Source organism: Myodes glareolus, chromosome 3 (assembly GCF_982192425.1).
Source record: "Myodes glareolus chromosome 3, mMyoGla1.1, whole genome shotgun sequence".
NCBI lineage: Eukaryota > Metazoa > Chordata > Mammalia > Rodentia > Cricetidae > Myodes > Myodes glareolus.
The window spans coordinates 20,776,060-20,846,053 of NC_142028.1; the positions used below are offsets into that span (position 1 = coordinate 20,776,060).

Consider the following 69,994-nt stretch of genomic DNA (forward strand, 5'->3'; position numbering starts at 1 on the left):
GATTAAGTATATGGGAGAATCACAAAAGGTTGTTTTAAAGTCTCTTCCTAATGGCTGGAGGGATGGTTCAACAGTTTTAGAGCACTATATGCTTTTCCAGAGGATCCAAGTTCAATCCCCAGCACTCTTGTAGAGACTTACAGTTCTATGCAATAATTACAGTCCTAGAGTATCTGATGCCCTCTTCTAGCTTCCTTGGGCACTCACTGTATGTACATGGTGACCAGGCACATATAAGCAAAACATAAATGTATAACGTATATGCATAAAATAAAATGAAAAGAGATATAACCATAATGGACAAGTTTAAAATAGAGCCAAGATTATTCAAATGTGATACAGACACATGAGCACATGCCCCTGGGGAAATAACACAACCAGACTTGTCACAAACCTTTAATTTGTGGGTTTTTTTAAAAGTGCTAACTCAGGAAAGCACATTAAAGCGAGATATGTTTAGACAAGACAAACTAAAAACGTGTATTCGGATTGTCATAGTTTTGTGAAGAAGCGCAGTATATGACACCTTTACAGAGTGTTGTCAGGCTGCTCAGACGTGACTGAGATTTGCCGTTTACTAAGAATAGAACCCAAAGATTTCCAAACCTCTCTGAGGCTATCTAGTTGCACACTGGTTTTCATAATGCCCATTGAAAGTGATGCTATGGAGAGTTGGAGCAATAGCTCAGCAGTTAAGAGCACTGACTGCTCTTTCAGAGGACCCTGGTTCAATTTCCAGCAGCCACACAGTTTTCACAACTCTGTGTAACTCATCTCAGAGCATCTGGTTTTCTCTTCTTGCCTGCGTGGACACTGGCAGACAGACATACATGCTGGTAGAATACCCATAAACATTTTTTAAAAAGAAAAGAGTAATGTTATGCATAGTATCAGTCAACACATATCAAAATGTCCAGAACATAGCAGGTATTTGATAGCAATAGCCACCATCATGGTCCTGAGAAGTACAAAGAAGTCAGTTAATTTCATTCTCACCAGAGTGACCAGGTATTGTCATCATAAGCACCATCACAGTCATCGAGAGCCCTTTACAAACAGGTAAACTGAATTATAAGACTATAATTGTACAGATGAAAACTCTAGTTCAACACATGCTCTGAATCTAGCTGCTTGGCTTTCTGCAAATGTAAGCTTTCCTACCCCATCGTCTCCATCTCAAGTGAGCGTCCTGTAACTTTGGCCCTGGGGATTTTCACTGCAGACTGACTTCTTCACAGGCCAACATTCTGAGCCTAGCCCTCACTAGCCATTCCTCACTCTAAGTAACACCTGCCTCATTTCTTTTTTAGGTGTTGGGGACCTAATCCAACCCCCCCCCCTCTGTACATTCAAGGCATGCGCATTAAGCATGTCTCCAGCCCTTGAGTCTTATTTTCATCCTATTATTATTTAAGTTCACGCCAAAGCAGGTTGCCTTGAACTCACTCAGCAACCCAGGCAGTCCTTAAACTCACTTCTCCCACTTCAGTGTTATAAAGAATGGAGATTAATGATCAGAGCCACCAAATCCAATTAAGTTCATTATTTCTATAACTAACTTCATCAAGGTCTTCTTGGTAGATCTTATGAAAAAGTAAGTGAGGAGAGAGGATTTACTTTAGCAATTAAATCTATTTTTTCTCTTTGTTCCTATGGTCTATAGTCTTTTGGTTAGTCTATCCTGGTGTGCAATTGGTGGAAATCTGACACTAAATGTATACAGCATAGATGCTCATCTTCCCTAACTATTCAAGACAAGCTCTCTAGCCTACAGTACTGCCTGGTTTATATTATATTCTCATCGACATAAAATGGCTATTTTGATAGCATTTTCATCTCTTTATATTCTATCTCTGAGTAGATACCTGCTTACTATTTCTCTAGTCTGGTATCTATAAATGTGTCGCTCAAACGTTACATACTTCATTATTTTGTCTTAGCTTCCAAATCCCCAAAATACATTGTTGACTTTTGTTTGTTGCTTGTTTTGTGGGTTTTATTGCTGTTGTTTTAGCCAGACTGTCCTGGAAATTATGATGACACCCCTTCCTTAAATGCCCAAGTGCTAAGGCTGCAGACATATGTTTCCAACACTCAGGTGTTATTCTCTTTATGATCGTTTGCATATTAAGCACCCACTTGCTTACTGTTTTCCTGCACTGGCTTTTAACTCTTCCTAAACAAATATTTTTGGTGTCTGTTCCCTACCAGGCCCTCTGATAGCATTGGCAAGACTATAAGGTTTCACTGAAAGCCATGAGCCACATTTTCAGAGGTTCATAATCCAGTGGTATTAGAACCCTGAATGCCAGAAGGGGCTTCATGAATGAGGGGAAGTTAGAATGCAGTCATAAAGGAAGTGAAAGTTCTTGAGTATGCTCAAGAAAGGGTATCCAGACACATGAATTGGTCATTTATTATGGAGAGTTGACACCACAGGAAGAAAGATCACCAAAGAGAAAACACGGTTACCTGTAACTACCCATCTGACATCTGAATGCAGAAAGGACCCTATGTAACCTTTATGTAACCAAGCTAGACTGCTATAGTTCATCAGACTTTTCTTTCGCTCTGAAATTAGATGTGCCTCCCCACACCCCACATCCTTAGTTTTACTTATTTTGAGGGACTTGCATTAAAGACCAGCACCTTCTAAGGCAAGTGTTCTGCCACTGAGTTAAACCCTGGGCAATTGCAGATTCCTTCTTATGAAAATCCAGACAGCTCTTACCAAACAGCAAATTTGCACAAAATATAAAATTAATTTACTAAAACTACCTGCATCTGTTATTACTTTTCTCGTGCTATAACAAAATATCTACGAGAAGCAACCAACAGAAAAGAGATTTATTTGTGCTCATAGTTTAGGAGAACACAGCCCGCATGAGAGGAAAGATGTGGTTCTCATGGCATTAGGCGTGTGAGGCTGCTTGCTCACATCTGGGGAGATCGGGAAACAGAGAATGAGCAATGCTAGCTCTTAGTTGACTTTCTCCGTTTTCTCACTTTATTAATTCAGTCCAGGGTCCTGAACCCACGGGATGGCACTGTCTCTATTCAGGATAGGTCTTCCCTCTTCCATTGAACCTCTCCCTAAGTGCCCTCAGAGACATAAAGGTGTGTCTCCTGGGTGACTAGAAACCCTGTCAAGTTCACAAGGAAGACTAATCATGACACAGACCAGCTGAACTAAAACAATAGGCAAGCATCTGCAATAACCTGCTTGGACTCTCTGAAAGCTATCTTTTGTAAGTGTTTCAAAATTTTCTTTCTAGTCAATGAAATGACATAGTGGGTAAGGGTGCTTGCTACCAGTCCTAACGACCTGAGTTCAAGTCCCAGAACGCACACAGTAGGAGAGAACTGAGTCCTGAAAGTTGTCCTCTGACTATCACATGACATGACTGCCATGGCACACATTCATGTACATGAACACAAACACAAACTGACATTAAGTTAATTGAATTAATTATTGTAAAAGATCTTAAACATGTTTCATGGAGGCAGAGTTCCACCACTGCCTTAGTTCAAGACATGCATTAGTCATTATTCTGTTACTGTAATAAAGACCATGAGCAAAAGCAACTTGGGGCGGAAAGATTTTACTTCATCTTCCACTTCCAGGTCTCAGAGTTGATGACTTTTCTCCCGCAGCTGCGGCGCTCCTTCCAGCACTGGGTAAGCTAGCCACAGACTGGAAGCTGGCAGGCCATTTCCAGCTTGATTTCTTCATGTCGTCTGACCACAGTGTGTGGTGCCTTTACCAATAACTTCGAACCTTGCCTGGGCATACCTGGAACAGGCTCTGCAGCCTAGTCAGCTCTTACAGTTGTTATTCTCCTGCCTCAGGCTCCTGAATACTGGGATTACAAACTTATGCCTCAACACAGGGCCTTCTATAGCATTTTTTCCTCTCTTCCACCTCATAGCTCTAACGCTGTGCTGCCCCTTGTGGCCATGTCTCCTTAGCTCCCTTAATCTGACCGTATTTCATTTCTGAAACATTACTAGCACATTTTAAGAACTTTCTACCCTTTTTTATTCACTCTTCTTCATTTAGGCCTTTCCCAAGATGCCCTTCTTACTGGATTGAAGTTTTGCATTAGTCAATAGAGTATCACCTTGGCCATGTGTTCTTTCCCCGGTCAGTTCTTATTACTCTCCCCGGAAAGTGTGAATTTGAACCTGCAACTGACCTTTCCAGTTCCACCATCAGTTCTCAGCATTTTGTTCCTAAACAAGAGCCCTTGTTTCTCTCAGTTTGTTTGTTTTCTATCAGCGTGACTCACTAACTTGTTTCTTTCCTGTACCTCATTCTGGTACTTAATTAGGTAAAACAGGCTTCTCGTGGTAGTTATCTCTAGTGAGTGGAATGATGGGGGAGGTTTAAGAGGGATTGTGTGTGCACACATCACACAGAGTTCTTTCTTTTCACTCAGAGAGAAAAGTAAAGAAGTTCTGAAAAAGAAATTTTCCAGGGCTCCAGAGTCTGAACGGCAGGAGATAATAACATGCCCTTGAGCTGAGCACGTTCCTCAATGTTTCTCATTGAACACATTAACCTAAGAAAGGTGACTTCATAGTCCGCTGGTGACTCATGATCTCCAATCGTCTTTCAATCAGCAGGCTGGGTGTGTAAATTAGTTAGGATTAGCTCTAAAGTGTAGGCTTCAGACAGGGTAGAAGCTAAATTTTCTGTTGCAAAACATCTCCACCTAGTATAGAACTTGGTGAGCTCAAACGAAAGTTTTGAGCAATACTAATATGACGGCAGGCTTCTTTACAAGTTGAAATCGTTATAAATTATATGGAACTTTATTTAGCGTATTCACTGTAAATAAAATGAGACCAAATCGAAGCCTGACATGATAGTACACTCTTGTAATCCTACTAGAAAAGTAAGGCAGGAGGGTCACATCATGTTGTAGGAGGAGCAACAGCAAACTGCATTCCCGCCCAGATCCCAGCTAGCTTACCCCCGAAATAATTATATGGAAGCTGTATTCTTTTAAACACTGCCTGGCCCATTATCTCTAGCTTCTTATTGGCTAACTCTCTCATCTTGACTCAACCCATTTCTAATAATCTGTGTAGCACCACGAGGTCATGGCTTACCAGGAAAGATTCAGCATGTCTAACCTGGCAGCTTCATGGCAGGCAGCTCTCTGCCTTGGCCTGACTCTGCTTCTTTCTCCCAGCATTCTGTTCTGTCTACTCCACCCACCTATGTTCTGACCTATCAGGCCAAGCAGTTTCTTTATTAACCAATGAGAGTAACACATAAACAGATCAACATCAAGTTGCAGTACAGCCTGGGCTGTACAGTGAGTTCAAAGCCAGTCTGGGATACAAAGCACATTCTAGGTGGGCCTAGGCTAGTGAGCGAGATCTTTTCTCAAAAGTAAACCAAACAAACAACTAAACAAACAGTTTATATCCTGAACCGTGTCAAAGACAGGAAGTGTCAAGAATCAAGGTCTGGAGCAGTGGAAATATTGTCGCTGCAGTTACTCAAATCTGTGTTAGCTTACAAGAGAGGACATTTCTTGCCTGTCTCCTGCAGGAACTGTGAAATTCTTGCAAATCTTTCTTCCTAAATAGTCCTAGACTCTACCATCCATTATACCTCCCCAGGCCAAAGAGGAATGAAACATCCGGAAGAGGCTTAAACAAGGATACTAGAATCTAATGAGAAATAGGAGGTTGCTCCTCTAAGGCCAGTTTTCAGCCAAGACTCTTGATTGACAGAGTAATACGTTCTTCTTTGCCCTGGCCTCGGCCTCTCTGATCACATCTACCCATTTGAACCCTCTCTTAGCTCTCTTTTCATTCATTACCTAGAGAAAGTCCAGAATCCTTTCCCCTTTCCAATTTCAGGTTTATTTAATATTTTCTAAGCAGTTTTCCTAGGCCCTGAAAGCAGAGCCCCCAGTCCTGGCCCTATTGGAACTGGCAGGCAGAGAATTAATCATAAGACAGATGAGTTTTTCTTGACTCACTTGTGAATTAAGCAACGAGATGCCAAAATGCCTCCACTAAGACGTGCAGCTATACTGATGCCCCTCCACCTTGAAAAGCGTAAACACATCCTAGCTTATGCATCATAAGAACTCATAGTGTGGTTAGTCGTAAAACATTAATTTTCCTCCAGTGTATGGTAAAAGAAGGGTAGTAGCACACATTCTGATGTTCTGAAAAGCTTCTGTATAAGTGCATTCCCTGTCAATGATAAGAAAAGGCAGACTCTGAGCATTTGGCTACAGCAGGTACTATTTATTCTAAGACTTTGCATGCATTGTCTCATTTGATCAGCATAGCATCTTTAGACAGGGGACTTGTTACTGTCTCCCCTGTGCATTGAAGAAACAGAATCTTTCACAAAGTTTCAGAATCTGTAGGATTAAAAACCCAGGAAATATAGCTTTACACCTCCATTCTTAATCATTATGCACAGTGGTCAGAGAACCAGTTATTTTCAGTCTCTTTCAAGTTCCAGGTTCCCCACGGGGGCCTTGAATCACAATACTTAGGGCAAGTTAAAGTCTATGCTAAGCCAGGGTACCAGAAATTAAACCTCACTGAAGCTGGTTCTCCAGTAAGAAGGAGAGCTACTACAAGTTTAGCATCTAGGGTAAGTATTACACAACCCTTGAAATAAGAGCATTCAGCAATTCCTCTGACACATTAACTTCCTGTGGATCTTCTGCAGGCCTCCAACAATCCAGAGAACAAGACCAGTCTGTCTGCATGCTCCAGCTTGCTATGGAAGGGCTTTGCCTTCTCTTTTCTCTTTTTAAAATGCTACACTATTAATTAATTAATTAATTAATTTGGTGGGAATGCCACAGTGCACTTGTGATGGTCAGAGAACAGTTTGCAAAACTTGACTCTCTCTTTCCATCATATGGCTCCCTAGGGATTGAGTTTGGGTTATCACAGTTGACAACAAGCTCCTTTATCCCCTGAGACATCCTTCCAGCAACCCACCAACTGTTCTAAGTGGGTGAAATTTGCACTGGAAAGAGACAGGTCTTCTTAAGATAAAGCTTTCACTAAGAAGGTTAATCAGCTTTGCTAGTGCCTCACCCCCGTCCCCAATCTGGCTAAGAGAGCACTCCCTGGGGTGGAAGGGAGGACCAGCAGTCATTTGTGACATCCCACAAACCTTTCATTGAATACAACCAATTTCTGTTAGCTCTTGGGGATACTTGGGAAATTTACCTGGAAGATTCTCCGATTTTTAAGTCCTGAAAATCAGATTTTAAATAACTAAATAAAAATCAGCTAGCTAGTCAGAGGAGCACATTGCCTAAGATCACAATGTCCACCTGGCTTGACCTTTCCACTCATTCCTTGCGCCACATTCTTCTCAAAGTATCCTGCCATCTCACTATCTCAAGGTAGGAATGTTTCTTCCCCCGGGGTAGGAATTCCAGTCTGTAAAAACATTCTCAGTTTCTGGCAGGTAATCGTGTTCATAAAACTCTGAATGACTTTTGTTTAGCTCTGTCATATGTCCCAGTGTGTAAAACTGTGTGTCGGGTGGTTAGCATTCTGACAAGACGGGTCCACCATCTTCAGGCAGCAATTTAAGTTTCAGTTCATTCTGGAGTTTTGGTTTTCATTTTTGGTTGTTTGTTTTAAACCATTCATTCTTAAATGACAGTTTTATATGAGAATGTTCTCCAAGCCATTGTAGAATACAGCCACCTTGTGCTTTCCTATATGATTTCTCTCCTCTTCCTCTATCTTCTAATATGAAAGGTTTCATCTAGGGTCTAGTGCACTGTAGGCAAGACTTTTCCTCCTAAACTTTTCCTTTTCAGTCAAAGTTTCCTTAAGTTACCCCAGCTGAGCCAGATCTGTACCCCAGGCTGGGCTTGTGCTTGGAGTCCTCCATCCTCAAGCTCCCAGGTAGGGCCTTGTGCACAGACACACCCGAGTCCCAGTAAAACTGATCAGTTACCTGGTTTGTCTATATTTCTAAGACCAAGATGTGCCAGAATGTGGAACTTAGTATTAAATGTTCATGTTGAGCTGGATGGTGGTGGTGCATGCCTTTAATCCCAGCACTAGGGAGACAGAGACAGGCAGAGAATAAAAAAGGTATGAATAATATTATATACAGATTCTGGTATGGAAAAAAATCATATAGTATTGAGGCACAAGCAGAAGGGAAAGAAAGGAAAGAGGAAGGGGGAGGAAGGGAGATAAAGAAGAACAGAAAAAAAAGGTAACATGATAGAAGATAATTATTTATATGTAATTCTCTAAAGAAACAAAGCTAGAATTAGGAATGATGCTGAATGTCCAGAACTGATAATAGCAGAGTAGCCACTAAAGATCCCAGATCTCACCAGGTAAGAAGCACGCCTTTAATCTCAGCACTTGGAAGACATAGGCAGAGGATCTCTGTGAGTTTGAAGCCAGTCTTGTCTACGGAGTGAGTTCCAGGACAGCCAGGGTTACACAGAAAATGTTGTCTTCAATAATCAAAATAAATAAAATCCCAGGTTTCCGGAAAAAAAAAAAAAAACAAAAAACAGTTACTAGACCCCAGCGCAAGGGAAATTACTATAAGGACAGCCACCAAACAAGATCTGCAGGCTTCAGTAAAATGATCAGTCTACCTTAAGGAAGGGAACCTTGGATAATAAATATTCCAACTCAGTTTGTCCCTTTTTTTTGTTTCTTAGTCATGTTTACCAGCAGCTGAACCCAGCCACAAGCCAGAGGCCATCTACAAAAGCTCTCCAAAGTGGTTAGCCTCCTAGGGCTCAGAGCAAGAAGAAAAGAAAGGTAGCAAGAATGAACTTAGGTGTACACACGGACCACCACACACACATACACACACACACACACACACACACACACACACACACAAATACATCATTTTCTTTCCGCCTATGTGCTAGACAAGTACTCATTGTAACACTGAGCAGCATTCCAGCCCTTTAATTTTTTTCAGTGTTTTGATTTTGAGACAGGGTCCCACTTAGTTGCCCAGGTTAGCTCAAACTTCCTCTGTAGCACAGGCAAACCTTCAACTTTCTTTCTTTTTTTAAAAAGTTTTCATTGTAATTTTTGACGGTTTCTCACATACATGCAATGTGGGAATGTATTCATCCCCACCACGCTCTCGACCTTCTCTCACTCCTGTTAGCTCCTGTTTTCCTCCCTAGTCGTCTCCTCCTACTTTCAGATCTCACCTGTGAGTGTGCAAGTCTTGTGCAGGTGGCCACAGCTGCCATGTCTTCACGTTTCCATCAGTCATGTCATATCCAGAAGACATCCAGTTTCACAGTGCTCCCTCTGTCCTCCAGCTCTCACAGCCTCTCTGTCCTCTTTTCAGTCACGTTCCTATGTCTTGGAGACAAAGATGTCCCATTGAAGGCCAAACACTCACAGTCACTTATTCTCAGCGGTTTGTCCAGTTACGAATTCTTGTATTAACCAAAACCACTCAGTCAAGACTGAGAGTAGCACTAATCTAAAGGCATAAACACATTTAGAATGCACGTTGGCTATGTGTCCATTCAGCATAGCATCATATTAAAGTCCCCTTCGAGGCCTTGTGAGCTCTGCAGCCATAAGATTTCCTCAAGTTTACAGAAAAATGGTGATTCATTCCCATGGAGAAAATAATCAAGCCCAAATTCGCTAGTAGGAACATCCTATCTGGCAGGCAGGTAAGTATTGCCGTCTGCAGCATTCATAACTAAGACTAATGATGCCTTTTTGTCCCTGCAGCTGTCTGTGTGCCATGCTGGTACCATGAATGCTGATGAGTGGGGAGGAAGCTTCCAGCTCAGTTCCAGCTTGATTTTCATGTGTTCTGTGTCCCAGCTATGTAGGACAGGGTCCTATGGTCTAACTCTAGCGGGTCTGGTGAAGAGTAACGACAGTAGATCCCACTGTTTTGGCTTCTCTAGGAGATCCCTATCCAATATCTCAAAGGGAGATATCCCACACCTGGCACTGGGACTTTTTGGCTTTTCTTTTTCCAGACAGGATTTCTCCGTGTAGCCCTGGCTATTCTGGAACTCTCTCTGTAGACTGGACTGGTCTCGAACTCACAGAGATCGGCCTGCCTCTGCCTCCCAAGTGCTGGGATTAAGAGAATGCACCACCACTTCCTCCCACCTGTCACTGGAACTTCTGATTAAGACCTATGGATTCTGGGGGCAGCATTGTTTACTAATGCAGGGTAACTTTATTTACATGTTAGAATAATAATTACATCTTTTATATATCTTACAAAATAGGTTTCTGTGATGGAATTTATCTTTCTGGACTGTGTTTAACTCACTCTGCATATTTTCTCTTCTGAAATGGCAAAATTTTCTTTTTCTTCACTTCTGAGAATTCTATTGGGTATGCATACCACATCTTCACCATGTAGTCATTACTCAGTGAACATCCAGGATGATTCCATTCCTCAGCTATTAGGCATAGAGCTGCACTGTGCTGGTTTCTTTGTAGTAGGATATGGAGTCTTTTGGGTGTGCACCTAAAAATAATATAGCTGGGTCATGTGGTAATTCTATTTTTAGTTTCTTGAGAAACTTCCACACTGGCTTCCACTGTGGCTACACAAGTCTGCAGCCACACCAACAGTGGAAAAGGGGTTTCCTTTTTTCCATGTCCTCCCCAGCTTTTGTTGTTTTCTTTATGACAGTCATTCTTACTTACATCTCAACAGAGTCCTAACTTGCATTTCCCACAGCTAAGGCTGTTGAGCTCTTTTAAAGGTGGTTACTAGCCATTTGTATTCCTCTGTACACTTCTGTAGCTCATTTTTAAAAACTGGGTTATTTATTTCCTTGGGATTTTTTTTCGACTCCTTTGCATAGTCTTGATATTAATACTCTGTCAGATATATAGGCAGTAAGAATTTCTTTCCTCATTCTGTAGACTGTCCCTTCACTCAGTTGATAGTTTCCTTTGTCATGCAGAAAGTTTTAATCTGATGACGTCCCATCTGTCAATTGTTAGTCTTATATCTGAGGCAACTGAAATCCCATTTAGAAGGTCCTGACCTTTGCCAACATCTCATAAAGTGTGTTTTATTTTTTACCCTGGCAGTGTCAGATTTTCCATTTAGGCCTTTGTTCCATTTATGGTTGAGTTTTGTGCAGGATGAGAGATAAGGTTCTAGCGTCATCCTTCTACATGTATATGTCCAGTTTTCCCCTACCAATTGTTGAAACTTGTACCTGTAGGGTAACTCGAAGACAAGCATAGTAAATTAACAACATCCCTACCTCCCTACCCCCACCCCTGTAGCACATTAAGGGTTTCTTTAGCTATCTGGAAATTTTTGTGCTTCTATATGAATTTTAAAGTTGTTTTGCCTGTTTGCTTTTGTTTTAGTCTATTTCTGTGAAGAATGGAACTGGATTTTTGATTGGGATTGTACTGAATCTGCTTTTGGTAGGATAGACCTTGAAGTTTGATCGTCCTGTCCCAACTTCTAAAGTATCAAAGATTACAGACTTGAACCATCAAGCCCAGCTACATTGTTTTCTCCTCTCTTTCTTTTTTCCTTTCTTCTTTCCTTTCTTCCTTCCTTCCTTCCTTCCTTCCTTCCTTCCTTCCTTTCTTCATTCTTTGGATGTGGGATTCCCCTCTGTATGCTGCGGATACCATTGGTAAATAAAGAAACTGTCTTGAGCCCATGATAGAGCAGAATAGAGCTAGGAAGGGGAAACTTAAACTGAACGCTGGGAGAAGGGAGGCAGAGTTAGAGAGAAGCCATGTAGCCCCACTGGAGCTGGATGGAACTTTACCTGGTAAACCACAGTCACGTGACGATACACAGATTATGAAAAACAGGTTAAATTAAGATGTAAGAGTTAGCCAATAAGAACTTAGAGCTAATGGGCCAAGAAGTGATTTAATTAGTACAGTTTCTGCGTAGTTATTTCAGGTATGAGCAGCCGGGAACAAACAAACGGCCTCCAACTACATTCTTCTCTCCCTCTCTCCTTCCATTTTTCTTTCCATCTTTCCCCTTCTTCCTTTTCCAGTTCTCCTTTTTGAGATAGGGCCTCATACAGCCCACGTTGTCATCAAATTCACTATGTAGCTTGGTGTGACCATGGTTTTCTGGTTCCACTTCTCATGCACTCAGTTTTATAAGCATGAACCACTATCATATGTATGTGGCTTGTCTTCTTGTCAACTTCAAATCAGCCTCATGTTGGAAAGCCATCCCATCAGGACGATAAGAAGCTCAGTGATTTACATGGCTCTACTGGTCCTTCCCATCCATATTCAGCCTGTGATTTCACAGAGAACACAGCCATTGGTCTGTAACCTGTGCTCACATGCATGCACATTGTCCACTCTACATTAGTGCCCAAGCTTGGTAGTTCTATGGCCCTGCACTACAGTGATCAAACATCCCCACCCCTGCCCCAGACAGTATGCAATCCAAATCAACCATCATAAAAAAATCCATTCAACTCACTATGGCGATGTTTTGCTTGTGGTCTAACAAATAAAGCTTACCTGAATAACAGAGTGTGGAGCTAAACTACTAGTTAGCCATAGAGACTAGGCAGTAGTGGCACACAGCTTTAATCCCAGCAGGTGAGAGATAGAAGCAGAGGGATCTCTGTGAGTTCAAGATCACCCCGGGCTATAAAAGATTGATTCAGTCTAAAAGAGAAACAGAGCTAGGTGGTGGTGGCTCACACAATTTAATCCCAACACTAGGGAGGTGGAGACAGGAAGAAATATGGCAGAGAGAGGAATAGAAGGTGGGAGGAGACAGGAACTCAAACATTCAGTCTGAGGATTCCTAGAGACAGAATCTCCAATTCAGTCTGAAGATTCAGTAGAGGTAAGAACTAGTGGCTGGCTGCTCTGCTTCTCTGATCTTTCAGCATTTACCCTATATCTGAATTGGAGTTTTATTATTAAGACCACTTAGAATTCGTGTGACACCTCACAGTCATTCTAGGAGGCACAAAAGGAGTGGGCCATAGTCCTAGTACCCATAGTAACCAATTGTTCACTTCCTAGCCTCAAGAAACTCCTCATGCTGGATCCTGTTTTCATGGCTCGTCTCGAAGACACCAGCCTTTCTCTCTTCCACTCTGAACAGCCAAGCGTAGTTTCATGAGAGGGTTTGGAGTTTCACAAAGTCAGTCTTCTTGAAACAGAGTCTGTTTTTAGCCTGTCAGCTACTAACTGCCAAATCTCAGCTTTTCTTTTGGAATAAGAAAAAAATAACATTTCAGAAACAGACCCAGTTAGAATGCTCTTGGACTTTTTTTCTATTGCAACATAAATAAAAGGCAATTTAATTTACATAAATTAAATTTGAAAATGTAGATGGACTTGGTTCTGCTTAGCAGAAGCCAGAGTTGAGGCTGATCCCAGCATATAATAGAGAAAAAAGAAAGACAACGTATAAAAGAAAAGCTGAGTTGGGCATGGTGATACATACTTTTAACACAAGTACTCTGAAGGCAGAGGCAGGCTGATGTCTGTGAGTTCTGGCCAGCCTGTCCTACATATGGAGTTCCAAGCCAGTCAAGTGTATATAGAGAGACCCTGTCTCAAGAAGAAAAACAGAAGGATAGCAAAGGCCTAATGCCCTTGTCATTCATCTTACTTTGAATATATCCTCTCTCCTTCTCTTATTTGCCATGTAGATGACCCTGGGAGGCTGAGAAAATGGATGAAGGTAGCCACCATTGAAAACTATTTACAAATATCTGTAATTTCTATCTTCTGTCACTTCAAAAAAGTGCTCCCCTGAATGATCACTGAATCACTGGACTTTCTGGACCTGGTGGAACCATGCCATCTACACAGGGAAAATAAAACAACAACAAAGATCCCAGCTTTAACCAGCCTAAATTTCCTAACCTATGACAAAGTCATGCAAACAATTCACATTTGGGCTTTGAAGATCTGATGGAAGAGTTTGAAATAATAAACATAAGTCTCCCTTGTAGTATCGTGGAAGACACCAGAGAAATAATAGCGCCTCCTACTAATATGGAAGTCATAATGCAATAAATCACAGAAAAGGCAGTCCTGAAAATCTGATAGATCTAGACTGAACTAAACTGGGCACGGTGACTCATATCGGGAAGACTGGAGCAGAAGGATCACAGCGAGTTTGAGGTCAGTCTTGGTCATGCACTGAGTTTGAGGCCAGTCTGTGTCCACAGAGTAAAACCGTGTCTCTTAAAACAAAACAAAACCTGGGCTTGCATACAAAAACAACATGGACAGGATCAGTTGAAGTGGTAAATCTCTAAGAGGTATGTAAATCTGTTTTTTGCTGCTTTTCATTGGGGAAGGTTGGGGATGAGTTAAGACAAAGGACCTCAGTGATCCCACCCAGCCTTTTCTTTTTTTTATTTTTTTCTTTATTTTTTTATTAAAATTCATTTATTTATAAAAAATTTTCACTTCCTCCCCTCCTCCCAATACCCTTCCATTCCCCCCACTCCCTCTCCTCCTCCCTCTCCAGTCCCAAGAGCAGTCAGGGCTTCCTGCCCCATGGGAAGTCCAAGTTCCCCCCCCCCTCCAGGTTCAGGAAGGTGAGCATTCAAACAGACCAGGATCCCAGAGAGCCAGCACATGCAGACGAAACAAGACCTAGCGCCATTGTCAATGGCCTCACCCCCAGCATTTTCTTGACAATATTCTATCTCACATAGCATCATGGCCTACTTCTGTAGGCACATGCACCTTACTTAATAGTCTTAGCCATAACAGTGACTGGGAGAATACCAAAAAATCTTGAGGGACAAGAACATGTTGAGATCAGAAACTAAGACTAAGGTGTGCCCAGTTACACCTGCCGAGCAGTGCTTGTGAAGGTTATTTCCTAAGCCATGGACAGTTGACTAATGAAGGGAGTGCAGACCATGCTCTAGAGTAACCTTCACCTGGTAAATGTGAGTAACAAAATATTCATGAAACCCATCGATGTGGCTGTCTCACAAGACTATATGCAGCCATCAACCAAACCCTTTCCATGAAGATTGTGGATATGCTTCCAATCACTGCTTAATATCATTGAGTTGAGTTTCTCCCCTTTCACACTTGAAAAACAAAATTTATGGTTATATCTGGCAAGATGGTTTAGTGGGTAAAGGTTCTTACTATGAACCTTAATGATCCAAGTTCAATACTCATAATCCACATGGTCAAAGGAAAAAACTAACTCTCAAAGTTATCCTCTGACCATGACATCCACGCTACGACATCCACGTGCCTGCTTCAGAAGTATGCATATATACATACATACATACATACATACATATACATACATACATGCACAAACACACAGAATAGATAAAATGTGTTTTATCTGTTTGGTTGTTTTTCTTCCAGATAGGTTTTCTCTTTGTAACAGTTCTAGTTATCCTCTCTTTGTAGACCAGGCTGGCTTCAAACTCACAGAGATCTGCCTGGTCTGCCTTCCGAGTGCTGGGATTAATGTGTGAACCACCACTGCATGACTAAAACGTTTTAAGGTATTTAAAGTTTTAAAGCATTAAATACTTATTATTTAAATACTTATTATTATTTATCTTACTTATTGTGTGATTATGTGTATAATATGTGTGCGATTGCAGCTACCTATGTACATGCATATTGGGGCACTAATAGATGACCTTCATGAATCAGTTTTCGGTTTCCACCATGAGTCCCAGGGATTGAACTCAGGGGGTCATGCTTGCTGACAAGTGCTCTTCACACATTTTGACATGACTAAACTGATAGCCTTCTTGGTATAATCTGCCTCATTACTTTACTCTTACCATAATTAAATGGCTCGTTAGCAGTCATACACATCAGTACAATAGCATTCTTCTGATCTCCTAAAATCTTATATGTTTAATGATGCATGTTAAATATCCCATTCCTTTCTTTAGAATTAGGAAAGCAGTTCATTACATGGGAGTTATAGACTGTGAATCTTTTGAGGTTTGGTTGAGGTGGTTGAGATAGGGCACCCCTGTGTAACCCAGTCTAGCCTCAAACCCCTGATTTGAAACTTCAGGCCTCAGTTTCCCTAGTTCTGGGATTATTTGTGCTCACATATGGTATAGGCTAGGAATTCTGAAAGTGCATAAGCTTCTTAAGGTTAAGATAGCTGAGCACAGAAGGAGCCATAACCTGATGGTATAATCCACGACTTTACAATAGCATACTTTCTAACATTGCCCACCTTCTGATTTATAGTTATCTGTGCTATCTTGCTTTGTAAAATGGCAAAACATAAGAGCAGACACACAAAACATCATCTCCAAAGACAATGCTTCTGCTTGATTCTTGCAATTTTGTTTCTATGAACTCCTTTACTTGAACTGAAGTCTACTAGTTTGATAGTTCTAATTTCCATTTTTAGTTTGCCACTCTTGGAACAAGTTTTATATTAATTTATTCATTTTGTTTGCAGGTATATGTGTGGGGTGCATATTGGTACACATGTGGCAGTCAGAGGACATCTCAAACTACTTGGTTCTTTCCTTCTACAATGTGGACCTTAGAGACTGAACACATGTCACCAGGCCTGGTAGCAAGTTCTTTTTACCAACTAAGACATCTTGCCAGCTCTTAAAAGAAAACTCTAATGACATGGGTGTGCGTGTGTGTGTGTGTGTGTGTGTGTGTGTGTGTGTGTGTGTGTGTGTATGTGTGTGTGTGTGTGTCTTACATGTACATACACTTGCAGGCCAGAGGTTGGTATTTGATGTCCTTAATCATTTCCCACCTGATTTTCAGAGACTCTTTTGCTTGACTCCTGACTATAATGAACTCCAGGGATCTGTCTGTCTTTGACCCCTCCTAAGCACTGGAGTCACAGATGCATTCTATGCCTAGCTTTTGTATGGGTTCTAGGGATCCAAACTCAGGTCCTCATGTTTGTGAGGCAGTCACTTTACCAACTAAGGCAACACCTCCTCCCCCTTCTCCCCTGTCTTGCCCTCTTATTTTTACATAGGTATCAGGGATCTGAACCCAACTAAGCTATTTCACATCTACTGTGTAAAGAGCCAGTAAGTGCAAAGGGGACCAACAGAGGTAGAATAAAAGGTAAAGAACTTTCAAGAATCTGCTAATGGTGTCGCAATATTTCTAGAGATCTCTACACTTGAAAAGGCCTAATATTACTCTTTATTTATTTGTTTTTTAATTTGAGACAAAGTATTGCTATGTACCCCTAGCTTGCCCAGAACTTGCTCTGTAGAACAAGGTGTCCTCAAATTTGTGATTATCCTTTTGCCCATCTGTCTACCTATTGCTAAAATTTAGACAATAGTCATGACGCCTAGCTCCACTCTTTATTCTATATTTAATTTTGATATACATATTGATTCCTATGTTGGAAAATACTGTTAATTTTGTGGTAAATTTTTATGTATTTATTCATTTTCATTTTAACATTTTAACTATCTTATGAAAACCAAGATGGTGTTTGAACCAACTGTTTACTCTTCAAATTTTATAAGGAACCAGTACTCCCAAATTTTCTCAATTTTCACTGCAAAATTTCCCGGTTGTTTGTTTGGAGTTACCCTACTAGGGTGATAATGCTTCTCCCAGAAGCCCTAGATTATCAAACAAAAACTGCCAGGTATGGGATCTTCCCTTCAAGTTGTTGATCAAAGTTATCCCAGAGACCCCAAATAACACAGGCTAACACCATTGCTTTCTTTTGCCTACCAGAACTTGATGGTAAAACCGAATTGTAAAAGACACCACAAACTTTGTTCATAGACATGGTAAAATAAGCTGACACTGGCCTGGAAGCTCCCTTCCTGCTGGTTAACTTTCATAGTACTAGAAGGTGTTATATAGGCTGCTGGAAAGAAAATACATCAAGAGTTTTACTCCCTAACCCCATCATGAACATTCCAAGCTACAATCATGACCAGTCTGCCAAAACTATATCTATTGGTACAAAAGTAGCTAGTGGCATGAATGTTATGGGGGCAACAAAAAGCTTTATGATTGAATTTGAAACCCACTTCACAGGACGGAACTCATACCTGATACTATTAACTTGCCCCAAAACACCCGGTTAAGTGTACCATATGATCTAGGGAAGTATCTCTCTTACTCTGCTAATGGACGTAACATCAAACTGCCTTCTAAATACTTATCCTTATACCTCTAGATCAGTGAGCTCTCATTCATCATCAGAGAATCTTCTTATTGCATCAGATGGAAGTTGACAGAAAGACTCACAGTAAGTCAAAGTGCAAAGAAATGGTGTCAATGGGATACTTGAACCTATACGGAGCATTATATCTTTGTCTCCCCTCAAGGTTCATAGAATATCAAAGAAGAAAGTGTGGGGTGGATTGTAAGAGTCAGAATTCAAGGAGGATCGCATGAAATAGTGCCTTCTGGACATGACACAGCCATTACATTCATGAACTCAGAGCAGCAGCTGTGGCTGCCTGTAGAATACCAAGCCAGTCAGTCAGCATTCCAACAGGGATGGGGAAAGGACTCACACAGAAGACCTCACCCTTAGCTGATTGCTATTGGCAGTTGATGGCTGCTTAGGGAGGGAGAGTCAGTTTTCTTCACGGGTGTGGCTCCTCCTTCATAGGCTGGCCTTGCTCCAGTGGATGGCCCTACACACCCATGTGCAAACAGGCATCTCTAGTTAGACTAAGTGGGATATAAGGAAAGCGAAGGAGGAGGGAGAGGAGGAGGAGAAGTAAATATTCAGTTGAGAAGATGTGTGGGGGAGGCACCATTTATGTCAGAAGAGGGAGGGGGAATGTGATCTAAATGCATTGTATGCTTCCATACAATTCTCAATAAATAAATAAATTTAAATTTATAAATTGAGCTAGGGAGATGGCTCGGTGAGTTAAGTGTCTGTTGTGCAAACTGGACAGGGCAGTGATGTGGTACAAGTCTGTATGCCAGAGCCAGGAGTGAAGGAAGATTTATCCTGAGGTTTCACTGTCCATCCACTCTAGCCAAAATGGTAAGCTCTACATTTCTGTCCCAAAATATAAAGTGAAGAATGATGGAGGAAGATACTACATGACATCACTGTCTGTCGTCCACACATACTTGCAAAGGCAAAAGCATCTGTACATACACATACACACACACACACACACACACACACACACACACACACACACACTCCAAACCAAGAAGAATTACAATTAAAGGACTGGACATGGCTTATTTGCATGCACCAAGTCCTGTGTTCACTCCTCAGTACAATAAAAGAAGTAGAATGAGAGAAGGGGGTGGGGGTCTGGTTGGCGACTCATATCTTCAGTTACAGCACTTAGGAAGTTGAGGATTGCAGAAAGCTGATGGTAAACCTGGGGGCGGGTACAGTGAGTTTTAGACAAGCCTGAGCTACACAGCATAACATTATTTTAAAGAGGGGAAGAAAGAAGGAGAAGGGGGAAAGAAAGGAAGGAGAAAGAGAGAGGAGAAGAAGAAGAAGAAGAAGAAGAAGAAGAAGAAGAAGAAGAAGAAGAAGAAGAAGAAGAAGAAGAAGAAGAAGAAATCGAATTAAACAGTTGTCCGCAAAAGCAAGCACTAACAGACCACTGCAATAAGTAGTTAAGCTGATGAGAATCAGGGTAGAGGAACTCTCAATTTCAGAAGAAAGGGGACTTATTTTTTCTTTTCTTTTTTGACACAGGGTTTCCTGTAGCCCAGGCTGGCTTTAAACTGGCTGTGTAATTGAGAGGCACCCTGAATTTACCATCTGTTTGTCTCTACTCCTAAACACTGGGATTAGAGGCATACACCACCAAGCCTGGCCTCAAAAGAAACAATGTTAAGGAAAGGAACTAAGAAGAAGAAATGTCCTATTTGTCTTCTGCAGAGTGGGAGTGTTTCCCACAATTATCATGTGTACCGAAAAATTTAAGACGTTATATCTTCTAGACAGAAGTTGATATTAGATATCCCATAAGGATTCCATGAAGTTCAATTCCCACAGGAATAAGGATGTGAAGGTATGAAGTATGAATTCATGAAGTAATGAAGACAATTAAATAATACGAAAAGCAGATTTAAATATCACTTTTTTAAAAGGGAAGGGAGAAATATATAACACAGAAATATAAAGGAAGAAGAGAGATTTTTCAGGAAGGGGATGTATTTTATTCCTTGTTTCAGAGTGTCCCAAGATGCTCTAAGGAAAATTGCATGCAGCTGTTTGGTTTCCTCTCCAGACGTCCCAATTGGAACGATCTGCCCTTCTTCAGTGGCCAACAAGCCTCAGGACTCTGCAGACAGCTCTGAGTGTTTGCAGGTTCTCTCCATTTGGGGGAAAGGGGCCTGGGTTGAGAGGAAGGACACTCAGACACTGGGTTCTACTTTATCATGAAACAGCTGAATTGGTTTGAAAAGTGGTTCATCTCTGTGCTCTGTTTGCTCCTTCAAAACTGAATGGGGTTGAAATGGGTAGCAGACATGCTCCCTGTATCATTCTTCTTTGTTCGGTTCTTCTTCTGAAATTGTGCCAATATGCTAATACAAATCTATCCAAATGACTTAGAGGTTTAAAAAAAAGACAGAACAATGATAGAAGCTGCAACATATGTGTAAACTAAACATATGCTGAGACAACCATTTTTACTTTTCTTTTCCCTTAGAAATGTACCTTTGGCATTCATGAGAAGTTGCTTCCTTTTTCTTTCTGTAATGATTTCTGGCCTAGACGCACAGCACTTTCTCTACACTAAAACCCTGTTTCCCATAGGGCTGTCACATTAACCCTTCTCTTTACTATTAGCCTTTTCCCCATTCTTTCTAGATATTTCATTTTGAAAAGATTTATTTGAGTTTTAATTATGTATCTGTGGTGGCAGTGGAGGGGAAGGCAGAATAGGTGCACATAAATACAGGTGGAAGCCACAAGAGGACATTGGATCTCCTGGAGCTGGAGTTAGAGGTGTCTGTGAACTGACTGATGTAGATGCTCGGAACTGAACTAGGGTTCCCTGAAAGAGCAATATTAGTAGTCGGACTTCCTTTGGACTGTCAGCCCCCACAAAATGGCATGGAGACTTCTTATTAATTATGAAGGCTTAGACTTATCTTAGACTTGTTCCCAACTAGTTCTTAAAATTTAAATTAACCCATTTATATTAATCTACATTCTGTCATGTGACTCATAACTTCTCAGTACAGTATGTCTGATCCTCCCCTCCCCTTGCTGATGAATCTCCCACCTCCCTGATACTTCCCGAAAGTTCCTCTTTCTCCCCAGAAATCCCACCTATCCTCCCCTGTCTAGCAATTGGCTATTCAGCTCTTCCTTAAACCAATCAAAAGATGACTAAGGCAGGTGAGGCAAAACAGAGACATCTTCACACAGTATGATCAAATATTCTGCAGCAAGTATTCCCTGATATTCCTTTTTAAAAAAAACATTTATTTATTTACTCATTATGTATACAATATTCTGTCTGCAGACCAGAAGAGGGCACCAGACCTCATTACAGATGGTTGTGAGCCACCATGTGGTTGCCGGGAATTGAACTCAGGACCTTTGGAAGAGCAGGCAATGCTCTTAACCTCTGAGCCATCTCTCCAGCCCTCCCTGATATTCTTAGAGAAATCTATCCAGACCCTTTCTTTATGGTTTAAGACTGAATCTCAGGTGACTCTGGTAAACCTTTTGTTTTGCTGTGTTATTGTTACTATTATCATTATTATTATTATTATTATTATTGTACTATTATTATTTTCACATAAATATATGTAGCCCTCAGCTGTCTTGGAACTGGATGTATAGACTAAACTGCTCCTGAACTTACCTCTGCCTTCAGAGTTCTAGGATTTGAGGGATTTATCACCACACCCAGTAAATCTTTGGATAGTATATGATATGAAGGAAGTGAAAGATAACCTGACAAATAGCATTGTCTTAGTGGGTCATTAATGGCTGATGAGTAGTTCAGCATTTATATCTTAGAACACAACAAACTCCAGGAAAATTGTTCGGTGCTTCTACTTCCCTGAAAGACTTGTGCTACGCACTATGGTGGCCACTGGCCACACAAAATACTTTGATTGTCATGAATCCAAAGTAAAATATACAGAAACTATAACATACAAGCCAAGACTTGAAAGTACTAGCCAAAATTATTTAAAATATCATTAAATGGATGTGGAGCATCTGGGAGATAGCTGTCTGAGAAAAAGAGATTGTCACAGAAGCCTGCATGCAACCTGAGCTCAATCTCTGGAATCTATGTAAAGGTGAAGGACAGAGATGAAAGTTGTCCTCTGACTTCTACCTGTGAACCATGACATGTAGTAGGAGGCCACTTGTTTGGTTCCCAGCTGCCAAGACTCCCGAAATAATCACACAGAAACTATATTATTTAAATCACTTAAATGTATTGCTAGCTAGCTCTTACATCTAGAATTAACCCATTTCCATTATTTTATGTTTTACCATGAGGCTCATGGCTTACCAGCAAGCTTCCACCAGGCAGCTCTTATCTTTACTCTCTGGCGGCTACGCATCATCTCACAGACTTTGCCTTATTCCTCCCAGCATTCAGTTCAGTCTTCCCAGCCTAGCTCTATTCTTCCCCATCACAGACCAAAGCAACTTCTTTATTCATTAACCGATAAAAGCAACACATACACAGAAAAACATCCCACTCCTTTTTCCCTTTTCTGTTTAAATAAAAAGGAAGGTTTTAACTTTAACACAGTAAAATTACATATAACAAAACACTTGTCAAGCAAAAATTAGTTATAATATTTATATCTATTTTATCTTTTATCATAACTAAGGAAAAACATAACTAGAACCATCTGTTCTTCAACTCCGTCAAAGACTGCAGAAGGATATAATATTACCTAAATCATCAGGAAGTGCATTGTAAGCAACTTCCACAACTCTAGAATTGACAAAGACATCTCACTGTCTGGACAGTCACACATTGTTCTTCTATAATATTGGGCCTACAGGACCATAGTATCCAGCAGATTCTTTCATGAAGCAAGAACCCTGAAAGAGTGTCTAACCTTTAGGCAAGTTTAGCAGTCAGTTCTCTGTAGGTCCTGAAAGTCCAGTCAAACAGTTCAGGCAAGAGCAGTTTCTTGCCCAAATGGCTAACAAACTCCATGAGGAGTCTCTTCGATGTTCATCATTCTCTTGAAGTAAATTGGTGCTGCCAGGAGCAGATGTGCTCACTGTAATGACAAGTCCTAAGCTCTTAAAACATTTGAAATGTCAAATTCTATAGTCTTTGAAAGAGATAAAGAATATCTACAAGCCCAGTCCCACCCCTACCCCCACCCCCTTGTTCCCAACTTTTGCCCAGCAATCTTGTTTGCTTCCAATTTCCAAGAGGATCTATATATGTTTTTCTTTGGGTTCACCTTGTTACTTGGCTTCTCTAAGCTTAATGTCCTTTGTTTATGGCTAGAGTCCACTAATGAGAGAGTACATACCATATTCATCTTTTTGGGGCTGGGTTATCTCACTCAGGATAGTGTTTTCTATTTCCATCCATTTGCATGCAAAATTCAAAAGGTCATTATTTTTTACCACTGAGTAGTACTCTAATGTGTATATATTCCACACTTTCTTTATCCATTCTTCCATTGAGAGGCATCTAGGTTGTTTCCAGGATCTGGCGATTACAAATAATGCTGCTATGAACATAGTTGAACAAATGCTTTTGTAGTATGATTGGGCATCTCTTGGGTATATTTTCAAGAGTGGTATGGCTGGATCCTGAGGTAGACTGATTTCCAATTTCCTGAGAAACCGCCACACTGATTTCCAAAGTGGTTGCACAAGTTTGCACTCCCACCAGCAATGGATAAATGTTCCCCTTACTCCACATCCTCTCCAGCATAGACTATCACTGGTGTTTTTGACTTTAGCCATTCTGACAAGTGTAAGATGATATCTCAAAATTGTTTTGATTTGCATTTCCTCATGGCTAAGGAGGTTGAACATGACCTTAAGTGTCTTTTGGACATTTGAACTTTGTCTGCTGAGAATTCTCTTTTCAGTTTAGTACCCCATTTTTTAATTGGGTTAATTAGAATTTTCATGTCCAGTTTCTTGAGTTCTTTATATATTTTGGGGATCAGACCTTTGTCTGATGCGGGGTTGGTGAAGATCTTCTCCCATTCAGTAGGATGCCTTTTTGTCTCAATGACAGCGTCCTTTGCTTTACAGAAGCTTGTCAGTTTTAGGAGGTCTCATTTATTCACTGTTGCTCTTATTGTCTGTGCTACTGGGGTTATACATAGGAGATGGTCTCCTGTGCTCAAGTGTTGCAGTCTACTCCCCACTTTCTCTTCTATCAGGTTCAGTGTGGTTGGATTTATACTGAGGTCTTTAATCCATTTGGACTTGAGTTTGGATACATACCTTACTAGACTTGGATGGAGGGGGGCCTTGGACTTTCCACAGGGCAGGGCACCCTGACTTCTCTTAGAACTGGAGAGCGAGGAAAAGGGGGAGTGGGGGAAGTGGGAGGGAAATGGGAGGATGGGAGGAGGTAGACATTTTTAATAAATAAATAATAAATTAAATTAAAAATAAATAAATAAAATTAAATAAAATAAAATGCATAAAAGAATATCTATTCATCTGAAATACATCTCTGTACATAAAATCTTACCAACATGACTACAAACTTGACTATTATAGATGACTATCAATAACCTGTATTTCTTAATTATACATTACAGTATTAAACGCGCTGCAAAAATACAATACCTTAATCAAGAGCAATAATATACATATAGCAAAACTGGCCTTAAATTTGTATAAATAAACCAATTTACCAATGCAAATCTCTATAGCATATAATCCTTTAAATGTAAACAAACACTTACAAACAATACTTGGGAAATTTGGCATAGTTCTCTCCAAACTGCTTCTTGTTTTTTGTTGAGTGAAGTAATTTTTTGGGGTGTTCACAGTGACCTTTTGGGGGATCTTGGTCATGAAACCACATTAGTCTGGAAGGATCCCACAGGTTCTCATCTTCTGTAGAAACAAAAGAAGCTATTTTCCAAAGCAAAGAATCCTTAAACCCAAATTCTGAAGTCATGATACCTTCAAAAGCTATATGTTGGTTTAGCTTAGCAGTCTATACAATGAAATATCTCTCTGTACTTAGCTCCTTCACAGTCAAAAAATTCAAAGAAAACACAACAATATACATAATCCAGACTCTCTGTGTATATTCCATCTTTACATGGCTTATTTTTCTTACTCCATTACTTTTTCTACAAGTTTAATATTTGTTTTATTATCTTTATTCCTTTAATCTATGACTTTCTGTACTCTTTTATATTACATTTACTGTCTCTTTACTCTTTCTTCTCTCTCCCAAGCCTATGTACATTTTTCAAAACACACTGTGTCTCATTTAGAAGTCCATTATGTCTGAATCCTGTATCTGTAATACTTTTCTGATGAGATGCGCCTATTTTCATATGCTAAATGGGTTTGGCTAGGGCCAACATGGCCCCGCCTGCTTCAGCTCTGCCCAGTCCAACATGACAGAGCTGTTCACTGCCTCTGAGAGTCATGTACATTGCCCCATTTTTTAGGCACTCTATGTTGCCATTAAGAATTTTGTAGCACATTGCTCACAGACCCATTTAAATGCTCAGTAGTTGGACCTCCCTGAAAGAGTCAGAGTTGTTCCTGCTGGTGAACCAGGAAGCTTTCTTAAAGGAGCCGTGCGTTTTTTTGTTGCCAATGCTGAATTAAGATGACTTCTCTAAACTTGCCACTAGCTAACAGAGCCTATCCGAGAAAAAAAATGCAGCAAAACTTGCGTGCGTGCGTGCGTGTGTGTGTGTGTGTGTGTGTGTGTGTGTGTGTGTAGAATTCCTTTCCAAGCTTTCTCCGGTTTTATATGGATTTAGCTGGCACACGTCGGCATGCCCACAAATGATATAATCATGTAGGCACATGCACACACATAGATACACAAATAATGCATAGAAATGTTTTAAAAACACCAGTCCTGACTCAACGTGAAAATTACATATATATAGTGTTGGAGCAACAGGTAAGAACTATGTGCAAGCATGAACTTTTGAATCCTCAAAGCCTACCTACTGGGACACATTTTGTTCAACAAAGTCATGCCTTCTAATCTTTCTAATTCTTTCAAACAGTTCTACTCCCTGGTAAGAGGACAACCGGTCATGAGGGTTGGGGAGGATGGACCTCAGGCTTAGTAGCAGATGCCTTTACCTGCTGAGTCGTTTTTCCAACCATCCCATGTTTACTTGTATTCTTTCTTAAAGCAGAGTTAGGGTTTACTAAAGACATTTTTTTATAGACTTAATCACAAGAGTAAAGGCAAAGAGAAGTACTCAGAATATAGTAGACAAGAGCATAGGATGGGTTTTTTAGAAGAGTTCCAAAGACTAATACATAACCAAGTGTAGGCACAGAATCCTTCTGGAAAATTTTTCTCTTTTTATCCTTGTGAATTACAAAATTTAAAGCAGGGTGCTGTGGCCCATGGCTGTAATTCCAAAACTTTGAAAACTGAGGCAGGAGGATCTTTGAGTCTATGTTTGAGGTCAGCCTGGCTACATAGTGAGCTTTAGACCAGCCTAAACTATGGAATGAAACCCTGTCTCCCCAGACCACAGAATGGGATTTAGATATACATTGTGATGGTTTGAATAAGAATGCCCCCACCATAGGCTCGTATATTTGAATGCTTACTCAGCAGGAAGTGGAAATGTTTGAAAGGATTAGGAGGATTAGGAGCTGTGGCCTTATTAGAGGAAGTATGTCCCTAGGAGTGGGCTTTGAGGATTTCCAAAGTCCATGCCAGGCCTGTCTCTCTCTCTCTCTCTCTCTCTCTCTCTCTCTCTCTCTCTGCCTGTGGATCAGGATGTAGCACTCTCAGCCACCCCACCGCTCCAGCACCTGCTTACACAACAATGGACTAAACCTCAGAAACTGTAAGCAAGTCCCCAGTTCTACAGCAATTCAATGATCAAGACACACATACATTCATTCTAAGGATATAAAGTATATAATAATAGTGATATGTATGTAATATATGTGTATCATATGTAACATGTATATTGTGTATATAATACATATGTATGCATGATATGTGATACACACACACACGTAATATTTGGGGATCCATATACATTTCAGTTGGGGCAGTGCTGATCTGAACCATAATCTCCTCCAATACAAGGGCCATCCTTGTTTTCTTCTATGCGACATCTTTAGCACCTAATGGGACCAATCAACATCTATGCTGAAAGCAATGTTATATTAGCTAATGTGAATGGAATGGAATAATCAGGGCCCACCTCCTCCCAGCATTGCTAGGGACACTCTGAAAATGTTTACTTTCGACTTTTTCCTTAGGATACCAATCTGTTTCCCTTTTATGTGATTTTAGCTCAGTCAGGTTTACGTTTCCCTCTTTTCCTGTTTTAGTTACTTGAATGTAGATGCTTTTTTAAACCATATGTAATCACCATAGTCAATTAGGACCATTTGTTCCTTCCTTGGTATTACTTGTTGCATAGTCTCCTATCAACTCAGCCTCACCCTGAGGCTCTTCAAAGGCAGAAATTACACTTCCTAGAATCTTTCTCTATTACATACTTCCAGATGGGAATCTGTTAGCAAGAGGTTTAGAAAGCAAAAGAGGAGGCAACCATAGTTGCCCAAAGCCAGTTATAGGAAGATACTCAAACAAGAAGCAGTTTCAAGCTGCTGCCAGAAGAACTTTTTGAGACTTTGCTAGACCTGAGAGAGCTGGTGCATGAAGGAAATGAACTTCTGGGCTCCTGTCCTTTGAGACCTTTTCATAAGATTCTAGAATGACCTTAGCAAATTTACTGTAAGAACTTGTATTAACTACTTTTCTGTTGAATAATAAAACACCATGGTTTATTGTTCCAGAGGGATAAGGGTCCATCGTGGCAGGAAATTGTGGCACCAGACAGCAGGCAGGAACAACCAAGAGTTCATGTCTCAAATGGCAAGCAGGAACAAAGAGAACACTGGAAAGAGTCAGAGGCTTTTGAACCTCACAGCTCACCTCCAGTGACACACTTCCTCGCACAAAGTCACACCTAAAAGTCCCCCAAACAGTACCAACAACAGGGGACCAACTTCTCAAGTGCCAGCGCCCATGCGGTGGGGAGGACATGCTCGTCAAACCACCACAGAGCTATAATTAAAATAAAATTACTGAGCACAGGACACATGCTGAAGTATGGAGGTCAGAGGATAATCGGTGAGGGTAGGTTCTCTCCTTCATCATGTCTGCCTCTGGAACTGACTTTCAGCCACCAGTGTGGTGGCAAAAACCTTCGCCTGCTGAGCCATCTTGCACCCCTTCATTTATTTTTAAGAAAGAGCTCTAAATTGTACTGGGTTTAAGTATCATAAAACCTAGATATAGCTGTGAAGGGAGAAGAGCTTCCCAGAGACAGAATGACTTGAGAGGAATACCAAAGATCTTTGGGAGAAGCTGCTCTGAATTTCTCTCTGCCTTTTCAAGCCTCGTGGATGCTCTGACTTCCTTTTTAATAGGAATAGAGTAGCATTGTTCTCAGGACCAACATAGCCAGTCTTTAAAACAATGGCTGTCAGTAATGAGATTTTGCATCCACGTTATCTCACATGTAAGAAATAACGATTGCATGCTTATAAGAGAAACAATTAATGATAGGTACAATGACTCATGCCACAGACTCAACACTCGTGAGCCGGAGACAGCAGGGCTTTCATGAGCTCCAGGCCAGCCTATACCACACTGGAAAACCCTATCTCAAACAAACAAAACCGTTTGAAAAATATTAGGAAAAAGACTTGAATATCGTGTAAAGATCTCAGAGGGAGCAGTCTTGAGCAAAATCTGTTCTTTATAGTGCTTTATTTTGCCAGCACACAGGAGTGCTTCATGGATGTGTGTGTATGTACAAGCATGAGTGGAGGAGTGAGGGTCTTTGTGTTCATTTGTGGCTAAGGAGGTTCCAAGTTAAGACTATTAAGATGGCATAGGTCATGTTTATTTTCATTCATTCTCTGAATTTATCTAGCTCAGGATGAAGAACTCTCAGCTGTTTTTATTGGATGAAATGATGGGTACTCAGGGGAATTATTCAAGCTCAAATTCTAGGAAGTTCCAGTAAGAACATCTGAAGTTCCTCCAGGGTCTTCCAGAGGCTAGGAGTAATTTTCTAACAGTAAATATGTTTTAATTGCCAGGTGTGGCATGTTATTCATATTTTCATTTGATTTCAAAATGGATCATGCAGTGTTTAAACATTAAGGACTTAAATCTAAGATAATTGAACCATATTCTTCATTTTAAGGTTTTTTATTTATTTAGATTAATATTTTTTATTTGGGAAGATGGATCTAGTTATGTAGCTCAAGCAGGCCTTGAATTTATGATCTTCCTTACAACCTCTCAAGTACTGAAATTACAACCCTGTCTAGAACTTATCTTTATTTACTTTTTAATATTTTAATTATTTTTACCTAGTGTGTGTGTGTGCATGTGTGTGCGTGCATGCATGTGTGAGTGCATGTGTGTGTGCGCGCGCGTGTGTGTGTGTGTGTGTGTGTGTGTGTGCGTGTGTGTAGTGGGTGACATGGGGACCTGTTTGCCACACTACAGGTTTGGAAGTCCAAGAATGACTTCCTGTAGTTGGTTCTTCCATCCACCATGTGGGTGGGAGTTGAACTCAGGTCATCATCATGTGTGTTAGCAAGTCCCCTTACCTGCTGAGACATCTTCCCTCCCCAACAATTAGTTTTTTTGTTTGTTGATTTGTGTGTCTATTCCAAGACAGAGTTTCTGTGTGACAGCCTGGCTGTCCTGGAACTCACTCTGTAGACCGGGCTGGCCTCCAACTCACAGAGATCTGCCTGCCTCTGCCTCCTCGGTACAGAGACTAAAGGCGTGCACCATCACATCGTGGCTTAACAATTAATTTTTTTTTTAAATTGCATGTGTCATGGATGGACTCCGTTGATGACTGCATTGATAAGTACATGAGTTTGGAACCATCTAGTCTTTGTTGTTTTCATTTTGCAAACATTTACCACGTACAAGGTGTAGACTGGGGATTGTGCAAACCAGTGGAAGTGTAAGGAGTTCCGCTTGAGAGCCACCATCTTGATGGCACACGGACACAACCAACAGGCTCCAGGGAAAAAAGGAGCGTAAATACTTGGGGAAATGGGGAATTTGAAAAGAAAACTTTGGACCAGACACTGAAATCGTGTATGATAACTCATTCTCTAGTCACAGCGCCTTTGGGAAATTCTCACAAAGGTTAGCAACTCCAGGGCACTGAGGGATTTTTCTATAATTATTTGGTTACTAAGGGGAGGCACCATTGTGAGCTATAGGGGCCAAATGGCTCTGTATTCCAGATGGTCCTCGCTATGGGTCTCAGTCTTTTGGTCCTGTGTTCAGCATCACTCTGTAAAGGGTAGTGTGTGACTGGAATGCTTATGGTTGAGCTGTCCGGGAGGACTCTTGGTTTTGTCTGTGTATTCATTTTTGCCTTAAAAATGGTTTTTCAAGCTGGGCATAGTGGTTTATGCCTTTATTCTCAGCACTGGGGAGGCAGGGTAGGAGGAGCTCTCAGAGGCTAGGCTGGCCTTCCAGAGGGTGTTCAAAGACAGCCAGAAATAACACAGAGCAACCTTGTCTCAAACAAACAAACAACAACAAAAGCAACATTTTTTTTTCCCATTAATGAGGGGTCAGGGCAGCATGCTGTTACCACAGCACAGTTGTGGAGATCGGGAGGAGGGAGTTTTTCTCCTTCCACCAGGTAGGTCCTGGGATGGAACAAAGGTGGTCAGGCTCCGGCACAAGCCTTTACAAGCCTTCACCTGCTAAGCCATCTTGCAGGCCCTGCTCTCAATTGCTCAAGATTTCACCAGTTTAAAGCTAATTACAACCATTGGAACAAAAGGCATGATGTGGATTAATTCCACTGTTTCAAAGAAGGTTAATACATACTAACTGCCTATTATCATCTGTTGCTTCTAACTGGTGTAAACCTCGCATTTGCGGTAATTCTATAAGGTCTAGATTCGGATTTTCTTCATTTGTGGAGTCGTTAATGGGGCCTTAAAATTTCATTGCAGTTTTGTTTTGTTGGGAGAGGGGTTTTCACACGCGTGCATGCACCTGTCTGGAGAGTCTCATGTAGCCCTAAAGCTTCTTTTCCAGATGATAACCTCGAATTGTTCCACTTCTAGACCCAGGGTTCTGTGCCTACTAGACAAGCACTGGATCCCCTGAGCTACATCTCCAGTCCCTTGTTTCTGTGTTGTTTCTCCAAGAAAGGGTAGTTGAGGCACAGTCTCAGGAGCCCACTCTAGGATCGAACTCAGTGACGTTCCTGTCTCAACCTGTTAAAGTACAAGTCTTAACTGGGGTGAGCCAGCCTCCGCGCCCGGGTTATTATAGTTTCTAATCGCAGGACCCAGAATAGTTTCGGGTGGCTGCTGGGTCCGCAAATGTAATTGAGGTTTTTTTTTTTTTTTCTTAAGGCGGCATGTGACTGCCCCACTCCACCTCTCCAAGAAGCAGGCTCAGATGAAAGATGTCTTGTGGAGGGAGATACCCCTCTGCGATCTAGCCCAGGAGCCACATCCCCGGGACCGCCTGCCCGGGGAAAGCCTTACGGAGAACCCAGGGCGCCTTTAAATGCTAATGAGCAGCCGCGCCGGCTTTCCCCACCCTCTCCCCGCCCCGCGCCCGCCCGCCCGTCCGCCGCCCGCCGCCCTCCGCCCGCGAGCACTTGCGCGGGGCCATCTTCGGGGCCGGGAGACCCAGCGAGACCGCGAGCGCGCGCCCCCCGCCCTCGAGCCGCCGCCGCCGCCGCCCGCCGCCCGCCGCTCGCCGCCCGCCGCCGCGCGATCCGCACCGGCCTCCCCGAGAGCGAGCCGGCCGCCGCGACCTCCACCGCGCTAACCGCCGCCAACCGCCACCGAGGTGTCCGGAGAGAGCGGAGAGGCGGCATGAGCGAGGCGGGCGAGGCCACCACCGGCGGCACCACGCTCCCGCAGGCCGCGGCCGACGCGCCCGCCGCGGCGCCCCCGGACCCCGCGCCCAAGAGCCCGGCGGCCGGCGGCGCGCCCCAGGCCCCGGCGCCCGCCGCGCTGCTCGCGGGGAGCCCCAGCGGAGACGCAGCCCCCGGGCCCGCCCCGGCCTCGTCAGCCCCCGCGGGCAGCGAGGACGCGGAGAAGAAAGTTCTCGGTGAGTCCTCGGGTGCAGCCCCGGAGAGGCGGCAGGCGAGGATGGATGCGGATACTGGGCGGGCTGGGACACGTGGGCCGGGATTTGGCGTCTTTGCCGTGGGTCCGGAAAGCAGCGCGTTTCCTGGGGGGAAGATGGGGATTCCGGGGAGGGATGGGCGGGGTGAATTGGGAAGACTTTATTGCTTTTTTTTCCCCCCTTGCCTGGGAGGGTCAGGTGTCTGTCCCCGACGCCCTTCCCTCGTGGGTTTGGGACAGCCGCCATGCTCCTGCCAGCCACATGCCGGCACAGGGATGTTGCAACGTCTCGGGAAACTTGGGGCGGGCGCAGGCGCCCTCCCCGTGGCACAGAAGCAAGGAGCCTTTCAGTGCCCACCAATTGCTGCACATTTCCATCTCCCTGCACTGTGGGAACGCACGTGGTGTGGCGGCTGGGGAAAAAAAAAAAAAACAAAACTTGGTCGGAAGTGGAGTAGGACGTGTGTCCAAAACCTGATTACCTTAGGATTTGTAACTGGAAGGAAAACGGGAAGGTAGAGACTGGGGGCAAAGGCTTTGCAACGGTGGCTGTTGGTTTTGTCCTACACTTCGGTGTCTTCATCTTCCTTAAGGAACGCCTGGTGTGAGGATTTCCAAGGGCTTGCAGAACAGGTGGGTGGCGGATAAGCTCCCCGAAGGGTGTGTGCGTGGCGCATGTGGTTCGCTCTCCGAAACAGGAAAGTTAACAGATGGTATGGGAGGCATCAGAAAATGTTCACTGTTTCTGGGTGGGACCGATTGGGCTCGTCTGCCCTCCCAGCTTTCTCCCCATTTAGCAAGAAAGCTGAAGGCGTAATGTGGAAGAAACAGAACATCGTTTGGTGTTGCCCGCTCTTGACAATCCTTCGGTTCTTGTTTTTCCAAGGCTTTACAAACTCAGTTCCTGCCAAATTATGTGCTTTTTTTGTCTTTTTCCCTATCCGCACCAAAGAAGTTCCTTAAAGGTCTTGAGAGTGTTGCATTGTGGTACTTTCTTTCCACCAGATGCTGCTTGGAACACTTCCACACAAAATGAAAGATCGAAAGGACCCGGTGTTGCTAACCAAAGCAGGTTCTTAATGATACCTTACTGAGGGCAGATGGAATCCTACAGGTTTTCACTTGATCCTTGCACTTCTGGTAGATAATGTCTGTGGAGATGGAGGGAGCCGATAAATGAAGGTTAATTTCCGCAATCTTCAACAGTTAATTCTGTTTCTACCAAATACCTAGTGATGAGTCTGGTGTCTTTCATCCTGCCATACAAAAGTCCAGACTATCAAAATGAAGGGCAAGCCTTCCACCTGACACTTGAGCACTGTTTGTTTTTGTCCGCTGTGGTCTGCCATCTCCTTTGCCAACCAGACACATGGATGCCCAAAGTGTTCTGCACCCAGTGCTGACTGAAATGGATATCTGTTCTTGGATGCTGTCGTTCTGGTCTTTGCAAAGGTGCCTTAACTTTGTTTTACACCATGTAGTCCTTTAGGGAAAACAGTTTATATGATTAAAAAGAACCGGAGAGGGGAACTCCACCAATTTCTTGTTGGGTGCTTGAATGTTTGAAGTAGTTAAACAGTGTGAGTGAGTTTGTTGGGTTATATTAAGTCTTTGGAAATATTTGGAGAATTATTATTTTTTTTTTGAGTCTCCAACTCATTAGAGACGCACCTGCCTCTGCCTCCCAAGTGCTGGGATTAAAGGCGTGTGCCACCACTGCTCAGCTGAATTAATATTTTTAAATCTACTTTGAGAAGTAAACACCTTCAGCCTTGAAAACAGACTTTTCTTTTTCATGTTTCCCCTTGTGATGTTGTCATTGCTTGTGATGTTGTCATTGCCTTTGCCCCTCACCTTCCTTGTATGCGTCTTTTGGTTTTGCACTTCTATTTTCTTTTCCAGCCTGGTCTCGCATCACTCCTTGAAGCAGAGGACTTTTAACTCCTTGTCATCCTGCCTCCACCTCTCAAGGGCTGGGATGACAGGTGTACATCATCACACTCAGCTTAATGTCACCCTTCTCTCATCGGTTTTGGAACTCTGAGCATCTGTCTGTAGGTCGAGAGTCAGTTTGTAGGTCCGGAGTCAGAACTCAAGAGGGTCTGTCTGTAGGGTCCGGAGTCAGAACTCAGAAAGTCTGTGTAGGTCCAGAGTCAGAACTCCAAGAGTCTATCTATAGGATTTTGAAACAAACACAAAATCCTCACATGTAGAAGCCTGACGTAGAGGTCATGCTGTATGTCTGTCCAAACCTGGCTTCTTTTGGGTGTTGACACCTGAAGCCTCAATTTTCCCCCTTTGCCTTGCAGCACCAATTAGATTGGTTTAAAACTAAAGGCTGAATAGCTTTTCAAAGAAAGCCAAGATGTTTTTGCAAGCCTGCCCGTGTGCCACAGTCGGAACAGCATCATCTCTGAGAGGCAGCCTAGATCTGTACCGTTCACTCCCAAGCTTTTCCTTTAAGTGCATCTTGCCAGGTTTTCTGTTTGACTGAGTTTAGAAGATTGTCTTGTGTGTTTCCTGGATTTAGGCCTATTTCCTAGAGATACTAAATTTGGCGTTTACCATCAATTCCAGCAGTCATGTTTGGAATAGTTTAAGCTTAACATGTATCTACAAAAAATATGTAGATTGTTTTTCTTCATGAATTCTCAAGTGAGACTTTGTAGAGAAATTAATCAGCACGTGACAGACTAGAGACAGTAATTCAAGTTGACTGTAGAGCATGCCAGGGTCTCCTGCTCAGCAGCTGAAGACTGCAGGGAGAGACCTTGGTGAGAAAAGGGCCTGTTGTGTCTTGGATGGCAAGTACAGAACTGGGATGAGACAGCATCAGTTCTATTATTACTCTGGACTGGTGAGCAGCCCTCATTTGGCCACCAGACAAGTTTCTTTATATCTTTGTAGATTGATTACTAAGAAGGAGCTACTGTGTTGCCTGTTAAAGTTTGCCTAGTATTTCAAAGTATGAAAATGATAAGATGGCCCAGCTATCTGTACATTCTCTGTGCACACAGGAAATGTCTGAGTGGATAACTGGAATGTGTTCCTTTTTGTCCTTTTGTTGTTGTTGGTTTAGTTTTGTGTTGAGGATCATACCTGTTGCCTGCTTAATGCTCAGTGCTTTACCACTGAGCCAAGCAAATCCCCAGCCCTGGAATGTCCTGGGGCTTTTTTATTTTTTAAGGATGGTCTTATGCAGCCCACATTGGCTTCAGACTCCTGATCTTCGTGCTTTTACCTCCCAAGTGCTGGGTTTATAGGCACCTGCAGCCACTTCTGCCTCACAACTGAGTCTTCACCAGCATTTCCTCACCCATCTTTCTTAGTTTTAATTACTGCAGAATTGTCCAGGCACGTGACCACTCCTGAGGCCTTGGTAAAAAGTACTATGCGATAATCACAGCTCCACATTTCTTCTTCTTTTTCTTTCTTTCTTTCTTTCTTTCTTTCTTTCTTTCTTTCTTTCTTTCTTTCTTTTTTTTTTTTTTGGTGGTAGTGGGGGATTAAGCCATTAGTGGTTTACTCAAGGATGTTTAGGCTTAGTGTAATGATACTAGGACCTTAGTGATGTGAGCTTTATCTCTTTGTAGGTCAGGTGCTAACATATCTGCTTAATCCTGTTTTAGCCACCAAAGTCCTTGGCACTGTCAAATGGTTCAACGTCAGAAATGGATATGGATTTATAAATCGGTATGTGTCTGTGTGTCTTGTACCACCCACCTTGTAGCAGTGGCAGTTACAAATCCATTGTCCTACTTTATTAATAGACTGTATATTTACATTTTGAAATTCCTAAGCACAGTAAATATTCTCTTTTAAGCTTTTGGTGACTATATTGAGACACATTTAAAAACATTCGTAAACTCTAGCCTGTAGCAGGCAGCAGAGATGAAAACTACAGTCAAATGGGGAGCACTTTAGTTATATCCATAATTTCACAGATGGAGAAAGGGGAACCTGGTTAAGCAGCTTTCTTTAAGGTCACACAGTAATGAGTAACTTAGCTGGGGCTGTACGCCCTGCCCTGGTTTGGTCCAAGTCCTGTGAGGAAACCAGTGTTTAAACCGTGGTCCCTTGTGACCACTTGGCAGTGAAGTTGACCACAGGCACTGGGAGACATGGGGGATGTATTTTACAGGGTCTTAGCGATTTTCTCTTTCCTTGCTTTTTAAAAACCAATTCCTCCATTTTCTTCCTTATCTGCCTGGGTGGGGTAGTGGGAGGGCTGTTTTAAGTTTCAGTGTAAGGAGAGCCTAGTTGACAGCTGTGCCCTGTCCTTTTGACTGTCTTGCTTTTGCTAGGAGGAAAACTTAGGGCTCTGATTACATAGCATGTGATTGAGAAAGACATGAGAGCAAAGGGGTGTTTGTGTGGAATCCAGTGCTTGGATCTCTGCATTGCAATGGGGTGCAGTCAAGGAGCATCTGGGAGAGGTGGGGGTTATGGAATTGGCTCTAGGCACCTGTTTTGAAAAGACAAACTACTTAAAAGGTTGTGTTTTTTAGGTCTTGAGATCTCAGTCAATACATTTGTTCTTTGAAGCCTCTCTGAATGTTTAGAACCTTTAATGGTGTGTTTGTGTTTTCTGCCTCCCAACAGAAATGACACCAAAGAAGACGTGTTTGTACACCAGGTAAGAGGGATTCTAGCAGTTATACTCACATGGTCTGTGTGAGTTCTGCAAATGATTACAGTATCTTGAGCTCCTTTGGTTTTTTTGGAATCGGCGCTCAGTTCAGCATTACTAAGAGTGGTAGATAAACCTTCGTACCCATCATATTATCAGATTTCAAGCATTTGTGTTGTTCCTTTTCAAGTTTGAATGAAGTTATACTCAGTTAAACCACTTTCTGGTATTTAGAGCCCAGGAGTCCTTATCCAGACAACTGCTTCCATGTCAGCTTCTGACTGGTCTGATTGTGTGGTTCTTGGTGGTTGACCAGAGCAACCTGGGTTTTGCCTGAATCCGTGGTGGTAGATAAAGCTCGTTAGTCTCGTGAACATTACCCAGAAGCAGAAGGTTAGATGTGTGTCTGAGACATGAGAACTCTTCCCATTTCTCAGGCAGTTCTCCCTCCTGTTGACTCAGACTTGTCCAGCACGTCTGGTTCCATGGACCATCCCTCAACCCCCTCCAGTTCCCTTCTGTTTGAAACAAATTGAACAAACGAGTATTATGGAACTCTACTTCATGTGTCTCGGTCCTCAGATGTTCTTTATTATGATCCTAGATTGTTAGCTTTATAGAGTAGATTAGAAATCACACCTGTTCTTGCTCTTCCTTTTGTATATTCAGTCTGAAAGAGGCATGCACTGTCAGTGTCTCGATGAGAAAGCATGGCGGTGACACACTGACCTGCAGTGGCTGCTATGCTCTGCTTGTTCCCTTGTGTTTGTGTTTGTGTGGTTTGGGCTGAGGTGGGCAGTGGGGGATAGCCACAGATAAAGACTATAGTTGTATTTGCCATCCTTCATGTTTGCCCTGTGGGATGGATATGTTTCTGTTGATCTAGAGAATTGGAGTGGATTTGTTGAGAGGAGTCCTAACACACTGAAAAGGAAGTTGACGGTAACATCTGGAGGTTAATGGCTTTGGGAAAAGCTCCCTGTTCAGTGACTACTGGGAGAAAGGGGTTTCCATGCTAGTGGAGGCCTCCTAGGCTGTGAGCTAATGACCCGATTCCAGCCCCATGAGGTTGTGTGGTGAGTCACCTCTGTGTTGAGGCCTGCCCAGTTTAACAGGAAAAAGGGAATGAGCCGGCAGGGAGGGGCTGTTTTTTGGAATGGCTAAATGTTCCTGTTGTGTGTGCATACATCCTGTCCCGAGCTGCCTCCTTCTGGAGAGGGTGAGGTCTCTGCCCTATTGGCTCACTTTTCCCCCCTCTTTTCTCCCTCCTACTCAGAGTAGAGGAAGACTGGATTACACATGTCTAATCGCTTTATAAAATAAGGTTGACCTAGTTCCATAGAAACTCCCCAGCCCTTTAACTGCTTAGAGATGACCAGCCAGGGAAGTGGAAATTTGTTGAGGTTCCTTCTCTCCTTGTATTTGAAAAAGAGAAGGGGCTTTTCTTAAGTAGACCATGTAGGTGCAGATGTCTGGTAGGAGTGGCATCTTCCTCAAGTTTTCTACTGATAGCTGACATGTGAGGTGTGAAATGTTGAGAACTTAACAGAGATAATACAGGGATACGAATCTCCTCCATTTGAGCCTGCTAACTCAGATAAGTCACCTGTTGACCTCATGTTTTCTCATTCATAAAGTGAATAGCGCATAGAGACCAGGTTACACCTGAGTGTCGTCATTTCTGAAATGATCTTGTTTCTCATTATATTACCATAATATTTATGGCTATAAACGTTTATCTCCTTGATATTTTATTCCTTTTTTTTAAAAATCAGTCATTTTATTTATTTACCTTGTGAGGCAATTTCTTTCTCTGTCTACACTGATCTTGAATTCTGTTGCCCAGGTTGACCTCAAGATCATAATGATCGTCTGCATCGAGATCATAATGATCCTCTTGCCTCATCCTGCCCCCAACCAAGTGTTGATAATTTCAAACATGAGCCACAAAGCCCATCTTTATTTTTGAGAAAGAATCTATTGTTGAAATCATGATCCTACTGCTTCTACCTCCCAAATGCTAGGATTACAAGCATGCATCATTGTGTTCAGCCACACATACATTTCTATTTATGTGTGTGTGTGGGTAGTTATGTGCACATGAGTGCAGTGCCTGTGGAGACCAGAAGAATCACCAGATCCCCTGTGTGGTAGTTACCCACATAGTGGGTGTGAGAGCCCAATTTAAGCCCTTGCAAGAGTAGTATGTGTCATTGCTACCGAGCTATTACTCCAGCCTGCCACCCGCTTTAAAAAAGCTTTTGAGGCCAAAAATTTGTGTGTATAAAACCTCTGTGCCCAAACCTTGCTTATGTGTCTGTATAAGGTTTTGTATAGGCATTTTTGCCCTTGTGAAAGGAGCCATAGACAGAACCTTAGGAGCCTCTTGGCTTGATGTAACTGACCGATTTAGTGTCTTCACTGGGTGACAGAGTGAACAAGAATGACTTTCTCCTTAATGCACCTACTCTGGATACATTTTAAAGCACCCTGAAACCAAGAAAGAAATGTGCAATGTGGTATAGAGTGGTTTTTGGAGCTGGCAAGGTGATGGGAGTATGAGTTGTTTTTGTTTTGTTTTGTCTTAAGTAAAATACAGATATAGTGATCTGGCTAACATGAAATTGATGAATGCCTTCAGTATTGGAATGTACCTTCAATGGAGTTTTCTTTTGCCTTGACAGACCGCCATCAAGAAGAATAATCCACGCAAGTATCTGCGCAGTGTGGGAGATGGAGAAACTGTTGAGTTTGATGTGGTTGAAGGAGAAAAGGTGAGAAGCTGGCAGTGGAAGAGTGTGTCAGCACAGTTTTGTTGTATAATAAGTGGCTTTCCAGCCTTAGTGAAGTAATGTTTAGGTTTTTTATGATAGGAAGAAGTGGAGGCAGAAATATCTTACTGGGGGAACTGGAGAGATGGCTTGGTGGTCAAGAGCACTGGCTGCTCTTCAGAGTACCCGAGTTCAATTCCCAGCACCCACATGGCAGCTCAAAACTGTCTGTAACCCCAGTTTCAGGGGATCTGACACCTTTACACCAATGCACATAAAATAAAGATAAATTTTTTTTTTTAAAAGAAGTATCTTACTGGATACCAATATCACTATAAATATTTGGTATGCTATATATTTTAGTTTCTTGTTTTATAAAGGAACTCTGGAATAAATGCTAGTATCTCAAAGTCTGTTTTACTTTGGAACACAAACTGTCTTGGGTCAGGCATGTAGCCCAGTTGGTAGAGTGCATGCAACCCATGGTTCAGTTCCCAGCACCGCAGAAACATGGTGGTACCCACCTGTGACCCCAGCACTAGGAAGACTGGAGGAGGAGGAACGCTGCAGGTTACAAGGCCAGCCTGTGTTATACAGTAAACTCTGCCTCAGAAGCACACTCCTCTCACCTCCCTACTGAAAAAGTTTTGACTGCAACCAATTAAGCCGACTGGGTTCCTCTCCTGGTGGATCCTTGGTGTGCAATGGCTGCAGACAGCAACCTCCTGGGTAGTGTATGCAGCCTATTCCTTGTATAGGTTGCTCTAAGGGACCTAGGAGACAAAGCTCTCCAGTTGGTGTTCTTGTCTCTAATCTCACAGTGTTTAGAATTTAGTGTTGAGACAAGTATGCAGGATGGCTTTGGCAAAACCCAGGGCTTGATTGCTGGGATTCACACTGGCCAAGCCATTCTGTCCTCTGCACCCAGTAGCACAGTAGAGAAGTAAGTGAGATCCCATTTGGGACAGGTTGAAGCTTTCTGATCCCTATAGCCTATATCTCAAAGAAGTGGGCCTTTTCCATACAGATTTGTTGTGGGTGGATTAGGTGGTGTGATGACTGGGGATATAGCTCAGTGTTAGAATACTGTGCCTAGCATGCCTGGCCTTAGCTTCCATCCCTGTCACCTGGGGGTAGAAGAAAGACTCTTAAGTCATTGTCAAGAATATAACAGGAAGACCTAAAGGAGGGCTGTGTGTGGAGATTATTCCTAAGTCAGGGCCGTTTCTTCTGTTTTTGTGAATCTCAGAGTTGTTTCTCACTAAGTAGTAACTCAGGGCTGATGAGAGCAGCTGGAGCCAACCAGTCAGGATTCGGATGGCATCTCAGGGTATGGCAGTAGGTTTCATTGCATTGCAATTCTCTTCCCTTGGTGTGTGTTGTAGTCACTTACTTGTGTTCTAAAAGAGATGCACTGCTCCTAAACTTGGCTGACTAGACAAGGAGGTGGAGCTTCTCAAGCCATAGGAGTGTAGTTAGAGGTCAGGCACTCTCATTGAGGTGGTAAAAGCAGTGTTTTTAGGATCACAGTAGAGGTTCTTAACATAAAAGTTGTCTGATGCTGGAGGAAGTTGCTTGGTTTCTTTGAAAATTGGAGAGCCTCTGTTTCCTTCCTCAGGGTGCTGAAGCAGCAAATGTGACTGGTCCAGATGGAGTTCCTGTAGAAGGGAGTCGTTATGCTGCTGATCGGCGCCGCTACAGACGCGGCTACTATGGCAGACGCCGTGGACCTCCCCGTAATGTATGTTGTCTGTCCCTAATCACTGATTGCAAATACTCTCATGTTTAAAACAGGATGAACATAAAAATATATCAGTGCCGTATTTGAAGGTGCCGTGTCCTGGAGATAAAAGAGACATGGTTATTCTTTGAAGGGGAGTGTTTTAGTGCCCAGATTTTATTTTATATCTCTGCTATTGAAAACATGACAGTCAGAAGTTGTACCATTTAGGATGTACTTGGTGACAAGTAACATTCAAGTATCTTGTAACAGAAGGTTTAATTAAGGTGTCAAGATGTCCATAGGCTTTCTCTTCGGCCAGGTTCATTGTGTGATATTCACTGGCACCAGGATTGGGGTTCCCCACCCCAGCTCTGCAAGCTGTTTCTGCCTTGGTGTTGAGATAGCTGGCTTCTAAGACAGTCGGCATTTAGTTAGCAAGAGTCGGGGATATCTTGGGAATCTCAGTGCATGCTGGCTGCAGAAGTGCTAAGCGACTTGCTTCAGTTAAGGGCCTACTTTATGTAAGCCTTGTGCTCTTATTTCAAGGTAAGGAAGAGGTGAGTGGTTACTGGTTTGTAGTTCTTCGGGTTAGTGTCAGTTCAGGTGAAAGCATTTTCAGGTGAACTGGCTGGAGCATTCTTGGCTCAGTTTACAGGAATGTTCTCAAGGTAACCATTATGAAACCAATTGTGATCATGAGGAAGGACCTTGCTAGTTTTGAATTAAGACTATATATTTTTGATGTTTGTGGAAGTAGATCCTGGTGCCAGCACCCCGTGTCTATGTCAGAGTTAGCACAGTGTGAAAGTTGCTTAGTTGCTTATGTCATACAAAGAGAATCTTTAGAAAACTCTCAAAAGAACGAAATATTTTGAGATTAGTCAGGCATTATGGATGACTCTTGTCTTTAATCTTAATACATGGGGGATGGTGCTGAGGGAGACAGATGGTGATCTCCTGAGTTCCAGGCCAGCCAAGGCTACATAGTGAGACCTTGTCTCAAAAAAAAAAAAAGGGAAAAGAAGAAAATCTACAAATATAAATACTTGCTTCCATTTTGATAGACACACATCTTTTTCTAAGTGCTTCTGATTTCCAGACTGTCCTCAACTCCTGTCCCAGGTTTTTATTGTATTCCTTACATTTTTTTTGTTTGCATTTTTCTTTTTCTTTTTTTTCCTTTTATTTTTTTTCCTGTTTTTTGGTTTTTGTTTAAAAAGTAGTCAGGAGGACTGACCAGAAAGCTCAAAGTGCCTGTCATATAAACATGAAGACCCTACGTCAGCACCTGCTGGGGACTAGGGCAGAGACAGGTGGATCCCTGCAGCTCATCATATGGCTCGCCTAGCTGAATTCATGAGCTCCAGGTTCAGTGACAGTCCCTGTCTCAAAAAATACAGTGGAGAACAGTTGAGGAAGACACACGGCACCAGCTTGTAGCCTCCACATATGTGCACATGCGTGCATCACTTAATCTTTGAGGGGCGGGGATGGACAGTTTGCCTTGTGGTGATGTTAACTTGTTTGTTCATGGCCCAGATCTCTAGCTGTGATCAGCTTGATGTCTACATCAATTCAGAGGTAAAAGTGGTAGAAAATCTTGGGTAAGAATTTTTTAAAGATTGTTCCCTCCATAGATAAATCAATATCTATGTGGAATCTTCTACTGTCCTGACTCTTGAGTATAGTCAGCAGTGGTGGTGCCATTGTGATTGCCTTGTAAAGGTCTTTAGGATTTAGCTGCATGAGCTTAAGAGTTATGCCTTCAAAAATTGATGTGGTGAATATTTTCTATGCAAAATATATCTTTACATAACTGTGCATCATTTATTCATACAGGTTTTATAAAGAGTAGAATGAGCCAGGCCTGGTGGCGCAGGTCTGTAATCCCAGCTACTCGGGAGGCTGAGGCAGGAGGATCGCAAGTTCAAGCCCTGTTTGGGCTACAGAGTGAGTTCAAGGCCAGCTTGAGTAACTTAGTGAGACTCTGTCTCAAAATGAAGAGTTAAAAAGAGGGCTGGGATATAGCTAAGTAGTAGAGTGCTTGTCTAACACGGATGGGCCTCTGAGTTAAGCCCCGGTACCCCAGGGAACCATGCTGTTGGTTTGTGAAGTTAGACCAAACTAGTTCTGTGGGGAGTTTAGTTGGGCTTGTGGGTTTGGTTTGAAGATTTAAACCTATCCTCTAAGAGAGACTGGTCAATAGCTTATTAATTTTCAGTTAACCTTAAAGGAATTGCAGGTATTTCTTATAAGACTGGCTTAAGTGAGATTTGAGATAATAAATTCTTGAGTGTTTGCTGGTTTGACTTGTTGAAATAATGAATAGAGGAAAAATGAGTGATTAATCCCCTTTTAAGTTCTGTATTTAGAAATGGTTAGTATAACAGTTAAACGTTATTTTTTGATATTCAAAGGAAAGGGTACAATGCATCCTATCCCTCAAGCTTTTTGATTTTTGAACCCACTTTTAGGCTTAACTGGTAAAGTTTCCAGAATCGTTAATGGTATTGATACTGCTATTATATTATACATTAAAATTACCTTAAAATATTTCATTTAAAATAACTTATTTCATAGTGATAAAACATTTTAATTGACAATCCTGTGCAAATCGGGAGGGCAGACTGGCATTGCACTGCATCGTTGGGTGTCTCTGATGTATAATTTAATAGAAGATAGTTGGATTCTTAGTTTTGTGTTTGGTCTTTTGAGGGACTGCATACCGTTGAATGCTAGAAGATCCCTCCGAATGCTGGTGAGAGATGAACCTCTTAGTGGAACTCTGGGAGTGCTTTGCCTCTGTTGCCCCTGGAAGGCTTTCAGAGACGCAGCTGTCCTAGGAAACATACTGCCTGGGTCAGATCTGCTGACCTAAACATCCTAAAGTTTTTTTCTTGACAGTTCTTGACTTTCCATGCTGGGTAAATTTGGGAGACTTTCATTGAAAGGAGCCAAACAGTGTAGCACGGCTGTTCTAATTCAGTGCCATTAGATTTGGTAGTAGATTGATTGCTCTTGCTTTTCTGCTGCTTGATATATTATCTGCATAGATCTACTTTAATCTCCATGTAGTTTATCCCAGGCAATCTACATGCCTGTGTCTGCACAGTGTTGTGTCTACACAATGAACGGTCACTGCTCTGGGAGTTGTGGGTGTTTTCCTGGTGATAGCCATCCTAAGTGGTATTCTTTGGTTCTTGCCTGGCTGTAACTTCTTCTGAAACTCTGTTTCTTTGCTTCGCTAGTACGCTGGGGAGGAGGAGGAGGAAGGGAGCGGCAGCAGTGAAGGATTTGAACCCCCTGCCACTGATGGGCAGTTCTCTGGGGCCAGGAATCAGCTGCGCCGTCCCCAGTATCGCCCTCCATACCGGCAGCGGCGTTTTCCGCCTTACCACGTGGGACAGACCTTTGACCGTCGCTCACGGGTCTTTCCCCATCCCAACAGAATGCAGGTAAAATGCACCGGGGACTTCTCCTCAGCAGTCCTCACCCTTCGTCCTTCTCTGCCTCCTCCTTCTTCTCCTCCTCCTTCAACTCCAGCTACCGGAAGTAACACATTGCTTGTAGCTTACCATACTGTCAAAGCTGAGGCAAGGCCCACTCTGCCTGTTGAGAACACTCAAAGAAACGTTTTTTGAAATAGATCATAAACATGCATATCTTATGGGACAATAGAATAGAGTATCTAGTTTGTAAATGTGTAAGAAAAACCTGCTAGGCATGGTGATGCATGCTGAGGCAGGAGGAATCTTGAGCTCAGAACTAGTCTGTGTTACATATTGAGACAGGTGATATGTGTAAGAACTTGGACTCAGACTCTGATCTCCAAAAGGGCCTAAATTTTAATTCTGTTTCCACTACTGTTTATTTAAAAATTTGAGAAAATGGTTGTTCACCTGTTGAATGGTGGCATCAAATGCCTTTACTAGAATGTTCTATTAAACACGAGGGTGGAGCACATTGGAAAATGTAAAGTGTTAAATTCGATGAAAGTGCTGGTTTTCAGGCAGGCTAAGAATCTACAGATTGAGTGCTGGAAATGGTAGAGCTTTTGTGAATGTGTAATAAGCTTGACTGCAGTGTCTGATTCCTGGGGAACTTGGGCCCTGATTTATTACTAGCTACAGCTCCCGTCTTAGTGTGCTTGGGCTCCACCCCCACGTGTTTTGACTGAACATTATGTTCGGTCTCTGCTGTATCCTCCCCTCCCCATCATGCATGACTGTTGTCTCTACAAGGCTTCTTGTTTTCCCCTTCTAACTCTTCAACAGCTGCTCCTGACAAATGTGCTAAAAATAACAGGCCGTGTCAGATGGATGGGAACACTGGGTACACGAGGCGTAGTAGGCGTCTTCAGGGCAGCACTCTGGCTTCTAGGAAATGAGGGCAAGAGCAGTCAGCAGAGTTGTAACATTGGCTATATTGCTTTAGCAGTGACTTCCTGGGATAACCATACTGTTTGGCACATATGAGGTATGCTTCCTGAGACCATAGTGATTCTTTGCAGTTTTTAAAAGAGGATAGTCCCTACTGAAGACCAGAACAAAATGGTTCCTTAGTGCCACAGTGTCATATGACTTACTGCTGATTTCCTAGCAGCATGCTTACTCTCAGCAACACGTAACTGCATGTGGTTGTGTGTAATGCTTGCCAACCATAGCCATTCCATATTGAAAGCAAAGCACATGGTAGATGCTGCAAGAGTCTTTCATGCATACCACTTCAGTGCTGGCACATAGTTTCTAAGTCTCCTTATCCTTAAGCCAGATCAACAACTGAAATCGAAAATGTAGTAAACATGTTTTTTACATGTGTCTAGGCATCTTTAATGGCACTGCTGTAAACTATTTTACAAAGTAAGGGTGCACCCACTGCAGAGTGAAATTTCATGGAGCAGTAGTGTTTGTGTAATGCTTAAGGGCATTTATCAGTAGCCAACTGTTGGCAGTGTGTATTTGGCCCCTGACCTTAAGAGAGTCACTGATGAGAAAAGGAAACAACACTGTGGTACCTACGAGGTGCAGATGTTTGAAATTCTAATTTCATTTTACCAGCAGCCTATGAAATAACTAGTGTGGCTTTCATGGTGTTTTGCTTTTCTTACAAATAAAGAGATTTGAATGTTCTTAAAAATTACAACTTTTGGTGATTAGAGTTCTCAATACTCTTGCTGTGCAACCACAAAGATCCAGGGTCAAATCACTAGAAACCATGTAAAGCTGGGCCTAGCAGTGTGTGTATGTGGGGCCTGCTCTCCTCCAGGAAGTTTGGGAACAAACAGACGCTCCACAAGCTTGCAGGCCAGCTAGCCTGACTTCCACAGTAGCCAACAAAAAAGACCCTGTTTCAAACATGGTGGGATGCAAGAACCCATCGAATAGCCGGGCATGATGTTCCATGGTTTTAATCCAGCTTTTGATTGTGAGACCAGCCTAGTGTACAGAGTTCTAAGACAGCCAGGGCTACACAAAGAAACCCTGCTTTGAGAAACTAAAGTAAAAATAAAAAAGCAATTAAACATCATGTACCCCCACACATGATAATGGACCAGTATGTTTTCTGCCTATCTTTTGTCATTGGAGTGTTTAGGATGTTAAAGGCAGGCGCATGTGGTTGGGGTAGTAACTGCAGGGAGGAAGTGAGCAGGATGAGATGTTGGAAAAGGCAAGGTCATTCCTACCAAAGCTCAGTAAGGATCTTTTGCTGTAAGCGTGTTGAAGCGAAGATGGGCATCTGAGCCAAGAATAAGCATCGTGACATTATCTATTCTTGATTGACCAAACTATTGGGGGCAATGAGCAAATCAAGGGGCTGGACCATGGTAAACAGTGTACGTGTGAGTCAGATACTGTACTACCAGAGCAAGTGAGGCCCCGTGGTCAGGGCTGGGTAGTGCTTTAAGCAGGCGATGTTTGATAATTTCAGGAATATGTGGTGTGTGAGGAGTTGGTACCTCTATGGAGTTCGGCAAAAATGTGAGAAGAATAAAGAAAGATTGAATTGCAGGAGGAAGCTGAAACCGTTTTGAAAGCCTTTCTTCTATAGCAAGATTGGCAGAAAAAGCAGTCAGAGGTCAAGGGTAGCTGAACAGAGGAAAGTGTCATCTAGGTGTGGTAGGTGACAGGATTGTGGTTTTTGTGGAGAAATTTCAGTGCAGTGGAGCAATGGCACCAAGGACAGCAGAGTGGGGAGTGTCAGTGAAGGGAGCTGCAGGTGCCATAGGGTTGCCAGGGATACGTGTCAGGGCTGAGATTGAGAGGGTGAATATTGTTTGACAAACGGCTGTGGGAAGGGACATGCTTGGAGGGTATTCCACGAAGGAACTGTTACAGAAGTTGAGACGTAGAGGAAATGAGACTGAGATTGGTGGTCAGGTTTGATAACTTGGAGTGGAGTGTTATGGTGAGAAGTTGAACTGTGTCAGGAAGTGGGAAGAGAGACTGCATGCTATGCTCTTTGATGCCCCTGATGGTTGATAGTGATAGGGCTGGGTTTTCTGTAGCCAGTGTATCTTTAAAGGAGCTTAGAGAAATGTGGAACCATGGCAAGGTAGTTTTCTTGATTTGTTTTATGGTGCTAAAGTTCCCCCGGCTTCATTTGCTGCTTCTTTAACATACGAAGAACTTCTGGCCGAAGGTGCTAGAAGAGGCAAGTGAAGGTAGGCATATACATGTAACACATCGGACTGTGTGTGTATGTTCTGTGAGTGCACTGCTGCTTAAAGACCCAAAGCAAGGGACCCCAGGAGTGCTGAGCATAGCTCATCCCCAGGTGTTGTTTCTGGGTGCAGTTCTTCAACAGAAAGAAGCCCCTTTCTAGAAATGTATGCTGTCTGAGCTGGGTCAGAGAAAATACAGAGCAAACCTTTAGCATCCTGTGCCACAAAGGCAGGAAGTACTTTAAGGAATGTTGAGACTTGTCCGGAGGCTGTGAGCCAGAATGCAGGAGTTCCTGTTGGCCAGCAATGGATGTACCAGAGTGTAGCCTGATGCGTGACATGGAAACCTAGGAGCCCGTACAGGTGGAATAGATGGGTGACCGTAGGAAACAATGGAGGACTAGGACGTTTACAGACTGAAGGGACTTTCTTACAGAGCATTCAGTGGAGACCTCTCCTATCAGCAGTACATGAATTTAATGTAATGCAACCCAAATTCAGATGCTCAGCTCGTGAAAGCCAAGAAAGGTGAAACATCCCAGCCTAAAAGAAATATAAATAAACTTAATATATGATTCTAAGTAGACCGTGCTGTAAGGGACATTGACACCTGGTAAAACTAGAATATAGTCTGAGGGTTGTTCTGTGCGACCCATTGTGGTTGTTTTAAAATGAAAGGTAAGTGTGGTTTCAAGAGGCTTACCTGCCTTAGTCAGAGATAGAGTGGAGATAAATAGGCTTACTTTCAAGTGTTGAGAACAAATGTGAACATGAAGTCCTCATCCAGGGTAAAACTGAAATTAATCATAAGGAGACTAGTGGGCATGCTCACTAGTGATGAAAATGTTCATCTTTCTTTAAAAAGATGAAGAATGTATTTGGTTCTGAGGAGGGGCCAGGAGGTGTTTTTGTTCTTGAGACAGGGTCTCATTGTATAGCTTAGGTTGACTTTAGACTAACAGTGATGTCCCTGCCTCAGTCCTTTGAATTGTGGGGTTACAGGTTTGTGCCATCATATCTGACTGGAATGGGTTGTTGTTTTATGAGTGTGAATGGAGACGTGGAGGTCAGAGGTCAATGACAGGTCTTTCTCTATTGATCTCTACATTGCTATTACTTGAGTACTATTTTGTGCGTGTGTTGTGGGAGCAGTGTTTTGTCTGCCTGTTCTACATGCATACCTGGTGCTCTTGGAGGCAGAACTGGACTTAGCGGTAGTTGTGGGCCACTACATCGATGCAGACAGTGTACTTAACCTCTGAGCCATTTTACCAATCCCCGCTACCTTATTTTTGAGACAGGATCTCAAAGCTGGCCAGTGATCTCCAGGGATCTGCCTGGCTCTGCCTCCCTGTTTATGGGATTTCAGGTGCATGCCTGGCTTTATACATTGGTACTAGGGATCTAAATTTAGGTCCTCCAGCTTGCAAGGAAGGCACTTTGCTGACCGAGCACTCTCTTTCCATCATGTGGGTCCCTGGGTGCAAATCCAGGTTGCTAGTCCTAGAGGCAGGTACTGATATCCTAGGAATTTTTAAGTTGGGAGTGGTGGCTATGCAGTTGTAATTCTAGCACTTGGTAGACTGCGGCAGAAGGATCACACATTTGAGGCTAGCTGAAGCTGTCGTGCAGTACCTTGTCCCCCTGCCCCCACACACTAAATAAAAAGCACATTATACTTTTAAGTGTTAAGTGGCATAAGCAGATGAAAAAGTTAACAAAGAAGAGCTATAGGTAAAGTTATGCTTAAGTACTGGGTTCAGTACTGAGTTGAACCCAGTCTTTAATCCTACCCTTAGCGACTTCTGTGCGTCTTACAGACATTATCGTGTGACAGCAGGGGCATGGATGGAAAACAAGTTAAGTTAATGGGTCAATGCATCTGAGTTTGAAGCAGTTGAGCTTGTCCCATTGCTCAGAAATACAGTGTCATTTCCTAAAGGAGTTTTTGTGTTTGTTTTTGGTGCTGGGAACCAGTTCTTTGCCTGTGCAGGGTGAGAGCTGTGCCAGCTGAGCTGTAGCCGAAGCCTCTAAAATCGTCTCTTCAGTGTGGATAGGGTCAGATTTTAATGTTGTGGGAAAGCTCAGTGCTCTGTGCTAAGGAAGTGGGGAAAGGCTGTTGGGGTAGAAATTAGTTTTCCTTTCCTGTCATTCATAAAAATAACTAGTAGGTAGCGGACTGTTGTGACTGGTGTGTCAGGCCGGATAATGAAGTCCTTGGCTCTGTTTGCTTTTGAAAGCCAGGTTTCTGCACGTGCCTATGTGCTTTGACCCTCCTTGCCCTGTTTCCCGACTCATTTCCAGCTGTCGTTGCCCTCTCTAGGCTGGTGAGATTGGAGAAATGAAGGACGGAGTCCCTGAGGGAGCACAGCTCCAGGTTCATCGGAATCCAACTTACCGCCCAAGGTTCCGCAGGTAGGAGTGATTGCCACAGCTTTGGAGGTAGCCAGTGAGGAGCAGCAGAGTGGAGGGGGCACTGTGGCTCTGTTTCCTGGCAGTTTATTATTGAAAGATATGGTGACTTTGGTCATAAGCCTGAAAGTTTCTTTTTTTCTTCTTCTTTTTTTCTTCTTCTTTTTTTTTTTTTTTTTATGGTGGGAATAGAGCCCAGGGCTCCACCCAGCGTTAAAATACTTTACTCTTTAGCAGTCAAAAATGCTGTTCTCTAATTGGGATTGTTGGTCATGGCCTCCAATAAAAGTCACATAAATTACTTAATCTTTACTTGTGTTGACACAGAGTCTTAACTCTGCAGCCAAGTCTTGCTTCATATCTACCATGTAGTCTAGGCTTTCATATCTACCATGTAGTCTAGGCTGCGTTACATTTGGGCTCCTCATGCCTCACCCCTTGGCTTTCCTCGTCTGAAATTACAGGTGTTTGACACCATGTCTGGCTTAATGCTTAGTTTTTACTAAATTAAACAAGATTTAATTGACGGGTAGTTTAGTGTGCCAGAAATGGAGGAAAATTGAGGTTGAATATTGTAATCATCAAGGCAGTCCACTGGGGCTTTTGAATCTGTCTGTGGAACCATAACCCATGAAGAATCAGAGTTTAGTGGCTGCTGTATGTCATTTGACATGTTTCTATACTCCGCTGTGGCTTCCAGATCTGTTCATTGGACATTTTCAATGGGCATTCAAAGCTGGAGGCAGAGTCTGGTGGATCTCTGATTTCCAGACCCATCAGGGCTTACCAGTAAGGCCCTGTTTCAAATACCAAAATGGGTGGAGTCATTTAGTGATGAGAAGTTTGAATGAATAGATGATCTGTGATAATGATCATGGTACCCTCCTAACACCCTGGGTGTCAGCCCTACTGTCATTGCTGTTAGTGAAGGGTGGGTCATTTTCACGTACGTTTTCTCTTCCAAAGCCTCATTTGGGCTACATTCCCTGACATTGACATCCTTTGGGTGACTGTTTTGTTTGGTTTCAACCTTAAATATCCCTTGTATGTGTTCCTCAACATGTATGAGTAGATCAGAGGACAGATCTCTACCTCAGCCTCCAGGGATGGAATCCAAGCCATGGGACATAACATTTCGAGTGCAGGTGCTCTCCACCGAGAGCCATTTCACTGTGAGAGCTTCATAATGGAGGCTTTTGTCAGTTCCTTCTCACTGGGGAGGTGAGGGAACTAATGGGCTTCCTGGGTGGTGTGTCTTACATGTTGCCCCTCCCCCCATCTGCAATCTGGGAACCAGAGAACTGGTGCCACTTTCAGACTTAGGAAATATTAACATGTGTTTCAGTGGTTGAACATCCTCATTCAGAATGCTTCAGGATGTTAGTTAAGACTTTTAAATGGTTTTTTTTTTTTTTTTTTGGCACTCAGAAATGTCAAATTCAGTGTTTTAAATTTGTGGCTAGGGATACTGAACCTATATCTTCTAATTCAGCAATAGGGATTTATTCAAACAAAAATAAAGTATATTGGGGAAGAATTTGTACCATGACCTACCTTCCTTATATGGTTGATTCAGTAAGTCTTGGTCTTGGTTTGGGTCATCTTTTGTGGAGCCTGCATCCTGGGCCATACTCTTTCTTCATTCTCGTATCCTAGGTGCCTATCAAAGTGCCTTTTAGGACCTTATCTATTTACTGTGTGCTTGTTTACTACAAATGTGTGAACAAGTGAAGGAGCAAAATAATGGAGTTTTTCACCAAGACTTCATTGCATCTGCATCTGCAGGTCTGGTCTGTGGATGATTCATTCAGCAAGTACTTGTTAATCACTTGATTCAGTAGTAAACCAACCCTGTGTCCTTGAGATCCCTCCCACCCCTAACCCTGCCCACACATTTTCTTCAGTCACACTGTATGTGTTCTCATGTAGCTTCTGTTCCTTGCTCTAGGGGACCTGCTCGCCCACGACCTGCCCCTCCTATTGGAGAGGCTGAAGATAAAGAGAACCAGCAAGCTGCCAATGGCCCTAACCAGCCATCTGCCCGCCGTGGATTCCGGCGCCCCTACAACTATCGGCGCCGCCCCCGTCCCCTGAACACTGTTTCACAAGATGGCAAAGAGGTAAAGTCAGCCTCCAAGAGGGACGTACCCAGATCATGCTTAGTTGTGCCGTCTTCGTTATTATCCTAAAGATGGTCTTGCTGTGTGTGACACTGGGTACTTATAAGCACAGTATTTTGCTTAGGGTCCATCTGTGGAGAACGTGCTCTGCCTATTCCACAGCTGAATGTGTGACTTGAGCTCGGTAGTGGTCTCTGGAGGGATCACACTGAAGGACAGCAGTTGATAGAGGAGGAAATTGATGGTGAACAAGTACAAAGTGACAGCAATTATGTGCCATGTACTCTGGGGAGAGGGGTATTTATTGGCCAACTAGAAGGCACTTAATCTCTGACTTACACATAAAAGAGAAGTGGAAATGTTCATTGTTATTTGTTTTCCTAAGTGAGAAAATTCTCTTTTGAGACCCTTTACCCTTTGAAACACAGTCTGCTGAAGGATTTTAGTTCTGCTTTTGATCTGTTTCAGACCAAGGCTGGTGAAGCACCAACTGAGAACCCAGCTCCAGCCACCGAGCAGAGCAGTGCCGAGTGACCCTGGCCCCCAGGCACCTTCACCACCAGCAGGGTGAGCCTTGTTCTCTAGGGGTCACCCGTGATCTCACTGTGCCCATCCTTGGTCTCCATTGCACCTTGGGGGTGGAGGATGTGGGGATAGTTGAGCACACAGTATATTTGGGATTGACCTGTTTGAATAAGTTAAGGTATAAATAAGGAGACAGAAATGCTTAATTAAAAAAAGGGAAAAAAATGAAATGAGAGAATAAATGATCTCCACTTTTTCTAAGGTAACCCTCATTTATTCAAGTTCATTTGATCATGGGATCTGGGAGGGGAACTCAGAAATGCTTATACAACAAGCACATTTGCCCTCTGAGCCATCTTGTTGGCCCAATTTTATCATTTATGCTTGTTTTATGTAGACAATATTATTTTTTAAGTTAGTGTCGATGTGTCTGTCTGTATGGTGATGTATGCTTGTGAGTGTGAGTGCCCACTGCGTCCAGAAGAGGCTATCAGATGCTCTGGAGCTGAAGTGTAGGCAGTTAGGAACTGCCCAGTGTTGGGACTGAAACTCAAGGCCTCTGGATGAGTAGCAAGCACTCTTAACTACTGAGCCATTAACTATTTTTTATGTATGTATTCATTGGTGGTGTCTTCCTTTGTAACCCTGCCTGGCCTGGTGTGCGCTTCTTTGAACTGAAGGCAATCCTGTTTCAAGTTTCACCAAGTGCTTGGGTTTATGGGCTTGTGCCCGTGTACCTGGTTTGACAGTCGGCTGCTGTGTTTGTGTAGAGAGCAGAGCTCACTTTCTCCTCTTGCTCTCTACCTTATTTTTTGGGATAGAGTCTCACTGAGCCCATTGACTAGACTCGTTGGCCACTGAATTCCTTTCTGTCTAATATAGGGCACTAGGGCTGCAGATGGACCCCTGCCACCCATTTCCTGTGAGTGCTGGGTATTACCTCACTTGTCCTTATTGTGGCAGGCACTGTTCTGAGTCATTTCCCCAACAAGGACACTTAACAAAACCTGTGCTGTTTTGCCACCTACTAGTTAATGTCATTTTTTTGCTTTGGTTTTTATGACAATCTTTTAGTACATAAGTGTGCTGGTATACACATTAGTTCCTAGCACATGGAAGACTGCGTTCCAGGACAGCCAGAGCTACATAATAGAGATATTGCCCTGTCTCAAAGAACAAACAGACAAAAGGATTCTCACAGTATAGCTCAGGCTGTCTGAACTTAGTGAGCCTCTAGGATGACCTGCATGCACCACCACACTGGGCCCAATTTGATAATTGAATGGTTCCCGACCAGATCCTGGTTTTAAATTCCAGGGAACTGCTACCCGCAGCATAAACTTGGTTTCTCTTTGCCCATCTTCTGATCAGCATTATGTGACAGTACAGTGTGGTGTGAGATCTAGTGAGGCTCCTGCAGCTCTGGCCTGCTCGGCGACTACGGATTGAGCAGTTCATCCTCTGCCTCATTGACGTCTGCTGTTGTTGGCAAGAGCAGACACGGGGCTGTCATGGGAGTGCCTGAAGTAACACTGAGGTATTAGAGTAGAACAGAGAAGAGTAACATCTCTGTGTGAGGATCACCCATTTTCTGTCTTGCTAAATTTCTTGTCAGTCTTACTTGTGTAGATTGAAGTGTAGCCAGGAAGGAGCAACTGTCAGAGGGTTGGGCTAAAAGTTTAGACCATACTTGATTTTGGTTTTGGGTTTTGTTTTTTGTAGTATGAGCAGCGGGCGGCATCCCACTGCCCACCTCTCGGCTAGCTTTACCCAAAACAATTACACGGAAACTGTATTCTTTTAAACACTGCTTGGCCCATTATCTGTAGCCTCTTATTAGCTAACTCTTACATATTGATCTAACCCATTTCTAATAATCTGTGTAGCACCGCGAGGTGGTGGCTTACTAGGAGGATTCTAACCTGCAGCTGTCTCGGAGAGGAGAGTCATGGCGACTGCCTGCTTCTGCTTTCTTTCTCCCCCAATTCTGTTCTGTCTACTCCAAACACCTAAGGGCTGGCCTATCAAAAAGGCCAAGGCAGTTTCTTTATTAGCCCATGAAAGTAACACATAGACAGTTAACCCTCCTCCATCATTTCCTCTTTTTCTGTTTAAACAAAGAAGAAAGGCTTTAACTTTAACATAGTAAAATTACATACAACAAAACAGTTATCAAGCAAGAATTACAGTTACAATATTTATATCTACTTTATCTTTTATCATAACTAAGAAAAACTATAATTAACCATTCTCCAACTCCATCAAAGACTTCAGAAGGATATAATATTACCTAATTAAACAAGAAATAAGCAACTTCCAAACTCGAGAAATGACAGAGACATCTCGCTGCCTGGATAGTCACCCAAAGTTCTTTTGTACTGTTGGGGCATCCATCTTCAGCCTTCAGGCCCATAGTAATCCAGCAGACTTTTCCATGAAGCAGGAAAATTCAAAGACAGTTCAGTCACTTTTTGCTGTGTCCTGCAGAATGTCTCGTAGACGCTCATAAATCAGGAACTCTGAAAGACAATCTCATCTTTAGGCAAGTTCAGCAGTTCTCTCTCTATGGGTTCTTTGTGTTCAGTTCATGCAGCAGTCCAGGCAAGAGCAGTTTCTTGCCCAAATGGCTATCAAACTCCATAAGGAGCCTCTTCAATGTCCATCTTCCTCTTGAAGTAGATTGGTGCAGCCAGGAGCAGACATGTCTCATTGTCATGAAAAGCCCTAAGTTATTAAAACATTTAAAATGCCATATTTTGTAGTCTTTGAAAGATATGAAGAATGCCTATCTAACTGAAATATATCTCTATATATCTAGAAAATCCAACTAACATAACTACAAGCTTGACTATCATTGACGATTATCCATTAACAACCCATATTTCCTAATTATACATTACATTTTTAAATAACTACACAATCACAATACCTTAATCAAGAGCAGAAATACATATACGTATAACAAAATTGACCTTAGAATCCATACCAATGCAAATTATTCATATCTATATCATATCCCCCTTTAAATGTAAAAGAACATTTATAAACAATATCTGGGAATATGGGCGTAGTTATTTCTCTCCAAACTTCTTCCTGCTGAATAGGAGTGCTGTTAATCAGGTCTTTTATGATAACCTGTGTGCTAGGTTCATCTCAGTTGGCAGTTGAGTGAAGTAATTTCTTGAGGGTGTTCACAGCAACCTTTCAGGAGGACATGGTCTATCATACCATATTGGGATAGAAGCAATCCACCGGGTCTCATCCTCTGTGAAAACAAAAGAAGAAACTCTTTTCCAAAACATGATATCCTTAGGTCCAAATTTTGAAGTCAAGATACCTTTAGAACATATATGGAGGTTCAGCTTAGCAGCCCATTTAATGAAATGTCTCTCTGTAATTAGCTCCTTTACTGTCAAAAGATTTAAAGAAAACAATAATACGAAGAATCCAGACTGTTTGTGGATTTTCCGTTTTTATGTGGCTTATTTTTATTTATTGTTTTTAATCTATAACTATCTGTACTCTGTCTCTTTAAAGACTTTACCCTTTTTTTAAGGCATTAACTTTATATATTCTTTTTCTTCTCTCTCCCAAGCCTACGTACAGTCATCCAACATTGTCACCCATTTATAGGTCTTGTATGTCTGAATCTGTCCTATTGTGAATCTGTAATATTTTTAGTATCCAGGAGCACTTCTTAATATGCTAAGCAGTTCTTAAAAACTTAAGTTGCACCATGTAGAGGTAATACGGTACTGCCAATTTCCAGTCTAAACCTTAACTGCGCTTTTATTATGATAATTACGATCATTTCTGCCTGAGGTCCGCACAGTTTAGCCTGGCTGAGTGGAGCCAGAGCCGCTCCAGCCTCAGAGCGGAGCACAGTACCAGGCACACAGCAGGTCCACATTGGAGCCGCACTCAACAGTTTAATTCTGAGACTGAGCGTGCAGCACAGAAACTCTTTTCATCCAAGTTACCGTCAAATCTGACAGGCAGAGCACTGGAAACATCTCTCTGTATGGAGGCAGAAATCTGCCATGCTCTCCCGCCTGCCTAAGCCTGGTCCCACAGTCTGCCCAGGTAGGGAGAGCAGGCATGGTCTCAGAGTATTTTCCTCCTGATCCCGAGCCGGAGTGGGAACACAAACATCTGGGCCCAGAAATGCTCCATAGCTGGAGTTTGCACCGGCGGCAGGGCCCAGGAAGCCGCGGTTTAAAATGGCGCAGCTTTTTTTCTGCCGCTAATGCTGAAACAGGAAATCTCTCTACAGCACGCCCTAGCAAACAGCAAAATCTGTGTTAAACTCTCTTTCCCTTATTTTTAAGCTCTCTCAGGTTTTTAAGTGGATTTAGTTACCACGTTGGGCGCCACTCTGTAGAAGGAGCGGCAGGCTGCTTCCTGCTGCCTGACTCCCAGCTAGCTTTATCCCTGAAATAATTACACGGAAACTGTATTCATTGAAACACTGCCTGGCCCATTATCTGTAGCATCTTATTGGCTAACTCTCTCATATTGATTCAACCCATTTCTAATAATCTGTATCTCACCACGAGGTGGTGGCTTACTGGGAAATATTCAGCATGTCTGACCTGGCGGCTAGCTGCATGGCTCTGCCTCATTGCCTTCTTCCTCCCAGCAATCTGTTCTGTCTACTCCGCCTATCTAAGCTGGTGTCCTATCAAAAGCCACAGTAGTTTCTTTATTAACCAATGAAAGTAGCACATAGACAGTTAAACCTCCTCCATCAGTTTTTGTGGGGCAGGGACAGTGAGGGAGACAGACTAGTAGTCATTCTATAGTTCTAGGTGGCCTGCAACTCATTGTCCAGGCTGGTCTTGAACTTTGGTCTAGTGTTCAGATTGCAGGCATGTTCTACCACACCTGGTTTTAACTATCACCCTTCTAAATGATATTTATGTATTTGTTCTTGCTACCGTTGTGCGTTGTAAAGCCCACTCTGCCGATGGCATTTTTTGAGAGTGCACTTTTGGGTTTATAATGAGCGTTTCTGTGCAGTGCTGTGGGGTTGGAGTTGACTCTCCCCAAAGAGCACACTGCTGTGATGGCTGGCAGCAGCATTCCTTGTTTCTTTAGGCAGAATGTACCCAGTCACTCTTCAGATCTACATTAACCCACTCTGTTGTGTGTAGAGTTAGGCTAAAGCGAGCAAGTCCCACGATGCCGGGAAGTTCCAGGTGGCATCATCATGCAAGGCTTTTCATGTGCATTATTCTGTTCTGACTTTTCTACTTTGTAAAAGTATTTCACCAGAAAGTAAAAATTTTCATCCTGTGTTATTTGTGTAAGATGTATCCTTGGTTTAGATATCCTTGGTTGTAAATACTTTTAAATTGTATGAAAAATAGTTTTTGCTTGTTTGTCCTAACTTTTGGTTATTGTATATCACTTTTGCTAAGGTTGATTTTAATTTCTTACAGGTGACCTTAAGAATTAATGACCATTCAAAAACAAGGCAAAAAGCACACCCACGACCTTACCAACACCAAAGAAACATCTAAGCAATAAAATGGAAGACTAACCAAGATTTGGACATTAGAATGTTTACTATTCTCTGTGAAACTAACACCTACAAAGGGAATGGAGCCAGCAAGTGTCCATCGAGCTGCATCCCAGGAACCTGCACAGGTGCAGGAGAGCGGCCTCCCCAGTTTCAGCAACCACTAGCTTTATATTTTTTTCCCTGGTTTTTACTGTTTTGGTAATATGAATTAAAAGAAGAAATATTAATATCACATGGGGATTGCCCCAACCAAAGAAATCTGAAATATATAGTAAATGCTCTTTTTCCTTTGTTGTTCATTTTGGATGCTGGTGCTAAACTTCCAAATGTCATGATTTAAGACGAAAATTTATGCCCTTATTTATTCCTAGGCTGAGGGGAGAATTTGCTTTCTTACATAGCTCTCTCTGAAATGTGCAGTAACAAGTTCCTCAAAAATAAAATTTTTACCTTCAAAGGAAAAACTGTTGTAGCTGGTGTGTTCTCTCTCTCTCTTCTCTCTCTCTCTCTCTCCCCGTATGTTAGTGTGCCTGGCGCCCTTAAACATCGGAGAGCATTAGATCTCCTAGAAGTGAAGGAGTTACAGATGGTTGTAAACTGCCAGGTGGGTACTGGGATCAGCTTGTGCTCTCAGCCACTATCTCCCAGCCCCACATTTTCCTGTCTTTACATTATTCAGGTCATGGGTTACTGTTAAATGCTGAACCAAACACAGACAAGTTAGTGTTTCATATGTTTTGTCATGAGTTTGAGGTCATAGGAACTGGGTCTTTGAAATATGCAACCTCTAGAGATAAGTTCGTTTCTGGTAGGGAGTGGGTGGGATGAGGTGTCGCAGGCTATTTCCTGCCCAGTCATCAGAGCAGATGCTGGATGGCCTTGAGGTATATAGTTTCAGATCTATTGTTAATTCTCTGTAGATTTATGAAGGAGTCTTAACTTTATGCCTGAGGTTTTTGACATCAAGCCATGTCCTATGTGTACTCAGTTATCTCTGGTTATTCATTCAGGGATGTGTCTAAACAAGTTGTGCCCTAACCCCTGCATGCCCATAGCCTTCACTAAAGTGGAACAGGGCCTAGCCTCCTGTCATTCCTAGGCTGCAATCAGACAAAGTAAGTGACCTGTAAATAGTTCTGAGGCTGCATTTGCGTCGTTTTGGTGATAGTGAAAGCGAAGGTCCCCTCTAAATACTTTCCTTTGAGGTACATGTCTGATTTTACATCAGGAAAAATTGTCTTTTACTTTACCTGGTGCTTCAAGTAGGGTGAGCGGTGTGATTCAGATAGGTCATAGTGCCAGTGCCAGTATGAGAGATGGGAAGTAGAGGTAACAAGAGGTAGAGCTTAAAAAGATGATAGCAAGGAGGAAAATTATTTCCAAATTTTAGAACACAAGGTGTGAAAAGATACACGTGTACAGTTGTCCAGACAATTGCAGTTTTGGTTGGGGGTAGAGAATTAAGAGTAATCTGCCCCCGGATTAGTGTTCTGTGAGTTGAGTGGTAGATGGCAGAGTCTGGTTAATTAATTATGGTATCTACTTTGCTCTCTTTTGGATAGTGACAGCTAGACATGAAACACAGCGGTCCTCAGGTCCTTCACTTTTCCCACAGACCTAGCCATCCTCAGCAGGTTAGGTGGTAGCCAAAGTGTATCAAAAAGATGGCAGAGTTTCTACACAGTGCCCCACATCGAGCTCCACCTCCCCTACAGAGTGTATTCTTTTGTCGTCACAACAGTGACTGCTTTCCAGATTCCATCTCAGCATCTGTTCACACATCCAAGTAGGTAGTTTGGTCCACATTATGGTGTGGAAGGAGATAATGTCTCCCGTCAGGCTTAGGCCAGGCTAGCTGCTGACGAGGACTGACAAACTGTCCCTGGGACAATGACTTCTGGGCGGAATACAACGGATGAAAGGTTCTCTTTATGTAATCAAGATAGTATTTGAGTATTGGGGTGTGCGTGCAGTACTTTTCATAGTAACACTAGCGTTTCTTCAGTAAGTGTATTTTACATTCACCCCCTATTCCCTCTTGTTCTGCTGATCCCCTCAGAATCTATTCTTGTGTGTGTGCGTGTGTGTTTTAGGGTTGGTCTCAGCTTGACAGTGATAATGACACTAAGGAAATTTTCTTCCTTAACACTGCTTACCATCCTCAGGACAATCAGGTCCAGTCTTGAGCAGGGCTCCAGGCAATCACTGTCAAATCACTATCAAAAAGAAAACTTTTCACATTTATTTGTAAGCTTGACTGTGTGTGTTTGCATGTGACAGTTAAAAAGATCACTCCTGATCATGTGGGTCCTAGGGATTGAATTCCAGTCTTCAGGCTTGGTGGTGGCAGGTACCCTTTCCTGCTGAGCCATTTCAATGGTCCCTTGGTGTTTTGTTTTGTTTTTTTTTTTTTTTCCCAGTGTGCATGTATTTTTAGCAACCAGAAGCAAAACCAAGAAAAACCTATTGTGTTTGTGCAGGGAGGGAATACACGGGAGTACACATGCCACAGTGCATGTGGAGGTCCGAGAACAATGTACAGTTGTTTCTGTCTACTTCCACCATGTGGTTCTAGGGATTGAGCTGTCAGGCTTCACAGCAAAAGCCCTAACTAACAAGGACCCAACACAAATGCTGGCATATCAGCTAGTTGTATCATCACGTGAGTCTTGTTGAGGCAAACACTAGTAATTTCATGGATACAGGTTCTTGGATATATTTTGGGGCATCATCAACAGTGGACAAATAAGACCTCTAGCATTTACAATCTTTCTGACCACTCTGAAGTTTTCCCTGAGCCTTAGGTGTAGGGTTGTCTTGTGATGTGTCAGCTGGGGTTGGACAGCCTACAGTCACATATGGTTTGGCCAGTTGTGGATCTCTGTAATAGTCCATCTTCTGCAAAAAGAAGCTGCTTTGATGAGGGGCAGTGCCAATCAGCCACTGGCTCTCTTCCAACTGACCAAACTTAAATTACATGAGGAAGAGCCTCTAAAGACTTCAAAATAAAACAACAAAATTAAAGCAGATCAATACAAGTCCTCAATGAAAGTCTGGGCTTCAACTTCCTTACTCTACTTTGTGAAAGGTTTTGTTGTGTGTTTGCTGTGTGCTTCCTCATCCCCAATAAAAGCCTTTCTTTACCTGCCTGTCCCTGTTTGCTATGTTTGAGACTCCCCTTACCTGCCATACGCAATATTTTCCTGCCTTTTATTAATTTAGCTGGCAGAGAAAAACCTCATCAAGATGGTAACACTTATAAGAGCCAGTCAGCCCTCGGGGAGAAGCCTTCCTGGTTCATTCATCTTGATTCTTCAAAGTCCTGTACCTGTGTTGTTCAAGTCTGTAGTAGTAGGAGTGTTTTACTAATGTCAATTTGTTGTTGCTTAGTTGTCAGTGCTGAGTTATCCTCCATGCTTCAGTACAAAAATCACCTCACCTTCTAGGTTGAGCAATTTCTGCTTCAGTAATTAGTTTTCATAGTTCTGGGGAGAGACAGAAAACTTGGTTCCATGTGTTGATTGGATTTTTAAAAGTTTAAAGCTCCAGCTTGTGAGAAGGGTAAAATCGTAGTTCTCTTCTGCTTTAAAATTTTGCCTGTAGATTTTACTTAGGGCTAATATAAATCTATCGGAACTATTTGAAAAGTTTAAAGAGCTGGATGGAGTGGGAAGAAAGATAAAAATTGAAATGAACTAGGCACATTACCTCAGGGCTGTAGTACCAACTTTTCGGAGGTAGAAGTGGAAGGATTAAGAGTTTGTTCAAGGCCAATTTAGCTACTTAGACTGAAGTCAGTAGTCTCAAAACGATGAAACAGGCCAGGTCTTGAGGTAACACGTTTTTTGCTTGTGTCAAGAGGAAAATCTGATTAAAGAGCAAGTGATGATAAATCAGAAGTGGATTCTCATCACTGCATGGCTCCTGTTCCAGCTGCTGGAATTGAAAATCAAAGTGGTAATTTTTCATTTGCAAGCAGCTTTAAAAGGCAAAAACTCCACCCCCACCCAAAGGCAAAGTCCCCCTCATTACAAAATGTGTTCATTCACCTGCATGTACAGACCAACACTTCCAGTGACTCATCTCTAGAATCAAGACCACTGACTTTAAAAGCTATCTGTGAGAGATTTAAGCAAAAGAGACATAAAAGGGGAAACGCGCACCAAAATTATCTCTAAGGGGATGACTGGAAGGAAGTCAAAACACTAGCAGCAAAGGAACCTTCATTCTGGTTTTTTGCTGTCAGAAAATGGAAGCTGTTGCCATGGAGGAAAACTAACCCCCCCCCCCGCCCCAACACATGTTGGGAGAGAGTTTTTTTTTTTTTTTAACACTGGAAAATGTAATATCACTGTGAGAAACCCTTGAAGCAAACAGAGGCTGGTGAAGGACTCAAGAAAGATCATAGTCTCACAAGTATGTTGATGAGGGTAATGCCAATCCTGCCACTGAAGATTTATTAGCAGAAGATGGAACTCAGCCAATGTAAGGCCCTGATACGGTCTGAATCCCCCCAAAAGGTGAATGCATGTTTGGAACAAGAAAATAACAATAAAGAAATGACATTGTCACTGGAAATTCCTGGGACCAAAAATACTGAACAGAAACAGAAAGGCCTGGAAGGTTTGTGAGCAGGTGAATGTTCAAGAAGGTAGTGGATACAAAGAAAGGGATGGAGAGATGGCTCAGTGGTTTACCTCCCCGCAAGAGTTGAAGTTACAGGCAGTTGTGAGGTTTGTAACATATCCATGTTCTTCACTGTAGGTGAAGGTTTGTAGGTGCAACTCATTCTACCCTATTTAGAAAAGGTATTTATTTAAGCCATGATATCATGGTACCACGTCCTCTTATGGCAAACATTGTGTGACTTAGCCCTGAAGTTGGAAGTAAAGGATATTCAAGATTACACAGAATGGCTGAAGACACTTCTTTGGCAGATTGAAATTACTGGCCCTTTGTTTCGCATTTGCCTCGGCTAAATCCTTTCCTGGTTAAGTTTCATTTTTATATGAAATAATTGCTTTGCTGGTACATACACAACTTGGGATCATTCTTATCATCTTGAACAAATAGTAACTATTGGATATCCAAATATTAGAGCAGTGTTTTTTTTAAAATATTAGTTGCACCATTTTTTATGGATATGACAGTTGTTGGGAGTTTGTGACTCTAAAATAAATGTCTCTTTGACTGCAAGATATGTGGATGAATTATTGCTTGCAGGTATATATTCTCAGAAAATACATTTTTAACTTTTTATTGTATCATTTATTCATTTGTTTGGTTTTGTTATTGTTGATTGTTTTAAGCAAGGCCTCATGTAGTCAGCATGATCTCAAAGTTGTTATGTACCCAAAGCTGATCTTGAATTGTCTTGTTTTTTGGAGGGAGTGGTGAAGAAAGGGTCTATTTTGTAACTCTCTATGTAGATCAAGCTGGCCTTGAACTCATAGATCTACCTGTTTCTGCCTCCTAGTTGTTTTTCTATTTGCTTAATGGCTACATATGAATCTACTGGTATTTTGGTTATCATCTACTGCCACACAGCCCTGCAGTCAGTACCTCTCTGTCCTGGCAGTGTGGTCCCATGGCCTGGCTCTGCCATGACTGCCATACATATATATGTGTGTGTGTGTGTGTGTGTATACACTTAAATAGAGTCTCTGTCTTCAATAAGACTCAGGAGTCAAAGAATGGGGTGAAAACTTGCTAGCTCAGAGATCTTAGGTAGCAACTAGTTGACCTTGCTTTTTGGCCAGAGACATTGAAAGAGACACGTCCCAGAATCAAAATGAAGCAAGAAATTCAAGTCTCCACCTTTGCTTCCTGTGCATCTTCTATATTACAATTGCTGGTTTCTCTATGGTCAATTCCAGTCAGCTAAATGCAGATTCCACCCAAATTTAAGGATTAACTTTATTGATAAGTCTCAGGAGTATCAGAGTGTGATAAAGATATCCTACAATATTTCCCCCTTGTTGTCTAAATAAAAAAGAAAAGTTTTTAACTCTGATACAGTAAAACTATATACAATAAGAACAACTATCAGATATTGTCTAAATAAAAATGTAAGATTTTAACTCAAACAGTAAAACTATATACAATAAGGAAAATTATCAAGTAAGAATTGCATCCACAAGCAATGTCCACTCCATAAGTATTTGGCAAATTTAGAGAAATTACTGTATTATCTATCTTATCTTATTGAGTCCAAAGTTTTATACCTAAACTACTTCCAATCAAAACTTGTATTATCATCCTAAAACATTTTTAGACCTTAAAATATCTTCTTAGATTAACAGCTTAAGCTTTTATGCCTTTAACCATGTGCGTGTGCGTGTGTGTGTGGGGGGGGGCGCAAAGTTAAACAGTTGCATTTTTTTGTCCTTGTTCAGTTTGGAGAACAGACTGTCAGAAGTTGAGGCAAGGGCAGTGTCTTGTCCAAATGGCTAGTTTTACCACATTGAAAGCAACCTTTATATGGTGGGTTTTGGGTTTTTTTATTGTTTTGTTTTGTTTTGATGCCCATTATCCTTTTTTGAAGTAAATTGATATATCAGACATACCTCAGCATCATGAAAAGTTTTAGGATTTTTTCTTAAATTTTTTTTATTCATTAATTATTTTATGAACCAATTCTAGTTCTCTCTCCCTCCTCTCTTCCTGCTCCCCTCATCTACCCTCACCTAACTCCTCATCTGCTCCCCTTGAAAGTCAACTAAGTCTGTTCCGTCATTTCACTGAGTCAGGACCAAGACCTTGCTCTTCATGCCTATGCTGAGCAAGGTATCTCTCCATAGAGTATGGTCTCCACAAAGTCAGTTCATGCACTGCAGTTAGATCCTGGACCCAATGCTAGTACCCCCACATACTGTCCAAGCCTCACTATTGTCACATGACTTTGGGGGGGTCTAGTTTGGTCCTATGCAGATTCCCCAGTTGTCAGTTCAGATTCAGTGAGCTCCCACTAGATCGAGTCAGCTGATTCCATGGATTTTCCCATAATGGTCCTGATCCTTTGTTCATATTATTGCTCATCCCCTTTTTCAGTTGTACTCTGGAAGCTCGGCCCAGTGGTTAGCTGTGGATCTCTGGATCTGTTTTCATCAGTTTTCTGAATGAGGGTTCTATGATATCAATTAAGGTAGACCTCAATCCAATTACAGGGGAAAGGCAGTTCAGATACCCTTTCAACTATTGCTTAGATTCTTAGCTGGAGTCATCTTTATGGAATCCTTGGAATTTCCCTAATGTCAGGTTTCTTGTTAACACCATAACAGCTCCTTCCATCAAGATAATCTTTTCCTTGCTCTCCCTCTCTGTCCTTCTACCAACTGGACCTTTCTGATTCCTCCTGTTCTCCTTCCCCCACCTCTTCTTCACTCTCTTCTTCCACCCTTCCCTTTCCCCCCATGCTTGTGAGGAAAGTCCTTCTGTCTTTGTTTTGCTTTGTTGTTGTTGTTGTTAATGAACACTTTTGTTTCAGTCAGTGGCTTAGCAGAATAGAGCTAGGTGGGAAATCTAAACTGAATGCTGGGAGAAAGTAGGTGGAGTCAGGGAGAAGCCATGTAGCCTCTGCCAGGGACAGAGGCTTGGGAGGGAGATGAAAAAGAATATAGAGAGTTATAAAATAAATAAAAGGTATTTTTTAAAAAAATACAACAAAGTCTTTAAAAAGACAGAGTACAGACAGTCATAGGTTAAAAGGAGTAAAGAAAAATAAGCTACATAAAGATGGAATGTATACAGAGAGTCTAGATTGTGTATATTATTGTGTTTTCTTTGAATTCTTTGACTGCAGAGAGATATTTGATTCTGGGGGCTGCTACAATAAATCAGCATTAAGGTATCTTTACTTCAAAATTTGGGTCTAAGGGTGGGTTGCTTTATAAAAGAGGTTATTCTTTTGTTTCCACAGAAGATGAGAGCCTGCAGATTTCTTCAAGACTAATGTGATTTGATAGACCAAGACCACCCAAAAGGTCACTGTGAATACCACCCAAAATACTTTGCCCAACAAAAAGCAGAAAGCAGTTTGTAGAGAAGTATCTCCAAATTCCTAAATATAATTTATAAATATTTATTTACATTTAAAGGGAGATATGCTATAGGGATGAATACTTTGGATTGATATGGATCTTGGTTTATTGATACAAATTTTAGGTTAATTTTCTTATATGTATAATTCTGCTCTTGATTAAGGTATTATATTTGTGCAGTTCATTTAGAGATGTAAAGTATAATTAAGAAATATAGGTTGATAGAGTCATCTATAATAGTCAAGCTTGTAGTCATGTTAGTTAGGTTTTCTAGATTTATAGAGATATATTTCAGTTAGATAGGTATTCATAAAATCATTCAGAGACCTTCAGAATATGGCATTTAAAATGTTTTAAGAGCTTAAGACTTTTCATTACAGTGAGACACATCTGCTCCTGGTAGCACCAATCTACTTCAGGAGGATGATGAGCATTGAAGAGACTACTTATGGAGCTGGTTTGCCATTTGGGCAAAAACCTGCTCTTGCCTGAACTGCTTGATGTTATGCTGTATGAACTGGACTTGCAGGACCCACAGAAAAAAATGACTGTTGAAGTTGCCTAAGGAGGGTAAGACAGTCCTTTGGAGTTTCTGCTTCATGAAAGGGTCTGTAAGACATTCTGCAGGACACAGTAAAAAGTGATTGACAAACTTCTAAAATAAAATTACCTGCTTCATGAAAGTGTCTGCCAAATACTATGGGCCTGTATGTTGAAGATGGGTGCCTGCAACATTATAGAAGAACTTTGGGTGACTTTCCAGGCAGTGAGCTGTCTCTTTCAATTCTCGAGTTTTCCAAGTTGCTTACAATGCACTTCCTGTTTACTTAAGTAATATTATATTCTTTTGGAGTCTTTGATCGGGTTGAAAAATAGATAGTTAAAGTTTTCCTTTGTTATGATAAAACATAAAGTAAATATAAATATTCTAACTATAATTCTTTCCTTGATGCCTGTTTTGTTATATGTAATTTTACTATGTTAAAGTTAAAACCTTTCTTTTTATTTAAATGGAAAAGGGGAAATGTTGTGGGAAGTCCTTTTGTAGATGTTTTGCTTTTATTGGTTAATGAATAAAGCTGTTTCTGCCAGTGGCTTAGCAGAATAGAACAAGGGAAAAGTAAACTGAATTCTGGGAGAAAGAAGGCATAGTCAGGGAGAATCCATGTAGCCTTGCCGGGGACAGACATGCTGGAACCTTGCTGGTAAGCCACAGCCATGTGATGATACACAGATTAATAGAAATGGGTTAGCCAAAGATATAAGAGCTATAAAAATATTCTTAAATTATTAGTCAAACATTATTGCAAATAACATAGTTTCTATGTGGTTATTTCAGTTCTGGGTGACTTGGAACAAATGAGCAGCCTCCAACAACACCATTCTCCCAATTTACTCAGGATATCTTGTCCATTTCTCCTTCACAGAAGGATCCATGTATGTCTCTCTAGGTCCTCTTTGATACCTAGCTTCTCTGGGGTTGTGGACTGTAAGCTGTGTTATCCTTTGCATTATGTCTGATATTCCCTTATGAGTGAGTAAATATTGTATTAGCCTTTCTGTATTTGGGTTGCCTCACTCAGATTTTTTTTCTAGTTCTGTCTATTTGCCTGCAAATTTCAGGATGTCATTTTTTTTTTTACCTCTGAGTAGTATGCCATTGTGTAAATAGAATGCATTTTCTTTATTCATTCTTCAGTTGAGAGACATCTAAGATGTTTCCAGATTCTGGCTATTATAAATAATGCTGCTATGACCATAGGTGAGCAAAAGTTCTTGTGGTATGAGCTTGTCTCCTTTGGGTATAAGCCCAAGAGTAGTATTGCTTGTTCTTGTGGTAGACTGATTCCTAATTTTCTGAGAAACAACCATAGTGATTTCCACATTAGCTGTACAAGTTTACACTCCTACCAGAAATGGAGGTGTGTTACCCTTACTCTAAATCCTCTCCAGCATAGGCTATCATCAGTATTTATGATCTTATCCATTCTGACATGTGTAATATGGTATCTCAGAGTTGTTTTGATTTTCATTTCTTTTATCAGGAAGGATGTTGAGCATTTCCTTAAGTATCTTTTGGCCTTTTGAGACTCTTCTGTTGAGAATTCTATGTTTAGATCTGTATGTACTCCATTTTTTAAATTGGATTATTTGGTAATTTGATGTCTAGTTTCTTGAGTTCTGTGTTTATTTTGGAGATTAGCCCTCTGTCAGATGGGCTGGCAAAGATCTTCTTCAATTCTATAGGTTGTCATTTTGCCTTGTTTACCAAGTATTTTCCTTTGCAGAAGTTTCTAAGTTTTAGGAGGTCCGATTTATTAATTGTTGTTCTCGGTGTCTGTGCTACTGATGTTATATTTAAGAAGTTGTCTCCTGTGCCAATTCATTCAGGGGCATTTCCCATTTTATTTTCTATGAAGTTCAATGTGATTAGACTTATATTGAGGTTTTTGAACCATTTACATTTGAGTTTTGTATATGGAAACAGATTATGAATTAATTTGCTTTTCTCTACATATGAACATCCAGTTATACCAGTACCATTTGTTGGCGATGCTTTCTTTTTTTCCAGTGTATAATTTTAGCTTTTTACCAAAAATCAGGTTTCCATATGTATTGAAATTAAAATCAGGGTCTTTGATTCAATTGTTTTGGTTTGCTTGTTTGATTTTATGCCAATACCAAGCTGTTCTCATTTTTGTTGATCCATAACAGAGCTTGAAGTCAGGAATGATGTTGTCTCCAGAAGTTCCGTTATTGTACAGGAGTGTTTCGGCTCTTCTAGGCGTTTTTGTTTCCATATGAAATTTAGTATTATTCTGTCAAGGTCTTTGAAGAATTGTTCTGGGATTTTGATGGGGATTGTATTGAATCTGTAGATTGCTTTTGGTAAGATTGCCACTTTTACAATGTTAATTCTACCTGTCTATGAGAATGGGAGATTTTTCCATTTTGTGATATCCTTTTTTTTTTTTCTTTTAGTAATTTTATTAAATTATAAAAAGTTTCCATTTACGCCCCTCCTCCCAACGCCCTCCCACTCCCCCCCTCCCTCTCCTCCTCCCTCTTTGTCCCCAAGGGAAGTCAGGGTCTCCTGCCCTGTGGGAAGTCCAAGTTCCTCCCCCCTCACTCCAGGTCCAGGAAGGTGAGCATCCAAACAGACTGGATCCCAAAAATCCAGTATATGCAGAGGAAACCAGTCCCAGTGTCATTGTCAATGGCTTCTCGGAAAGACTGCAGGCCAGCCACATTCAGAAAATCCAACCACATTCAGAGAATCTGGTTGGATCACATGCTCTTTCAGTCACGGTCCATCT

The 69,994-nt window shown here is 42.1% G+C and overlaps 1 protein-coding gene and 1 non-coding gene across 3 annotated transcripts; both read left to right on the plus strand.

Moving 5' to 3' along the window:
- The first annotated feature begins 31,819 nt into the window (after positions 1-31,819).
- Ybx3 (Y-box binding protein 3) lies at positions 31,820-59,102 on the plus strand. Of its 2 annotated transcripts, XM_048432776.3 has the most exons (10): positions 31,820-32,255; positions 35,902-35,965; positions 36,875-36,908; positions 39,587-39,676; positions 41,292-41,414; positions 44,645-44,851; positions 50,381-50,472; positions 52,418-52,589; positions 53,058-53,156; positions 58,556-59,102. In XM_048432776.3, the coding sequence occupies exons 1-9, from the start codon at positions 32,018-32,020 to the stop codon at positions 53,121-53,123; spliced, it is 1,086 nt and encodes a 361-aa protein (XP_048288733.2). In that variant the 5' UTR covers positions 31,820-32,017; the 3' UTR covers positions 53,124-53,156; positions 58,556-59,102. The 2 variants fall into 2 exon arrangements, with proteins under 2 accessions (XP_048288733.2, XP_085543374.1); XM_085687248.2 differs by lacking the exon at positions 44,645-44,851.
- Positions 40,325-40,459, plus strand: LOC125399533 (small nucleolar RNA SNORA70). Its single transcript, XR_007231696.1, has one exon. It is a non-coding gene; the product is annotated as a small nucleolar RNA SNORA70 (small nucleolar RNA).
- Positions 59,103-69,994: the final 10,892 nt, after the last annotated feature.

Bases quoted from the DNA above. Each gene is read 5' to 3' on its own strand.
- Ybx3 (XM_048432776.3), top strand. From the start codon at position 32,018: ATGAGCGAGGCGGGCGAGGCCACCACCGGCGGCACCACGCTCCCGCAG. The intron at 32,256-35,901 runs GTGAGTCCTCGG...ATCCTGTTTTAG, and splicing joins CGCGGAGAAGAAAGTTCTCG to CCACCAAAGTCCTTGGCACT. The intron at 41,415-44,644 runs GTATGTTGTCTG...TTGCTTCGCTAG, and splicing joins GCCGTGGACCTCCCCGTAAT to TACGCTGGGGAGGAGGAGGA.